General features: G+C 45.0%; 6 protein-coding genes and 2 pseudogenes across 6 annotated transcripts; 1 reads left to right on the top strand and 7 right to left on the bottom strand.

Annotated features, from left to right (window-relative positions):
- Positions 1–21,586: 21,586 nt before the first annotated feature.
- On the bottom strand, positions 21,587–22,222 carry LOC120021434 (claudin-4-like). Its single transcript, XM_038965201.1, has one exon. It carries the CDS (start codon positions 22,220–22,222, stop codon positions 21,587–21,589), a length of 636 nt encoding a protein of 211 aa, XP_038821129.1.
- A 7,076-nt stretch (positions 22,223–29,298) lies between these two features.
- On the bottom strand, positions 29,299–29,856 carry LOC120021717 (claudin-like protein ZF-A89). The gene has a single exon (XM_038965563.1). The coding sequence runs from the start codon at positions 29,854–29,856 to the stop codon at positions 29,299–29,301; it is 558 nt and encodes a 185-aa protein (XP_038821491.1).
- A 1,908-nt stretch (positions 29,857–31,764) lies between these two features.
- On the bottom strand, positions 31,765–32,397 carry LOC120021419 (claudin-like protein ZF-A89). The gene has a single exon (XM_038965181.1). It carries the CDS (start codon positions 32,395–32,397, stop codon positions 31,765–31,767), a length of 633 nt encoding a protein of 210 aa, XP_038821109.1.
- Positions 32,398–34,487: 2,090 nt separating this feature from the next.
- On the top strand, positions 34,488–35,077 carry LOC120021125 (annotated as a pseudogene).
- Positions 35,078–37,599: 2,522 nt separating this feature from the next.
- LOC120021432 (claudin-4-like) lies at positions 37,600–38,244 on the bottom strand. Its single transcript, XM_038965197.1, has one exon. It carries the CDS (start codon positions 38,242–38,244, stop codon positions 37,600–37,602), a length of 645 nt encoding a protein of 214 aa, XP_038821125.1.
- Positions 38,245–42,317: 4,073 nt separating this feature from the next.
- LOC120021483 (claudin-4-like) lies at positions 42,318–42,965 on the bottom strand. The gene has a single exon (XM_038965260.1). The coding sequence runs from the start codon at positions 42,963–42,965 to the stop codon at positions 42,318–42,320; it is 648 nt and encodes a 215-aa protein (XP_038821188.1).
- Positions 42,966–53,710: 10,745 nt separating this feature from the next.
- LOC120021124 lies at positions 53,711–54,075 on the bottom strand (annotated as a pseudogene).
- A 1,125-nt stretch (positions 54,076–55,200) lies between these two features.
- Positions 55,201–56,229, bottom strand: LOC120021123 (claudin-4-like). The gene has a single exon (XM_038964761.1). The coding sequence runs from the start codon at positions 56,227–56,229 to the stop codon at positions 55,201–55,203; it is 1,029 nt and encodes a 342-aa protein (XP_038820689.1).
- Between the last annotated feature and the right edge of the window lie 15,301 nt (positions 56,230–71,530).

Below are 71,530 nucleotides of genomic sequence, written 5' to 3'. Positions count from 1 at the left end.
TGCGTGCTCTTATCTGGTAAATCTATGTTGTTGACACTGAAAACAGTATCCTGCTTGTTGCCAGTGTAATGCAAGGGACAGATGGAAATGCAAGCTGTGTAGAGTGTCATGTAAGGGGGGAGGGGCTGGTCCAACTCAAGGTGTCATAATAAAAAATGCACCCCCCCCCAAAGTAAAACATTATCACATGACACTCCCTGTGTACTGTAAAATACATTGAACACAAAATAAAGTTAATGAGCACAAATAACAACTGTAGTGACCCTGTGTTTATAAATGTTGATATTGACTTTGCCACTAAAGCATGCTTTTCAAATCAAACCAAATGTTATTTGTCACATACATATGTTTAGTAGATGTTATTGCGGGTGTAGCGAAATGCTTGTAGGACAAAGTTGCTTAGGAGCAAGAAGCAGAGCTGCCCTATCTGTCGGCACCATCTTGACAGTTTCTTGCATGCTTTTGTGGCACAGTCGATGCCACGCAGGGCTACGGGCCAGAAGGTTGACGGTTCGTTGACCACCACAGACGAGCTCACTTTCCCTGCCTGTTTTCAGTTAGGGGGAAATCAGATTTTCAACATTTTGATGCCATATTTATAATTATATAAAATATATGAAACAGATTTTCCACCAACAGGTTTCTGTGCCAATACACCACACAACCAATAAACTAATTATACAGACTTTGAGCACTTCAATATCATGGTTCGACAAACAGAAAACACATCCCTCCCTTCTATAGGGATGCCCCCGACCCACCGCGTACCCCCGACGCCCGGTCCACCGCGTACCCCCGACGCCCGGTCCACCGCGTACCCCCGACGCCCGGTCCACCGCGTACCCCCGACGCACGGTCCACCGGTCCATCGCGTACCCCCGACGTCCGGTCCACCACGTCCCCCCGACGCCCAGTCCACCGCGTCCCCCCGACGCCTGGTCCACCGCGTGTTATCCAACTGTTATGTCGATATAGGACTCGTTTTACTGTGGGTGAAGATAATTTTGTACCTGTTTCCTCCAGCATCTTCACAAGGTCCTTTGCTGTTGTTCTTGGATTGATTTGCACTTTTCGCACCAAAGTACGTTCATCTTTAGGAGACAGAACGCGTCTCCTTCCTGAGTGGCATGACGGCTGTGTGCTCCCATGGTGTTTATACTTGCGTACTATTGTTTGTACAGATGAATGTTGTACCTTCCGGCGTTTGGAAATTGCTCCCAAGGATGAACCAGACTTGTGGAGGTCTTGGTTGATTTCTTTTGATTTTCCCATGATGTCAAGCAAAGAGGCACTGAGATTGAAGGTAGGCCTTGAAATACATCCACAAGTACACCTCTAATTGACTCAAATTATGTCAATTAGCCTATCAGAAGCTTCTAAAGCCATGACATCATTTTCTGGAATGTTCCAAGCTGTTTAAAGGCACAGTCAACCTTGTGTATGTAAACCACTGACCCACTGGAATTGTGATACAGTGAATTATGAGTGAAATAATCTGTCTGTAAACAATTGTTGGAAAAATGACTTGTGTCATGCACAAAGTAGATGTCCTAACCGACTTGCCGAAACTATAGTTTGTTAACAAGACATTTGTGGAGTGGTTGAAAAACGAGTTTTAATGACTCCACCCTAAGTGTATGTAAACTTCCGACTTCAACAGTTTTTTGTTTTTATAAACTTGCTAAAATGTCTAAAAACCTGTTTTTGCTTTGTCATCATGGGGTATTTTGTGTAGATTGCTGAGAAAAATAAATAATTTAATACATTTTAAATTAGGGTTGTAACCTAACAAAATGTGGAAAATGGAATGGGTCTGAATACATTTCGAATGTACTGTATCTCCTTTAATACAAGCAAACCGACAAAAATCATCAACATACTGAACCAAAATACTCCCTCCAGGAGTAACAAAAGAAGAGAAGAGAAAAGAAGAAAGCATTATCTAAATCAATTACTGAAAAACAACTACCTGGAGGCATCTGGGATAAAATGGTAACAGTGTTAGGCACCAGGGGTAATCTAGCATGTACAGCATCGTTTACTATTCTTAGGTCTTGCACAAAATGATCTTCACCAGATGGTTTTCTAACAGGTAAAATTGGTGTGTTATAGGGTGAATTCGGGCAGGGAACCAGTGCACTTCTTTTGCACTATGAATGGGAATGATACCCTTTTCAGCTTCTTTGACTAGAAGGTACTGAGCTTTGTAAAGTCTGTTGGTGCTTTTTGGAATAACCACAATTGGCGCCGCTCCTTTCATGCATACAATGTCAGTCTTTGATTTAGCCCACGGTTCTTCAGGTAGAGTACCATTCAAAAGTTTGGACACACCTACTCATTCCATGGTTTTTCTTTATTTTTGCTGTTTTCTACATTGTAGAATAATAGTGAAGACCTCCAAAATATGAAATAATAGAATAGAAAACTACAAAACCAAAATGAAAACTACTTCCTGAATGGATTTTTCTCAGGTTTTCGCCTGCCACATCAGTTCTGTTATACTCACAGACACTATTTTAAGAGTTTTGGAAACTTTAGAGTGTTTTCTATCCAAATCTTATATGCATATCATATCTTCTGGGCCCGAGTAGCAGGCAATTTAATTTGGGCATGCTATTCATCCAAAATTCTGAATGCTGCCCCCTACCCTAGTGAAGTTAAGCTTTATTTTGATGTATTACACTTATATTTTCGTGAATGTTGAATATTGATATTTCTGTAGTTTGAATTTGGCGCTCTGCAATTTCACCGGATGTTGGCAAATCTATCCCGTTAACGGGATTGGCGCGTTAAGAGATCACTATTAACCACAATGTATTTAAAAATGCATTGGTTTGTTATGAAAAAGAATGCTATTTAAAAAAAACAACATTTGTATTTAAAGTATAACTTTTTAATGTATTACAACAAAGTGCATATAAATGTAACAATTCAAAACGAATACAATCTGAACAGCATAATAGAATATTGCACCATATCAAAGAAAAATAAATAACAATGTGCAAACTGCAGCATCCCACTTAAAACATTAAACTGGTCTCTCTTTTCCCTCTCTTCTTTATTGCCATGTTATAACCAGCAGCACACAGCAATGCTGAGCATATTTTGCTTTTATGAGAGATTTGCATTCAGAAATGCAAGCTGCCTCACTTTCGAGGGGCTGATGCGGTTTCTTCTCTCAGTAATTATTTGTCCCGTTTTCGAGGAGACCCTCTCAGAGGGTAGGGATGTGGCCGCTATGCAGAGTCTCCCTGTCATGACTTTAGTAAGCCGTGGGTAGACAGAGGCCTTGTTCTTCCACCAGTTCAGAGGATCTGCAGCGGCTCCTCCAAATAGGATCGGACCTCCATTATGACATCTGCTGAGGGATTCCTTCGTGCTGCATCCCCAGTTGCTCTCTCGTCAAACAGCAACCAAACAGCAGACGTTTGTGGCACTACTGCTGGTGCTTCTGCTCCATCTGATCCCTCTTCTTCATGTTGCCCTGGTGCCTGAGCCAGCTGACTGCTGGGGCTGCCCCTCCTTGCTGCTGAGGTTATTCTTTGAAGAGCCTCATCAATCGCTCTGGCATCACTGAAGGCTAACTTCTTAAACCTGGGGTCAAGTATTCCACAGCTGCTTTCACTTTGTCCACAGTGGGCTTCATCACCTTCAGAGCATCTCTTACAATCAGGTTGATTGTGTGGGCAAGACGTGGATGATGGGTCCATTTTAACATTTTCATGGCTTTGGTTATGTTAGCTGCATTGTCGCTAACACAACAAACCACTTTTCCATCTACTTGCCATTCTCTGGCCACTCTCAACAGTTCCTCTGCTAAGTTCTCTGTGGTGTGTCTGTCGCTGAACTCAAAGCAGTCCAGAAGACAGCTAGACATCGACAAATCTTCAATGAAGTGACATGTAACCAACATGTAAGAAGTGGTTACCCTTGATATCCAGCAGTCAGTGGTAAGGCAAACTGCAGTAGCTTTTTGGACTCTTTCCCGCACTGAAGCCTGTGTGCTTTCGTACAGTTGTGGAATAAGTGATTTTGAAAGGGTTTTCCTGCTTGGAATTGTGTACATTGGATTTAGACTATTGCTATAATTTCTAAAATCTCTGTCCTCCACAATCAAAAATGGCTGGAAATCGGTGGCAATCGTTTTAGCCAATGCAATATCAATTTGGCCTTGTTTTGCTGCAGACATAGACTTTGGCATAAACTGGTCCATAGAAGACTGCGTTGCTGTGGGTCGCGGAGTTGGCCTACTTGACTGAGTGGATACATCTCCACGTGTGGAGGTGCTGGCTCCACCACTATCACTAGCAGGCCCGCTAGTTTCTCGAAGCTCCGCTACAGCTAGCTTCACAGTTGGGTGCACAGTTCCCATATGCTGGTGTAGGTTGTGGGTAGAACCGGCTTTAATATGAGATTTTGTTTTGGCAAATTCCACACTGTGCTCTAACATTGTCTACATTATTAAAATGCATCCAAATGCTTCTGTGCTTCCGACTCATTTCTCACTCATTTTCCAGCTGTTGTTTTCACAGCTGTCCTTCCCCTCTCTCCTCGGCTGCTAAGTGTGTGACTGTGAGTGAGTTGGCTCGGCCCTCTCTCGTGCATCTTTGGTTCATTGGTTGACACTGCGTGTCTGATTGACAGGAACAACAGGTGAGGCGAATGTGTGTGTACGAACGAATGAACGAATGTGTGTGCGCTTGAGCATTTATGCCTATATTATTTTATTTATTTTATCATTCTTTGAATTAGTTCATTCTATTCATTTAAATATTTTTATTATTCATATCTTAATGTTTTATATTTTTATAAATAGATTTGGTTCTTCTGATATGCAAGCCGGGCTCCCAACGTTCACCTACAAGAGCCGGCTCTTAGAGAGCCGACTCGTTCGCGAATGACCCATCACTAGCTGCCAGTTGTAAAGCTTTTGGAAAAAGTTCAAATAAGTGCAAGTGACAGATGGGAGAAATAATAATAAAAATATATATTTTGCAATCAAAATTGTCTTTTCAACTTTCATTCAGAACCTAAAATTAACCTAACTTCAACGTCTGAAAAATATGTACTTTCAATGTAATTTAGCTTACTGGGATTGCTCTCTGGGATGTGCATAACAGAATCTAAAGAGGAGGCTTTAATGTGTTTTTTCTCAGGGCTGCTAACACTGCTTGAAACCTCTTAACACGCACCTCTCTGTTTCTACATCTACTTAATCTCCCCCTCTCTGTTTCTACCTCTTCCTCATCTCCCCCTCTCTGTTTCTACCTCTTCTTCATCTCCCCCTCTCTGTTTATACCTCTTCCTCTTCTTCATCTCCCCCTCTCTGTTTCTACCTCTTCTTCTTCATCTCCCCCTCTCTGTTTCTAACTCTTCCTCTTCTTCATCTCCCCCTCTCTGTTTCTACCTCTTCCTCTTCTTCATCTCCCCCTCTCTGTTTCTACCTCTTCTTCATCTCCCCCTCTCTGTTTCTACCTCTTCTTCATCTCCCCCTCTCTGTTTATACCTCTTCCTCTTCTTCATCTCCCCCTCTCTGTTTATACCTCTTCTTCATCTCCCCCTCTCTGTTTCTACCTCTTCTTCTTCATCTCCCCCTCTCTGTTTATACCTCTTCCTCTTCTTCATCTCCCCCTCTCTGTTTCTACCTCTTCCTCTTCTTCATCTCACCCTCTCTGTTTATACCTCGTCTTCATCTCCCCCTCTCTGTTTATACCTCGTCTTCATCTCCCCCTCTCTGTTTATACCTCGTCTTCATCTCCCCCTCTCTGTTTATACCTCTTCTTCATCTCCCCCTCTCTGTTTATACCTCTTCTTCATCTCCCCCTCTCTGTTTATACCTCTTCTTCATCTCCCCCTCTCTGTTTCTACCTCTTCCTCTTCTTCATCTCCCCCTCTCTGTTTCTACCTCTTCCTCTTCTTCATCTCCCCCTCTCTGTTTCTACCTCTTCTTCATCTCCCCCTCTCTGTTTCTACCTCTTCTTCATCTCCCCCTCTCTGTTTCTACCTCTTCCTCTTCTTCATCTCCCCCTCTCTGTTTCTACCTCTTCCTCTTCTTCATCCCCACCTCTCTGTTTCTACCTCTTCTTCTTCATCTCCCCCTCTCTGTTTCTACCTCTTCTTCTTCATCTCCCCCTCTCTGTTTCTACCTCTTCTTCTTCATCTCCCCCTCTCTGTTTCTACCTCTTCCTCTTCTTCATCTCCCCCTCTCTGTTTCTACCTCTTCCTCTTCTTCATCTCCCCCTCTCTGTTTCTACCTCTTCCTCTTCTTCATCTCCCCCGCTCTGTTTCTACCTCTTCCTCTTCCTCATCTCCCCCTCTCTGTTTCTACCTCTTCCTCATCTCCCCCTCTCTGTTTCTACCTCTTCTTCATCTCCCCCTCTCTGTTTCTACCTCTTCCTCTTCTTCATCTCCCCCTCTCTGTTTCTACCTCTTCCTCTTCTTCATCTCCACCTCTCTGTTTCTACCTCTTCTTCTTCATCTCCCCCTCTCTGTTTCTACCTCTTCTTCTTCATCTCCCCCTCTCTGTTTCTACCTCTTCTTCTTCATCTCCCCCTCTCTGTTTCTACCTCTTCCTCTTCTTCATCTCCCCCTCTCTGTTTCTACCTCTTCCTCTTCTTCATCTCCCCCTCTCTGTTTCTACCTCTTCCTCTTCTTCATCTCCCCCGCTCTGTTTCTACCTCTTCCTCTTCCTCATCTCCCCCTCTCTGTTTCTACCTCTTCCTCATCTCCCCCTCTCTGTTTATACCTCTTCCCCATCTCCCCCTCTCTGTTTATACCTCTTCCTCTTCTTCATCTCCCCCTCTCTGTTTCTACCTCTTCTTCTTCTTCATCTCCCCCTCTCTGTTTATACCTCTTCCTCTTCTTCATCTCCCCCTCTCTGTTTATACCTCTTCCTCTTCTTCATCTCCCCCTCTCTGTTTATACCTCTTCTTCTTCTTCATCTCCCCCTCTCTGTTTATACCTCTTCCTCTTCCTCATCTCCCCCTCTCTGTTTATACCTCTTCCTCATCTCCCCCTCTCTGTTTATACCTCTTCCTCATCTCCCCCTCTCTGTTTATACCTCTTCCTCATCTCCCCCTCTCTGTTTATACCTCTTCCTCATCTCCCCCTCTCTGTTTATACCTCTTCTTCTTCATCTCCCCCTCTCTGTTTCTACCTCTTCTTCTTCATCTCCCCCTCTCTGTTTATACCTCTTCCTCTTCCTCATCTCCCCCTCTCTGTTTATACCTCTTCCTCATCTCCCCCTCTCTGTTTATACCTCTTCCTCTTCTTCATCTCCCCCTCTCTGTTTATACCTCTTCCTCATCTCCCCCTCTCTGTTTCTACCTCTTCCTCATCTCCCCCTCTCTGTTTCTACCTCTTCTTCTTCATCTCCCCCTCTCTGTTTATACCTCTTCTTCATCTCCCCCTCTCTGTTTCTACCTCTTCCTCTTCTTCATCTCCCCCTCTCTGTTTATACCTCTTCTTCATCTCCCCCTCTCTGTTTATACCTCTTCTTCATCTCCCCCTCTCTGTTTATACCTCTTCTTCATCTCCCCCTCTCTGTTTATACCTCTTCCTCATCTCCCCCTCTCTGTTTCTACCTCTTCTTCTTCTTCATCTCCCCCTCTCTGTTTCTACCTCTTCTTCTTCTTCATCTCCCCCTCTCTGTTTCTACCTCTTCCTCTTCTTCATCTCCCCCTCTCTGTTTATACCTCTTCCTCTTCTTCATCTCCACCTCTCTGTTTCTACCTCTTCCTCTTCTTCATCTCCCCCTCTCTGTTTCTACCTCTTCCTCTTCTTCATCTCCCCCTCTCTGTTTATACCTCTTCCTCATCTCCCCCTCTCTGTTTATACCTCTTCCTCTTCTTCATCTCCCCCTCTCTGTTTCTACCTCTTCCTCATCTCCCCCTCTCTGTTTATACCTCTTCCTCTTCTTCATCTCCCCCTCTCTGTTTCTACCTCTTCTTCTTCCTCATCTCCCCCTCTCTGTTTCTACCTCTTCTTCTTCTTCATCTCCCCCTCTCTGTTTCTACCTCTTCCTCTTCTTCATCTCCCCCTCTCTGTTTATACCTCTTCCTCTTCCTCATCTCCCCCTCTCTGTTTATACCTCTTCTTCTTCTTCTTCATCTCCCCTCTCTGTTTATACCTCTTCTTCATCTCCCCCTCTCTGTTTCTACCTCTTCTTCATCTCCCCCTCTCTGTTTCTACCTCTTCTTCATCTCCCCCTCTCTGTTTATACCTCTTCCTCATCTCCCCCTCTCTGTTTATACCTCTTCCTCTTCTTCATCTCCCCCTCTCTGTTTATACCTCTTCCTCATCTCCCCCTCTCTGTTTATACCTCTTCCTCATCTCCCCCTCTCTGTTTATACCTCTTCTTCTTCATCTCCCCCTCTCTGTTTCTACCTCTTCTTCTTCATCTCCCCCTCTCTGTTTATACCTCTTCCTCTTCCTCATCTCCCCCTCTCTGTTTATACCTCTTCCTCATCTCCCCCTCTCTGTTTATACCTCTTCCTCTTCTTCATCTCCCCCTCTCTGTTTCTACCTCTTCTTCTTCATCTCCCCCTCTCTGTTTCTAACTCTTCCTCTTCTTCATCTCCCCCTCTCTGTTTCTACCTCTTCCTCTTCTTCATCTCCCCCTCTCTGTTTCTACCTCTTCTTCATCTCCCCCTCTCTGTTTCTACCTCTTCTTCATCTCCCCCTCTCTGTTTATACCTCTTCCTCTTCTTCATCTCCCCCTCTCTGTTTATACCTCTTCTTCATCTCCCCCTCTCTGTTTCTACCTCTTCTTCTTCATCTCCCCCTCTCTGTTTATACCTCTTCCTCTTCTTCATCTCCCCCTCTCTGTTTCTACCTCTTCCTCTTCTTCATCTCACCCTCTCTGTTTATACCTCGTCTTCATCTCCCCCTCTCTGTTTATACCTCGTCTTCATCTCCCCCTCTCTGTTTATACCTCGTCTTCATCTCCCCCTCTCTGTTTATACCTCTTCTTCATCTCCCCCTCTCTGTTTATACCTCTTCTTCATCTCCCCCTCTCTGTTTATACCTCTTCTTCATCTCCCCCTCTCTGTTTCTACCTCTTCCTCTTCTTCATCTCCCCCTCTCTGTTTCTACCTCTTCCTCTTCTTCATCTCCCCCTCTCTGTTTCTACCTCTTCTTCATCTCCCCCTCTCTGTTTCTACCTCTTCTTCATCTCCCCCTCTCTGTTTCTACCTCTTCCTCTTCTTCATCTCCCCCTCTCTGTTTCTACCTCTTCCTCTTCTTCATCCCCACCTCTCTGTTTCTACCTCTTCTTCTTCATCTCCCCCTCTCTGTTTCTACCTCTTCTTCTTCATCTCCCCCTCTCTGTTTCTACCTCTTCTTCTTCATCTCCCCCTCTCTGTTTCTACCTCTTCCTCTTCTTCATCTCCCCCTCTCTGTTTCTACCTCTTCCTCTTCTTCATCTCCCCCTCTCTGTTTCTACCTCTTCCTCTTCTTCATCTCCCCCGCTCTGTTTCTACCTCTTCCTCTTCCTCATCTCCCCCTCTCTGTTTCTACCTCTTCCTCATCTCCCCCTCTCTGTTTCTACCTCTTCTTCATCTCCCCCTCTCTGTTTCTACCTCTTCTTCATCTCCCCCTCTCTGTTTCTACCTCTTCCTCTTCTTCATCTCCACCTCTCTGTTTCTACCTCTTCTTCTTCATCTCCCCCTCTCTGTTTCTACCTCTTCTTCTTCATCTCCCCCTCTCTGTTTCTACCTCTTCTTCTTCATCTCCCCCTCTCTGTTTCTACCTCTTCTTCTTCATCTCCCCCTCTCTGTTTCTACCTCTTCCTCTTCTTCATCTCCCCCTCTCTGTTTCTACCTCTTCCTCTTCTTCATCTCCCCCGCTCTGTTTCTACCTCTTCCTCTTCTTCATCTCCCCCGCTCTGTTTCTACCTCTTCCTCTTCCTCATCTCCCCCTCTCTGTTTCTACCTCTTCCTCATCTCCCCCTCTCTGTTTATACCTCTTCCCCATCTCCCCCTCTCTGTTTATACCTCTTCCTCTTCTTCATCTCCCCCTCTCTGTTTCTACCTCTTCTTCTTCTTCATCTCCCCCTCTCTGTTTATACCTCTTCCTCTTCTTCATCTCCCCCTCTCTGTTTATACCTCTTCCTCTTCTTCATCTCCCCCTCTCTGTTTATACCTCTTCTTCTTCTTCATCTCCCCCTCTCTGTTTATACCTCTTCCTCTTCCTCATCTCCCCCTCTCTGTTTATACCTCTTCCTCATCTCCCCCTCTCTGTTTATACCTCTTCCTCATCTCCCCCTCTCTGTTTATACCTCTTCCTCATCTCCCCCTCTCTGTTTATACCTCTTCCTCATCTCCCCCTCTCTGTTTATACCTCTTCTTCTTCATCTCCCCCTCTCTGTTTCTACCTCTTCTTCTTCATCTCCCCCTCTCTGTTTATACCTCTTCCTCTTCCTCATCTCCCCCTCTCTGTTTATACCTCTTCCTCATCTCCCCCTCTCTGTTTATACCTCTTCCTCTTCTTCATCTCCCCCTCTCTGTTTATACCTCTTCTTCTTCATCTCCCCCTCTCTGTTTATACCTCTTCTTCTTCATCTCCCCCTCTCTGTTTATACCTCTTCTTCATCTCCCCCTCTCTGTTTCTACCTCTTCTTCTTCATCTCCCCCTCTCTGTTTATACCTCTTCCTCTTCCTCATCTCCCCCTCTCTGTTTCTACCTCTTCCTCATCTCCCCCTCTCTGTTTCTACCTCTTCTTCTTCATCTCCCCCTCTCTGTTTATACCTCTTCCTCTTCTTCATCTCCCCCTCTCTGTTTCTACCTCTTCTTCTTCATCTCCCCCTCTCTGTTTATACCTCTTCTTCATCTCCCCCTCTCTGTTTATACCTCTTCTTCATCTCCCCCTCTCTGTTTATACCTCTTCTTCATCTCCCCCTCTCTGTTTATACCTCTTCCTCATCTCCCCCTCTCTGTTTCTACCTCTTCTTCTTCTTCATCTCCCCCTCTCTGTTTCTACCTCTTCTTCTTCTTCATCTCCCCCTCTCTGTTTCTACCTCTTCCTCTTCTTCATCTCCCCCTCTCTGTTTATACCTCTTCCTCTTCTTCATCTCCACCTCTCTGTTTCTACCTCTTCCTCTTCTTCATCTCCCCCTCTCTGTTTCTACCTCTTCCTCTTCTTCATCTCCCCCTCTCTGTTTATACCTCTTCCTCATCTCCCCCTCTCTGTTTATACCTCTTCCTCTTCTCCCCCTCTCTGTTTCTACCTCTTCCTCTTCTTCATCTCCCCCTCTCTGTTTATACCTCTTCTTCATCTCCCCCTCTCTGTTTATACCTCTTCTTCATCTCCCCCTCTCTGTTTATACCTCTTCTTCATCTCCCCCTCTCTGTTTATACCTCTTCCTCATCTCCCCCTCTCTGTTTCTACCTCTTCTTCTTCTTCATCTCCCCCTCTCTGTTTCTACCTCTTCTTCTTCTTCATCTCCCCCTCTCTGTTTCTACCTCTTCCTCTTCTTCATCTCCCCCTCTCTGTTTATACCTCTTCCTCTTCTTCATCTCCACCTCTCTGTTTCTACCTCTTCCTCTTCTTCATCTCCCCCTCTCTGTTTCTACCTCTTCCTCTTCTTCATCTCCCCCTCTCTGTTTATACCTCTTCCTCATCTCCCCCTCTCTGTTTATACCTCTTCCTCTTCTTCATCTCCCCCTCTCTGTTTCTACCTCTTCCTCATCTCCCCCTCTCTGTTTATACCTCTTCCTCTTCTTCATCTCCCCCTCTCTGTTTCTACCTCTTCTTCTTCCTCATCTCCCCCTCTCTGTTTCTACCTCTTCTTCTTCTTCATCTCCCCCTCTCTGTTTCTACCTCTTCCTCTTCTTCATCTCCCCCTCTCTGTTTATACCTCTTCCTCTTCCTCATCTCCCCCTCTCTGTTTATACCTCTTCTTCTTCTTCTTCATCTCCCCTCTCTGTTTATACCTCTTCTTCATCTCCCCCTCTCTGTTTCTACCTCTTCTTCATCTCCCCCTCTCTGTTTCTACCTCTTCTTCATCTCCCCCTCTCTGTTTCTACCTCTTCTTCTTCTTCATCTCCCCCTCTCTGTTTATACCTCTTCTTCTTCTTCATCTCCCCCTCTCTGTTTATACCTCTTCCTCTTCCTCATCTCCCCCTCTCTGTTTATACCTCTTCCTCATCTCCCCCTCTCTGTTTATACCTCTTCCTCATCTCCCCCTCTCTGTTTATACCTCTTCCTCTTCTTCATCTCCCCCTCTCTGTTTATACCTCTTCCTCATCTCCCCCTCTCTGTTTATACCTCTTCTTCTTCATCTCCCCCTCTCTGTTTCTACCTCTTCTTCTTCATCTCCCCCTCTCTGTTTATACCTCTTCCTCTTCCTCATCTCCCCCTCTCTGTTTATACCTCTTCCTCATCTCCCCCTCTCTGTTTATACCTCTTCCTCTTCTTCATCTCCCCCTCTCTGTTTATACCTCTTCCTCATCTCCCCCTCTCTGTTTATACCTCTTCCTCATCTCCCCCTCTCTGTTTCTACCTCTTCTTCTTCATCTCCCCCTCTCTGTTTATACCTCTTCTTCATCTCCCCCTCTCTGTTTCTACCTCTTCCTCTTCTTCATCTCCCCCTCTCTGTTTATACCTCTTCTTCATCTCCCCCTCTCTGTTTATACCTCTTCTTCATCTCCCCCTCTCTGTTTATACCTCTTCTTCATCTCCCCCTCTCTGTTTATACCTCTTCCTCATCTCCCCCTCTCTGTTTCTACCTCTTCTTCTTCTTCATCTCCCCCTCTCTGTTTATACCTCTTCTTCTTCTTCATCTCCCCCTCTCTGTTTCTACCTCTTCCTCTTCTTCATCTCCCCCTCTCTGTTTATACCTCTTCCTCTTCTTCATCTCCACCTCTCTGTTTCTACCTCTTCCTCTTCTTCATCTCCCCCTCTCTGTTTCTACCTCTTCCTCTTCTTCATCTCCCCCTCTCTGTTTATACCTCTTCCTCATCTCCCCCTCTCTGTTTATACCTCTTCCTCATCTCCCCCTCTCTGTTTCTACCTCTTCCTCATCTCCCCCTCTCTGTTTATACCTCTTCCTCTTCTTCATCTCCCCCTCTCTGTTTCTACCTCTTCTTCTTCCTCATCTCCCCCTCTCTGTTTCTACCTCTTCTTCTTCTTCATCTCCCCCTCTCTGTTTCTACCTCTTCCTCTTCTTCATCTCCCCCTCTCTGTTTATACCTCTTCCTCTTCTTCATCTCCACCTCTCTGTTTCTACCTCTTCCTCTTCTTCATCTCCCCCTCTCTGTTTCTACCTCTTCCTCTTCTTCATCTCCCCCTCTCTGTTTATACCTCTTCCTCATCTCCCCCTCTCTGTTTATACCTCTTCCTCTTCTTCATCTCCCCCTCTCTGTTTCTACCTCTTCCTCATCTCCCCCTCTCTGTTTATACCTCTTCCTCTTCTTCATCTCCCCCTCTCTGTTTCTACCTCTTCTTCTTCCTCATCTCCCCCTCTCTGTTTCTACCTCTTCTTCTTCTTCATCTCCCCCTCTCTGTTTCTACCTCTTCCTCTTCTTCATCTCCCCCTCTCTGTTTATACCTCTTCCTCTTCCTCATCTCCCCCTCTCTGTTTATACCTCTTCTTCTTCTTCTTCATCTCCCCTCTCTGTTTATACCTCTTCTTCATCTCCCCCTCTCTGTTTCTACCTCTTCTTCATCTCCCCCTCTCTGTTTCTACCTCTTCTTCATCTCCCCCTCTCTGTTTCTACCTCTTCTTCTTCTTCATCTCCCCCTCTCTGTTTATACCTCTTCTTCTTCTTCATCTCCCCCTCTCTGTTTATACCTCTTCCTCTTCCTCATCTCCCCCTCTCTGTTTATACCTCTTCCTCATCTCCCCCTCTCTGTTTATACCTCTTCCTCATCTCCCCCTCTCTGTTTATACCTCTTCCTCTTCTTCATCTCCCCCTCTCTGTTTATACCTCTTCCTCATCTCCCCCTCTCTGTTTATACCTCTTCTTCTTCATCTCCCCCTCTCTGTTTCTACCTCTTCTTCTTCATCTCCCCCTCTCTGTTTATACCTCTTCCTCTTCCTCATCTCCCCCTCTCTGTTTATACCTCTTCCTCATCTCCCCCTCTCTGTTTATACCTCTTCCTCTTCTTCATCTCCCCCTCTCTGTTTATACCTCTTCCTCATCTCCCCCTCTCTGTTTATACCTCTTCCTCATCTCCCCCTCTCTGTTTCTACCTCTTCTTCTTCATCTCCCCCTCTCTGTTTATACCTCTTCTTCATCTCCCCCTCTCTGTTTCTACCTCTTCCTCTTCTTCATCTCCCCCTCTCTGTTTATACCTCTTCTTCATCTCCCCCTCTCTGTTTATACCTCTTCTTCATCTCCCCCTCTCTGTTTATACCTCTTCTTCATCTCCCCCTCTCTGTTTATACCTCTTCCTCATCTCCCCCTCTCTGTTTCTACCTCTTCTTCTTCTTCATCTCCCCCTCTCTGTTTATACCTCTTCTTCTTCTTCATCTCCCCCTCTCTGTTTCTACCTCTTCCTCTTCTTCATCTCCCCCTCTCTGTTTATACCTCTTCCTCTTCTTCATCTCCACCTCTCTGTTTCTACCTCTTCCTCTTCTTCATCTCCCCCTCTCTGTTTCTACCTCTTCCTCTTCTTCATCTCCCCCTCTCTGTTTATACCTCTTCCTCATCTCCCCCTCTCTGTTTATACCTCTTCCTCATCTCCCCCTCTCTGTTTCTACCTCTTCCTCATCTCCCCCTCTCTGTTTATACCTCTTCCTCTTCTTCATCTCCCCCTCTCTGTTTCTACCTCTTCTTCTTCCTCATCTCCCCCTCTCTGTTTCTACCTCTTCTTCTTCTTCTTCATCTCCCCCTCTCTGTTTCTACCTCTTCCTCTTCTTCATCTCCCCCTCTCTGTTTATACCTCTTCCTCTTTCTCATCTCCCCCTCTCTGTTTATACCTCTTCTTCTTCTTCTTCATCTCCCCCTCTCTGTTTATACCTCTTCTTCATCTCCCCCTCTCTGTTTATACCTCTTCCTCATCTCCCCCTCTCTGTTTATACCTCTTCTTCTTCATCTCCCCCTCTCTGTTTCTACCTCTTCTTCTTCATCTCCCCCTCTCTGTTTATACCTCTTCCTCTTCCTCATCTCCCCCTCTCTGTTTATACCTCTTCCTCATCTCCCCCTCTCTGTTTATACCTCTTCCTCTTCTTCATCTCCCCCTCTCTGTTTATACCTCTTCCTCATCTCCCCCTCTCTGTTTATACCTCTTCCTCATCTCCCCCTCTCTGTTTCTACCTCTTCTTCTTCATCTCCCCCTCTCTGTTTATACCTCTTCTTCATCTCCCCCTCTCTGTTTCTACCTCTTCCTCTTCTTCATCTCCCCCTCTCTGTTTATACCTCTTCTTCATCTCCCCCTCTCTGTTTATACCTCTTCTTCATCTCCCCCTCTCTGTTTATACCTCTTCTTCATCTCCCCCTCTCTGTTTATACCTCTTCCTCATCTCCCCCTCTCTGTTTCTACCTCTTCTTCTTCTTCATCTCCCCCTCTCTGTTTATACCTCTTCTTCTTCTTCATCTCCCCCTCTCTGTTTCTACCTCTTCCTCTTCTTCATCTCCCCCTCTCTGTTTATACCTCTTCCTCTTCTTCATCTCCACCTCTCTGTTTCTACCTCTTCCTCTTCTTCATCTCCCCCTCTCTGTTTCTACCTCTTCCTCTTCTTCATCTCCCCCTCTCTGTTTATACCTCTTCCTCATCTCCCCCTCTCTGTTTATACCTCTTCCTCATCTCCCCCTCTCTGTTTCTACCTCTTCCTCATCTCCCCCTCTCTGTTTATACCTCTTCCTCTTCTTCATCTCCCCCTCTCTGTTTCTACCTCTTCTTCTTCCTCATCTCCCCCTCTCTGTTTCTACCTCTTCTTCTTCTTCTTCATCTCCCCCTCTCTGTTTCTACCTCTTCCTCTTCTTCATCTCCCCCTCTCTGTTTATACCTCTTCCTCTTTCTCATCTCCCCCTCTCTGTTTATACCTCTTCTTCTTCTTCTTCATCTCCCCCTCTCTGTTTATACCTCTTCTTCATCTCCCCCTCTCTGTTTCTACCTCTTCTTCATCTCTCCCTCTCTGTTTCTACCTCTTCCTCTTCTTCATCTCCCCCTCTCTGTTTCTACCTCTTCCTCTTCCTCATCTCCCCCTCTCTGTTTATACCTCTTCTTCATCTCCCCCTCTCTGTTTATACCTCTTCTTCATCTCCCCCTCTCTGTTTCTACCTCTTCTTCATCTCCCCCTCTCTGTTTCTACCTCTTCCTCTTCTTCATCTCCCCCTCTCTGTTTATACCTCTTCCTCTTCTTCATCTCCCCCTCTCTGTTTCTACCTCTTCCTCATCTCCCCCTCTCTGTTTATACCTCTTCCTCTTTTTCATCTCCCCCTCTCTGTTTATACCTCTTCCTCTTTTTCATCTCCCCCTCTCTGTTTCTACCTCTTCTTCTTCATCTCCCCCTCTCTGTTTCTACCTCTTCTTCTTCATCTCCCCCTCTCTGTTTCTACCTCTTCTTCTTCATCTCCCCCTCTCTGTTTCTACCTCTTCTTCTTCATCTCCCCCTCTCTGTTTCTACCTCTTCTTCATCTCCCCCTCTCTGTTCTTACCTCTTCTTCATCTCCCCCTCTCTGTTTATACCTCTTCTTCATCTCCCCCTCTCTGTTTCTACCTCTTCTTCTTCTTCATCTCCCCCTCTCTGTTTCTACCTCTTCTTCTTCTTCATCTCCCCCTCTCTGTTTATACCTCTTCCTCTTCTTCATCTCCCCCTCTCTGTTTATACCTCTTCCTCTTCTTCATCTCCCCCTCTGTTTATACCTCTTCTTCTTCTTCATCTCCCCCTCTCTGTTTATACCTCTTCCTCATCTCCCCCTCTCTGTTTATACCTCTTCATCTCCCCCTCTCTGTTTATACCTCTTCCTCTTCTTCATCTCCCCCTCTCTGTTTATACCTCTTCCTCATCTCCTCCTCTCTGTTTATACCTCTTCTTCTTAATCTCCCCCTCTCTGTTTCTACCCCTTCTTCTTCATCTCCCCCTCTCTGTTTATACCTCTTCTTCATCTCCCCCTCTCTGTTTCTACCTCTTCCTCTTCTTCATCTCCCCCTCTCTGTTTATACCTCTTCTTCATCTCCCCCTCTCTGTTTATACCTCTTCTTCATCTCCCCCTCTCTGTTTCTTCCTCATCTCCCCCTCTCTGTTTATACCTCTTCCTCTTCTTCATCTCCCCCTCTCTGTTTATACCTCTTCCTCATCTCCCCCTCTCTGTTTATACCTCTTCCTCATCTCCCCGTCTCTGTTTCTACCTCTTCTTCTTCATCTCCCCCTCTCTGTTTATACCTCTTCTTCATCTCCCCCTCTCTGTTTCTACCTCTTCCTCTTCTTCATCTCCCCCTCTCTGTTTATACCTCTTCCTCTTCTTCATCTCCCCCTCTCTGTTTATACCTCTTCCTCTTCTTCATCTCCCCCTCTCTGTTTCTACCTCTTCCTCATCTCCCCCTCTCTGTTTCTACCTCTTCCTCTTCTTCATCTCCCCCTCTCTGTTTATACCTCTTCCTCATCTCCCCCTCTCTGTTTATACCTCTTCTTCATCTCCCCCTCTCTGTTTATACCTCTTCTTCATCTCCCCCTCTCTGTTTCTACCTCTTCTTCATCTCCCCCTCTCTGTTTCTACCTCTTCTTCTTCTTCATCTCCCCCTCTCTGTTTATACCTCTTCCTCTTCTTCATCTCCCCCTCTCTGTTTATACCTCTTCCTCTTCTTCATCTCCCCCTCTCTGTTTATACCTCTTCCTCTTCTTCATCTCCCCCTCTCTGTTTATACCTCTTCCTCATCTCCCCCTCTCTGTTTATACCTCTTCTTCTTCATCTCCCCCTCTCTGTTTCTACCCCTTCTTCTTCATCTCCCCCTCTCTGTTTATACCTCTTCCTCTTCTTCATCTCCCCCTCTCTATTTCTACCTCTTCCTCTTCTTCATCTCCCCCTCTCTGTTTCTTCCTCATCTCCCCCTCTCTGTTTATACCTCTTCCTCTTCTTCATCTCCCCCTCTCTGTTTCTACCTCTTCCTCATCTCCCCCTCTCTGTTTATACCTCTTCCTCTTCTTCATCTCCCCCTCTCTGTTTATACCTCTTCTTCATCTCCCCCTCTCTGTTTATACCTCTTCTTCATCTCCCCCTCTCTGTTTCTACCTCTTCTTCATCTCCCCCTCTGTTTCTACCTCTTCTTCATCTCCCCCTCTCTGTTTCTACCTCTTCCTCTTCTTCTTCTCCCCCTCTCTGTTTATACCTCTTCCTCTTCTTCATCTCCCCCTCTCTGTTTCTACCTCTTCCTCATCTCCCCCTCTCTGTTTCTACCTCTTCCTCTTCTTCATCTCCCCCTCTCTGTTTATACCTCTTCCTCATCTCCCCCTCTCTGTTTATACCTCTTCCTCTTCTTCATCTCCCCCTCTCTGTTTATACCTCTTCCTCATCTCCCCCTCTCTGTTTATACCTCTTCTTCATCTCCCCCTCTCTGTTTATACCTCTTCTTCATCTCCCCCTCTCTGTTTCTACCTCTTCTTCATCTCCCCCTCTCTGTTTCTACCTCTTCTTCTTCTTCATCTCCCCCTCTCTGTTTATACCTCTTCCTCTTCTTCATCTCCCCCTCTCTGTTTATACCTCTTCCTCTTCTTCATCTCCCCCTCTCTGTTTATACCTCTTCTTCTTCTTCATCTCCCCCTCTCTGTTTATACCTCTTCCTCATCTCCCCCTCTCTGTTTATACCTCTTCCTCATCTCCCCCTCTCTGTTTATACCTCTTCCTCTTCTTCATCTCCCCCTCTCTGTTTATACCTCTTCCTCATCTCCCGCTCTCTGTTTATACCTCTTCCTCATCTCCCCCTCTCTGTTTATACCTCTTCTTCTTCATCTCCCCCTCTCTGTTTCTACCTCTTCTTCTTCATCTCCCCCTCTCTGTTTCTACCTCTTCTTCTTCATCTCCCCCTCTCTGTTTCTACCTCTTCTTCTTCATCTCCCCCTCTCTGTTTATACCTCTTCTTCATCTCCCCCTCTCTGTTTCTACCTCTTCCTCTTCTTCATCTCCCCCTCTCTGTTTATACCTCTTCTTCATCTCCCCCTCTCTGTTTATACCTCTTCTTCATCTCCCCCTCTCTGTTTATACCTCTTCTTCATCTCCCCCTCTCTGTTTATACCTCTTCTTCATCTCCCCCTCTCTGTTTATACCTCTTCTTCATCTCCCCCTCTCTGTTTATACCTCTTCTTCTTCTCCCCCTCTCTGTTTCTACCTCTTCTTCTTCTTCTTCATCTCCCCCTCTCTGTTTATACCTCTTCTTCTTCTCCCCCTCTCTGTTTCTACCTCTTCCTCTTCTTCATCTCCCCCTCTCTGTTTCTACCTCTTCCTCTTCTTCATCTCCCCCTCTCTGTTTATACCTCTTCCTCATCTCCCCCTCTCTGTTTCTACCTCTTCCTCTTCTTCATCTCCCCCTCTCTGTTTATACCTCTTCCTCATCTCCCCCTCTCTGTTTATATCTCTTCCTCTTCTTCATCTCCCCCTCTCTGTTTCTACCTCTTCCTCATCTCCCCCTCTCTGTTTATACCTCTTCCTCTTCTTCATCTCCCCCTCTCTGTTTCTACCTCTTCTTCTTCCTCATCTCCCCCTCTCTGTTTCTACCTCTTCTTCTTCCTCATCTCCCCCTCTCTGTTTCTACCTCTTCTTCTTCTTCATCTCCCCCTCTCTGTTTCTACCTCTTCCTCTTCTTCATCTCCCCCTCTCTGTTTATACCTCTTCCTCTTCCTCATCTCCCCCTCTCTGTTTATACCTCTTCCTCATCTCCCCCTCTCTGTTTATACCTCTTCTTCTTCTTCTTCATCTCCCCCTCTCTGTTTATACCTCTTCTTCATCTCCCCCTCTCTGTTTCTACCTCTTCTTCATCTCTCCCTCTCTGTTTCTACCTCTTCCTCTTCTTCATCTCCCCCTCTCTGTTTCTACCTCTTCTTCATCTCCCCCTCTCTGTTTCTACCTCTTCCTCTTCTTCATCTCCCCCTCTCTGTTTATACCTCTTCCTCTTTTTCATCTCCCCCTCTCTGTTTCTACCTCTTCTTCTTCATCTCCCCCTCTCTGTTTCTACCTCTTCTTCTTCATCTCCCCCTCTCTGTTTCTACCTCTTCTTCTTCATCTCCCCCTCTCTGTTTCTACCTCTTCTTCTTCATCTCCCCCTCTCTGTTTCTACCTCTTCTTCTTCATCTCCCCCTCTCTGTTTCTACCTCTTCTTCTTCATCTCCCCCTCTCTGTTTATACCTCTTCTTCATCTCCCCCTCTCTGTTTATACCTCTTCTTCATCTCCCCCTCTCTGTTTCTACCGCTTCTTCATCTCTCCCTCTCTGTTTCTACCTCTTCCTCTTCTTCATCTCCCCCTCTCTGTTTATACCTCTTCCTCATCTCCCCCTCTCTGTTTATACCTCTTCTTCTTCTTCTTCATCTCCCCCTCTCTGTTTATACCTCTTCTTCTTCTCCCCCTCTCTGTTTCTACCTCTTCCTCTTCTTCATCTCCCCCTCTCTGTTTCTACCTCTTCCTCTTCTTCATCTCCCCCTCTCTGTTTCTACCTCTTTTCCCTCTCTCTGTGTGTTGATTTGTAGCATTCCCTCTGAAGTAGGCCACATTGTCACATCTCTTAGTAACATACCTGTTTGCACAGATTCCTTCATGCACAAATATTTGAGTGCAGCACTGCCCAACAAGTTGTTTTGGGTGCGTCACAGTACACATACTTTTGGTGACACACATACATACACATTGTGCTCTTCCCCACAGGAAAACAAACAGTCATTATGAGTTCAAGTTTCAAAAAGGATCCAACAATAATAGTCTGACTTTGAAATATAATTGTTTATTAAAACATTTACTTGGAATAATAGAATACTTAATATATCGGTTTTAAATATGTCTTAGGATGTGGATAATATAGAATAATATTAATAATAATATATGGTAGTCCTGAGTGATTAAAAACAAAACAAATCCATGTGACAGTCGGAAGGCGACATACAAAAACAGAAAACAATATTAATCAAACAGTTAAATCCAACCTTCCCTAATTCATGAACGTGCCAGTTGTTTATCAACGAACATTCTAGAAAGAGTCCAAAAACATGCTTTCAAATTAATAATAACAGTGTGTTCAAAAGTGAGTGGAATTCTGTTTTTACGATGTTTGATTGTAGACTTGAGGCCATAGAAAAGGATTCCTCTACATTTGACTAAATGGGTTGCACAGTAACTGACATCACATTTTACACTAACTAAAAAAGTACATACTTTAGCCAACACACTGTCAACCCACTCATACATTGACGCTTATATTTATAGTCGAACATGACAGTAAAAGCAAAAAACTCCATCAGCAAATTCACACAAGAGAGAAACTTCATTACTGCAAAGAATGTGGCAAAAGCATCAGTAAAAACATTAAAACAGCTCAGTGAACAACCTGGAGAGTCCCATGTTCAACACCACCACCTCCCAGTCCTCTCACCCAGGCAGGCTATCCATCCCCTCATCCCTTGGTGCTGGTCTGTGGTGGTCTGTGGTGTGTCTAACCCTCTAGACGTAGGCCCTGCTGCTGCCAGCCACGGAACTAGCAGCCTTGGAGTACTTGACATTGTGGTTCTCATCCTTGGGGGGACAGGAGCAGCAGAGGAGCGCCCCGCCCAGGATCATCAGCCCTGCGGAGCCCCAGCCAATGTAGAGTGAGGCTCCCAGCTCCCTTCTCTGGGCCTCGACCAAAAGGGGGTTGTAGAAGTCTCGGATGATGGTGTTGGCCGACCAGCAGACAGGGACCAGAACCATAAGGGCAGCAATGAGGAAGACGACTCCGCTAGCGATGGCTACCTTGGCCTTGGAACTCTCGTTATCCACGAAGTTGGTGCACTTCCCGCCGGCGATGCCCAGCAGGATGGCGAACAGGCCGGCAATTATGGCGATTATGATCAGAGCCCTGGCGGCCTGCAGGTCCTGGGGCAAGGCCAGGAGGGAGTCGTAGACCTTACACTGCATCTGTCCCGTGCTCTGGGTCACACAGTTCATCCATAACCCTTCCCAGATGACCTGAGCGGTGACGATGTTGGCTCCGATGAAAGCTGTCACCTTCCACATGGGCAGAGCACAGATGATGATGCTTCCCAGCCAGCCGATGATCGCCAGGGCTGTGCCCAGCATCTGTAGCCCAGCCGACACCATCCTGATGGAGCCCTGGTAGAATGGATGGATAGAGTTGATGGAGGGAGGGAGAGAGAGAGACAGGAGAGTATAGTCTGAACAGCGTAGATGTTGACAATGAAGAACTCACCTACTCTACATCTCTGACTTATAGAGTTTACCATGAAAAAGTGACGGAATAGGGAGGAGTTTTTTCATCTTTCTTTCTTTCTTTCTTTCTTTCTTTCTTTCTTTCTTTCTTTCTTTCTTTCTTTCTTTCTTTCTTTCTTTCTTTCTTTCTTTCTTTCTTTCTTTCTTTCTTTCTTTCTTTCTTTCTTTCTCTCTCTCTTTCTTTCTCTCTCTCTCTCTCTCTCAGCTACCAAGTGAAACTGGTTTCCTAAGGTATGTCACCTGACCCGAAACTCTCCTATTGTTTATACATCTATTTCTGTCCCAATCCCTGACCCCCGAAACTTCATGTTTGAAAATAAAACAATTCCTGACTTTTGTATTTAACACAATTATTTCAATAGAACATATTGAGTTGTTTTACATTGAAAGACACTGATCTAATTAGTAGTTTTGTTTATTTTGAAGCATCTTCCATCAAAAGAATGCAGTCACACCTTGTGATATCACTACCGAAACACACGGGCACACTCAGACACTCGTCTGAGTGTGCCAGCGCACAGAATAACTGATGAATTTACGAACGCTCAACACCTGTTGAATATGGCCGGTTCCAGTAAATGTTGGCAAAAAGCATCATTAAATTGTTGCCAGCAGCAGTTACAGTCACCAACGTTCTGGATAACATAAACACAGCCTAACCAGCTCTGGATAACATGAACACAGCCTAACCAGCTCTGGATAACATGAACACAGCCTAACCAGCTCTGGATAACATGAACACAGCCTAACCAGCTCTGGATAACATGAACACAGCCTAACCAGCTCTGGATAACATGAACACAGCCTAACCAGCTCTGGATAACATAAAAACAGCCTAACCAGCTCTGGATAACATGAACACAGCCTAACCAGCTCTGGATAACATAAAAACAGCCTAACCAGCTCTGGATAACATGAACACAGCCTAACCAGCTCTGGATAACATGAACACAGCCTAACCAGCTCTGGATAACATGAACACAGCCTAACCAGCTCTGGATAACATGAACACAGCCTAACCAGCTCTGGATAACATGAACATAGCCTAACCAGCTCTGGATAACATGAACACAGCCTAACCAGCTCTGGATAACATAAACACAGCCTAACCAGCTCTGGATAACATGAACACAGCCTAACCAGCTCTGGATAACATAAACACAGCCTAACCAGCTCTGGATAACATAAAAACAGCCTAACCAGCTCTGGATAACATGAACACAGCCTAACCAGCTCTGGATAACATAAACACAGCCTAACCAGCTCTGGATAACATGAAAACAGCCTAACCAGCTCTGGGTAACATGAACACAGCCTAACCAGCTCTGGATAACATGAACACAGCCTAACCAGCTCTGGATAACATGAACACAGCCTAACCAGCTCTGGATAACATAAAAACAGCCTAACCAGCTCTGGATAACATGAAAACAGCCTAACCAGCTCTGCTAGGGTGAGTAAAATGGTCAGAGTGATGTGTTCTCTCATTTGTGTCTGGAAGTAGCTAGCAAGCTAGCCAATGTTAGCAAGCCAGTTAGCTTGGGTGCTTGACTGGCGCTGTGAGGCCAGAACGCTCGGATCAACCCTACTCCTCAGCCAGACCGTTCAGTGTGCCCTCTGTCCGTTCCTAGGAGCGCTCAATCTGACAACGCTCTGAATTTACAAATGCCCCGAGGGCAATCTGAGCATACTCTGGCGCTCCAGATTGAATTTGCACACCAACACATTAAAAAACAGTAGAATGAATGTGCCTTAAGCCACACCCCTACACATATCACCAGGTGATGAGATTATATTGTGAATTTTTCAGTACATATGTGGCAATTATTTATTTCAGAAGGAGTCAGCAAAACTAGTTATGTGCTTTGGGTCATTTGACACCATTAGACATGCACGGCTGGTTATTCCTGTAACTGTTATGGCCAACTATGTACTGTTGCTTTGGTTACACCTCTTGGGTCTTTTCCAGAACAGGGGTGTCCCTTTCAGAGGAGTTAGCAGGATGACATGTATGTTTTTTTTGTAGAGTGCCAAGGTCTATAAAATTAAAGAGGAAGTTGGTAAATCTTCATGTATTTCTAAGAAGTGTCACTACCGTACAGCTAATATATCAAGAAATATGTTAAGTGGGGTTTGGGGACTAAAATGTATGTTTGCTGGAATGTACATCTGTCCAAAAGAAAGCTAGCCTGCCATATGTTAGCTATGGGTTTCTTTACAGACCAAAATAAGTAAAAATTGTCCAAACCGAAACGGTAACAACCACAACAATTGACACCATAGAGATTCAGTGCCCTCCGTAATTATTGTGACAGTGAAGCATTTTTTATTCTTTTGGCCAAAAGTATTGGAACAAATTCACTTACAGTATATGTGTATTAAAGTAGTAAAAAGTTGAGTATTTGGTCCCATATTCATAGGACGCAATGACTACATCAAGCTTGTGGCATTGCATGCTAGGAATATGGGACCAAATACAAAACTTTTGTGCTGTAATTTTTAAACGGTTCCCCCGATATGGATGGCAATACCCTCAAATTAAATCTGATAGTCTGCACTTTAACCTCATAGTCATTGTATCAAGTGATGCAGTACAAAGCAACCAAAAAATGTGTCACTGTCCCAATACTTTTGTAGCTCACTCTACTGTACGTCTACAAATCAAATCAAATTGTATTGGTCACATACATGTGATTAGCAGATATTACTGCGGGTGTAGCGAAATGCTTGTGCTTCTAGCTCCGACAGTACAGTAATAACTAACTAGTAATATCTAACAATTAAACAACATATACCCAATACACACAAATCTAAGTAGGAATGAATTAAGACTATATACATATGGACAAGCAATGTCAGAGTGGAACGGACTAAGGTACAGTAGAATAGTATAGAAAACAGTATATACATATGAGATGAGTAATGCCAGATATGTAAACATTATTAAAGTGACTAGTGTTCCTTTCCTTAAAGTGGCCAGTGATTTCTAGTCTATGCCTATAGGCAGCAGCCTCTAATGTGCTAGTGATGGCTGTTTAACAGTCTGATGGCCTTGAGATAGATGTTTTTCAGTCTCTCGGTCCAAGCTTTGATGCACCTGTACTGACCTTGCCTTCTGGATGATAACGGGGTGAGCAGGCAGTGGCTCGGGTGGTTGATGTCCTTGATGATCTTTTTGGCCTTCCTGTGACATCGGGTGCTGTACTTGACATACTGTATGTTGGAAGATATGTATGCTGAAAGTTTGGGAAAAATAGGATACAAATTATAATTTTTTTCCAAACCTCAATTTGCACAGCTTCTGTAGAATTGTATACTGTGTGTACAAAACACTAAGAACACCTTCCTACTATTGGGTTGAACCAAGGTTAAAAATTATTCTTTAACCAGTCTCCTCCCATTCATCTACAAAAGGGATCATCAACTATATTCTGATTTATTTTGTTGAGCGGATGGTCGGAGGGCCGGAACATAATTAATCATAATCATTTGTAGACTCCAAATTGACCTCCAGAAGCCCAAACATATATAAGGTATGACAAAAACATAATAATTTCAAACCTTGCTTACATTTGTATACAATCACGTGTCTCTCTATTATGCATGGGAATACCTGGAATCAGATTTATTCAGTAAAAATCAATTGGAGCTGATTTCCTGGTGTCTTTTGTCTTTTATGTCCAACAATGGAAAGAATATACACATACAGTGTGTGTGTGTGTGTGTGTGTGTGTGTGTGTGTGTGTGTGTGTGTGTGTGTGTGTGTGTATATTTCTGAGCAAATGTTTTACTATATATATATATATATATATATATATATATATATATATATATATATAATATAGTGGTTTTAACTTTTTATATATATATATTGTGGGGTCAATTAAAACCACCCATGGGCCGCCAGTTGGGGAACCCTGGACTAAGATTTAAGTGGATTTAAGTGACATCAATAAGGGATCATAGCTTTCACCTGGATTCACTGGTCAGTCTGTCATGGAAAGAGCAGGTGTTCTTAATGTACATATGAACATGCATACAGAATATTTTCCATATTTTGTCGTATTACAAAGTGAGATAATTGTCATTTTTGGTCAATGATCTACACAAAGTGCTCTCATGTCAACGTGGTAGAAAAATTACAACATTTATAACAAATTAATAACAAATAAAACACTTCATATATCTTGATTAGATAAGTATTGACCCCCCCTGAGGCAATACAACTTAGAAACCGCTTTGGCAGCGATTCCAGCTGTGAGATTTTTTGGGGGTGAGTCTATAAGATCTTTGCACACCTGAATTGTACAATATTTGCCCATTTTTATTATTTTTTTAATTCTTCAAGCGCTGTCAAGTTGGTTGTTGATCATTGCCATTGCCAAGTCTTGCCATAGATGTTCAAGCCAATTAAAGTCAAAACTGTAACTAGGCCACTCAGAAACATTCAATGTCATCTTGGTAAGCAACTCTAGTGTAGATTTTTTGTGTCAGTGTCCGTCTTCGCGAGGCATTGAAAAACCTCCCTGGTCTTTGTGGTTGAATCCATGCTTGACATTCAATACTCCAAAGTGGGTCGCGGACCTGCTAATGGTGGGTCGCGACGTCTCAGTGTAAATGTAGAATTATTTCATTAATTACTAGAATTGATTTGGCCAAGTGCAACTGCGGTCTCTGTTCAGGGTGCTCTCTGCTTAGCAGCGGTCTCTGTTCAGGGTGCTCTCTGCTTAGCAGCGGTCTCTGTTCAGTTTGGCAGCTGTGCGAGAGGGAGATGCCTGTGTACTTTGTGGTTAACCGCATCTTTTTTTATGCAGTTTTCTTGAAGATCACTCTGACACACGCTGCAGCGCTGTCGTTCAGCAGCAGATGATGCGCTGTGAGCCACTGACTTGTCATTCCCACTCGCCATCACTCACCGCTGTCATCAAATGGACTCATGCTAGCAACAAGTTCTGACTGAGCTCTATTGTCATGAAACGCAAATACACCGATCAGTTTCTCTCTCTTTCATACTAACTTTGAGAAATAACGAGGTGCGCTCACAATGTGTTTTGCGCGGGGAAGTGCTAGGTAATGATTCAATCAAAATGAACAAATGAATATAACGACACGTCCTGACCAAACATCTACAGCATAACGGTAACCCAGGGAGTTCTTTCAGAACAGGGCAGAATGCTTCAGTGCTTCCGGAAACAGTGGAAAAGTAGGTCAGCTAGCAAGGCATTGTTGTCATTTTATAACAGGTGATGGTAAGCAGAAATAAGGGAGGACTATCTCTCGTAGTATATGTGAGTTTCTCTTTCAAACAATCCCCTGGCCTTCTACACAGCTAATAGCTAACGTTAGCCAAAGTAAGCTAGCTAGCTTCTGTCATCAAGGCAACAGGTGGCTACTTTGAAGAATCTCAAATATTAAATATATTTTATTTGTTTGACACTTTTTTGGTTACTACATGATTCCATATGTGTTATTTAGTAGTTATGTCTTCACTAGTATTCTACAATGTAAAAATAAAGAAAAACCCTTGAATGAGTAGGTGTGTCCAAACTTGACTGGTACTGTATAATTATGACATTGAATGTCAACACTGCCCTTAATTTATATAAATATCATAATATTTACGCAAAATAAATAAAATAAAAATTGTACCTTCTTAAATGTGTCATTTTGTGTGTCTACACTTCATACAATCAGACAAATGCTCAGTTATGTAGGAAAGCAGTTTATTGATAATGTTGTTCATCACGACTCATCATTACAATCATTATTAATTTCCTTAACATAATCTATATCAGATTTAGGTTTTGATCAAAGACAAAGTGCATTTTATTACTTCTGTTCTAACCTGACCTAGTCTGTTCTAACCTGAGTCTGATCTAGTCTGATATAACCTGATTCTGATGTAACCTGACCTAGTCTGATCTAACCTGACCTAGTCTGATCTAACCTGAGTCTGACCTAGTCTGATCTAACCTGACCTAGTCTGATCTAACCTGAGTCTGACCTAGTCTGATCTAACCTGATTCTGATGTAAACAGACCTAGTCTGATCTAACCTGAGTCTTATCTAACATGAGTCTGACCTAGTCTGATCTAACCTGACCTATTCTGATCTAACCTAACCTGAGTCTGATCTAACCTGAGTCTGATCTAACCTGACCTAGTCTGAGATCCGTCACATATACTGTACAGTCAGAAACTGTATCTCAGGGGTACCGTCTCACTTTACCCAGCATGTTTTTGCAGGGGTTCAGTCATGTAGCAGTGTATCTATCTGTGTACTCTATGTTTAAAACTCTCTGATTAGGCTGGCGAATAAAGAGCTGTCCAGCAGATACCAGTCTCTCATTGCTTGACTTTTTTATTTATTTATTTTTTACAATCAATTAAGAAACATGTTAAAACATCACTCAGAACTACTCCTCTATCTGTCCTCCACAAACAGCCATGATGGAACACTCTGCCTCTCTGATGCTGCAAACCCCTGTCTGGGGTGATGGAGGAGGCTGCATCCAAAATGGAATCCTATTTCCTATATAGTGCGCTACTTTTGACCAGGGCCCATAGGGCTCAGTTCAAAAGTAGTGCACTATATTGGGTATAGGGTGCCATTTGGGATGCAATCACTGCATCTGTCCTGTGAATTTCACCATACAGTCACTACACAGTTAATCTACAGGCCTCACCTAATACATCTCCACACAAGAAAATCATCTAGGTGGGAGCAATGTGGACTAAATCATTTAGGGGAGTGAGGAGAGAATGAGGAGAGAATGTGTTATCCTCTCTCTTCCTCAAACATACAATGCTTAAAGCCCTCTCTCTCCTCCCTTCCTCCCTTTATCCATTCCTCCCCTCATCCATCCAGGACAAGGCCAGCATTTGATATCCTATCTTCTCTCTTTTGGCATCCATAACTAATGTCCTCCTCTCCTCTCCTCCCCCTCCTCAGCACCTGTACGTGCTGCAGAGCATCCCCCCTCCGATCATGAGCAGAGCTCCAGACACCCACCCCACGTAGATGGACGCCCCCAGTTCCCCTCTCCTCTCCTGGGTGGCCAGAGGGTTGTAGAAGCCCTGGATGATGGTGTGAGCGGACCAGCTGACAGGGATAACACACAACACCCCCGCTGCCATGAACACCGTGCCTGCCGCAATGCCAACCTTCGACTTGGCCAGCCAGTCGTCATGGAGGAAGTTGGTGCAGCGTGCCCCAACTACAGTCAGCCCGATGGCGAGTACACTGACCCCAATGGAGACGCAGATGAGAGCCCTGGAAGCCTGCAGGTTCTGGGGTAAGGCCAGGAGGGAGTCGTAGGCTTTACACTGCATGTGGCCCGTGCTCTGGATCACACAGTTCATCCATAACCCTTCCCAGAACACCTGGGCAGTGACAATGTTGGCTCCGACAAAGGCTGTTACCTTCCACATGGGCAGGGCACAGATCACGATGGTCCCCATGAACCCGATGAAGGCCAGGACAAAGGCAAGGATCTGTCGGCTCATTGTTCCTCCCCGGAATAGTCGAAAGTGTCCAATAGGGGGTTCTGGAAGTATTCTAATGGTTACGTTGTCATTAGCTTGTTGGATCTGATGTGGGGTTGACTTCGCATAGTTTGTATTTCCTACACTACAAAATGAGACTGGTCTTGGAAAAAGGCCTGATAGTTCAGATGCGGACAAGTCAAATTCTCCACTCTATCTATAAAAGTCCATGAATCTAAACGTTGCAGCTAATCCAAGGCAGCTGTGAGAGCAGAGCAGACCATTGTATCCCCTTTGTCCTCTTTGAAACTAACAAAGATTACAAGTCCACAAGTTGCATCTAAGCCAAGGCAGCCGTGAGAGGGTAGCTGTGTTTGTCGAATGAGAGCATATTTCCTTGTGTCAGTAACACAGGAGGTATTGTGAAAGGAAATAGAACAGGGAGGGGATTGAGCTAGTTTGTGGCTCAGGTTACCCGCTTGTCCTGATTCCCCAGTATGGGAATGTGTGAGGGTGGACAGTGGTTACCATGGAAATACACTGAACAAAAATATTAATGTAACATGTAAAGTGTTGGTCCCATGTTTCATGAGGTGAAATAAAAGATCCCAGAAATGTTCCATATGCACAAAAAGCTTATTTCTCTAAAATGTTGTGTAGAAATTAGTTTAAATCCCTGTTAGTGAGCCTTTCAACTTTGCCAAGATAATCCATCCACCTGACACATCAAGGATCTGATTAAACAGTATTACACAGGTGCACCTTGTGCTTGAGACAATAAAAGGCCACTCAGTACATCCAGCTGGCCTCGCAACTGCAGACCACATATGGCGGTGTAGGTAAGCAGTTTGCTGATGTCAACTAGAACAGAGTGCCCCATGGTGGTGGGGTTATGGTATGGGCAGGTATAAGCTAGGGACAACGAACACAATTTAATTTTGATGGCAATTTGAATGCAGAGATATGACGGGATCCTGAGGCCCACTGTCGTGCCATTCATCTGCCGCCATCACCTCATGTTTCAGCATAATGCACTACCCCATGTCGCAAGGACCTTTTCATAACTCCTGGAAGCTGAAAATGTCCCAATTCTTCCATACTCACACGTCACCCATTGAATATGTTTGGGATGCTCTTAATCGACGTGTACAGACAGCGGTCCAGTACTCTGCAACTTCACACCGCCTTTTCAACTTTATGCAAAGGACATGCCACGAGACAAATGGTCACACCAGATACTGGGTTTCTGATCCACGCCACTACCTTTAAAAGGCATGTGACCAGATGCATATCAGTATTCCCAGTTGTGAAATCCATAGACTAGGGCCCAAGTCATTGTTCCAATTGACTTCTTTCCTCATGGATTGTAACTCAGTAAGATGTCTATTTTGTTGTGTTCTAGCCTATTGAAGTTATATTCTTCCATTAACAATTTTCAGCTGTTGGTTCTGTGTACACAGCAAATAACTCCCCATAGAGAACGCTATGGGTTTACCTACTTAAATATTTATGCTTCAGGGGAATATGAAGGGGTGCTTAGAGAGTCCTGCTCACTATATGTACAAGTAGGACTTGGAATTGAAGAAAAAGCCATTAAAGGCAACCCTGGAGCAATTATGGTTAATTGCCTTGCTCACGGGCAGATTAGTGTAGTCTAGCCCAATATTGGAACTGACCTTCAAGAGATCGTGAAGACAGTTTTAAACCCCATAGCCTTCTTGAACCAAAATATGAATTCAACGAGAGAATAAAGTACAATCATTTATTAAATCAATAAATCGTTAAAACATGTCATGGGGGGAAAAAATCTAATCCCCACTCGAATTTCTATGGTGCACTGCAGTTTAGCCAAAAGATTCACATTCATGCATAATTTCTACTACATCAATAGTCTCCATTTAAAACAGGTCAACTTCAGGGTTCATCTTGTCAGACGTAGGCCGCTCCACTGGCGGCAGAGCGCGGGGCGGAATATTTGGCAGAGTACCCACCCTCCTTGCGCTTTGGGCACTGGCAGCAGAGAAGTGCGCCGCCGATGAGCATCAGGCCAGCAGAGCCCCATCCGATGAACAGCGACGCGCCCAGCTCTCTCCTCTGCGCGTCAATGAGAAGCGGGTTGTAGAAGTCCCTGATGACGGTGTTGGCAGACCAAGACACGGGGATCAGGCAGAGGATGCCGGCGACCTGGAAGAACACGCCGGATGCGATGGCCACCTTGGACTTGGCAGCCTCGTCGTCGATGCAGTTTGTGCACTTCCCCCCAGCCACGGAGAGCAGGATGCCGAACACGGCCACGAGGATGGAGATGACGACCAGAGCCCTGGCGGCCTGGAGGTCCTGAGGTAAGGCCAGCATGGAGTCGTAGACCTTACACTGCATCTGGCCCGTGCTCTGGATCACACAACTCATCCACAGGCCCTCCCAGGAGACCTGCGCGGTTACGATGTTATTGCCGATGAAAGCAGTCACCTTCCACATGGGGAGCGCGCAGATTATGATGTCACCGATCCAACCGATGATAGCCAGGGAAATGCCCAGAATCTGTAGACCGGCGGAGGCCATTGCGTTCTATCTACTCAAACTCGTAAAAAGGGCAGGACTAGTGTTTGGCAGTGGGAATGCTAGCTATTTTGGTTAGGATACAGACTCCAACCTTTATACCCACCTACCAGGGTATGGTTACTAATTGGGACGATTGAAAGCACCTGTTTGTTGGCCGATACACACCCACCGAACTAATAAGCGTGCCCAAACTACCCATATGTTATGCTGCGTTCACACGCTAGTCGGCCTAGGAAACTCAGAAATGTCCGAAATGGTTGTAGTTATACGCGTGCCGCGTTCAACCAGTTAGCACACGTGTCAAACTCATTCCACGGATGGCCGAGTGTCTGCGGGTTTTCCCTTCACCCTTGCACTTGATTGACGAGTTAAGGTAACTAATTAGTAAGTAACTCCCCTCACCTGGTTGTCTAGGTCTTAATTGAAAGTTAAAAAACAAAAACCTGCAGACACTCGGCCCTCTGTGGAATGAGTTGGCACCCCTGAGCAAGTCAGAAATGTCCGAGTTTCCTAGTTCCGACTAGCACGTGAATGAGCCATCGTTCCCATTTCCGCCACCATGTGCTGAACATAGACTACGCAATTTACTGTCATTGATACCAGCTGTCAGTCTATTAGTCCCAGTCCGTTCATGTGCAGCATGTTAACTATACGCAGTTGTATCCACTGATCTCCAAATAACCCGAATGGCTAAGCTTTCTGTGCGTAAAACCTGTGCGTCAGTTTGGAGAGTATTGAAGGTTCGCCACGCATGGGCTGTTGGATTCTTATGGATGCTCATGAATGAGCTGTTGGTTTCTGTGATAAATTATAATTTTAACATCCAACAACGAAAATCAAATTCCCACGTGGGCTATTGCCGCGTTCAAGTGATACTCGAACTAGTAAACTAAATTGTCCCACTTGCTTACTTGGTTGTAGTCCCGAGTTTCCTAGTTCCGACTAGTATTTGAACGCAGCAAAAGTCCCTGATATAACACTTCTCCTTCACACGGCCATTCTTTCTTTCATTCCTTCCCTACTTTCTTCATTTTCTATATAACGCGACTGGAGAAAAGCTTTTCAAAAGTAAAATATAAGCTTACAAAGCAATGCTTTTCTAGATCTCAAATGAAATGTGAGCAGCCTATTTAACTTTTTTGAGATCTTGGTTGTTTCCTATTTTGTGTTTTTATTTAGTTTACTTCACATTTAATTGGGAAGGTCTATTTTATTCGATAACAACAGCATGCTTTACTGTACCCTGATAAAGGCCTTTGCTGAGTTTCGACCATCTGGTCTAGCTACAAAGTTAGTGTCCATCGCAGTGCATGGTAGTAAAAAAACATAATTTGTGATAACAGTGTCTTAATTATTTAATGTAAAAAAAATCACGTTCGTGGTTTTGGATGTAAAAAATATATAATTTGTGCAATAGTGCAAATATAAAATAAATCTTGTAACAGCTTATTATTTTAGTTAAATTGTGTAATTCTTCTTTACTCACTCCCCTGCTCGCTGAATAATTTAAAAAAGGCTCAGATAGTGGCCGGTTAATTAAGCAGCCATAGATGCCACCCAGTCTGTGTATTGGCCTGTAAGCAGCCACGAAAACCCTATCTTATGTTTCACACACACCTCTCCACCTGTGGCATTGGGTAGGACAGCCAATGCAAAACTGGAGAGACCAAAACCCGCGCAAATAAACTTTTGCACAAGAATCGTTGCGACAAGTTTATTTCATAATTGAGTAGCCTACTTTTGCAGATTGGAGCTGTCTATTTTTCAGCTGTGAAATTATAAGAATTTAAATGTGGTGCATATCTCTTGGCAACGGCCCAAGACACATTCCTATGTAGGGTATTTTTCCAGGATTTTGTACACAGCTGGGCACATTGAGGGGCTTCCTGTGTGGGAAGAACATTCCTGAACTCCAGGACAACGTGATAGATGTGTGGATCTCTTAGTAACGGAGCCAAAGCCCACCCGAGGATGGAGGGGGCTCGGTTGGCTCTCTATATAACCTTATTCTGCTTTAGGGGTCACACACTCGGTGTGCTTTTTGGAGGAGAAGAGGGAGATCCATATAGGAGTAGCAGTAGCTGGCAACGATGGTATCTTTGGGGTTGCAGATTCTGGGCGTCGGGCTGGCGGTGCTGGGCTGGGTGGGGAACAGCATCTGCATCCTCCCCATGTGGAAAGTCTCGGCCTTCATCGGAAACAACATTGTGGTGGCGCAGACCATCTGGGAGGCTCTGTGGATGACGTGCGTGGTGCAGAGCATAGGCCATATGCAGTGTAAGGTCAACGACTCACCCCTCTCCTTGCCTCCGGACCTCCAAGCCGCCCGGGCCATGGTAGTCATCGCCGTCCTCTTGGCCCTGTTCGTGCTCCTACTCTCGGTTGTCAGGGGGAAATGCACCACCTGCGTCGGGGACCAGTCGGCCAAGGCCCGGGTGGCCATCACTGCCGGGGTGTTCTTCCTTGTGGCTGGGGCGCTGGGGCGCTCAACAACTCCCTGGTACCCGACTCACAGAGGAGAGAGCTGGGCGCGTCCCTGTACGTCGCCTGGGGCGCGTCAGGACCGCTCCTGATTGGGGGCGCGCTCCTTTGCTGTCAGTGCCGGTCGAGGGGAGATCTCTATAATGGAGCGAAGTACATCGCGCCCAAGTCCTCTGCGTCGGGGATAGAATGTTTATGAGTTTGTAAATACATTTTTAAAAAGTATATATATATGGAAAGGGTGTTTAGATTTTTTCGTTTTGCTAATTGTTTGTGTTACTAATTTCTTTGACTACTCTTTTTTGGAACGTTCGTTTCAAAATAGATGTGTGCTTTAGCCCAGAAGTTCCCAAACTGTGGGTGAAAGTCGTACTAGTAGAATGCACAAGGTGCAATTTCGAAATCAGTTCCTCCTCATGTTAGTCATTTCATACCTTCGAGCAGGGCTCTCCAACCCTGTTCCTGGAGAATTACCCTTCTGTAGATTTTCCCTCCAACCCCAGTTGTAACTAACCTGATTCAGCTTTTCAACCAGCAAACTATTAGAATCAGGTGCGCTAGATGGAGGATGGATTGAAAACCTACAGGACGGTAGCTCTCCAGGGTTGGACAGCCCTGCCTTTAGTTATTTATAGCTTTTCAGAAATGTCCAGATCAACTAGATCATCTCAGCGAACATTTTTAATTTCGCTGTTTTAAGCCCACAGATATTGTTGTAATTTTATTGTCACTCAAATATCACATGAATAAACATTAGACATGGCAAAATATATATTAGCTTTAAAATGGCAACATTTTCTTTGCACCCTATGAAAAAATGTGTAGAACTGCAGGAAATAAGCTTTAAACCTGCAAAATTATATCCACCAACAAGAGGGGTGTGAACAGTTTGTGTCATGAACTGTGCTTGTGCCCATAGAAATAGACGTGGCGAGCGCGCAGGGGGCGTGGATGTTCCCCAATGCTGGAAGGGGGGACTGAGTGAAAAAGTTTAGGAACCTCTGCCTATGTATTGTTATAGCCTATAGCCTAGTTTACTTTATAGCCTATATTTAGCCTTTTGTTTAGCTTGCGCGTTTAGAGTGGCTATCGATTACATCAGAAGAAGAATTGAATAATCATTTCATACTGTTTTGAATTTTGACTGAGTTTTGCTCGAACTGTAAACAGACAACATCGTGTTTTGGGGGGGATTTTCCCAGATTTCTATCCCTTTTGGGACATTAGCCTACTTTTCCGTAAAATCTGCAAGGACATTGCGAAACAGAAGCACTTCAGAAAACTAAAGGCACTTACTATTTGCTCTTAGAGTGTTGTTATTTAATATATATTTTTCTCAACGAATTTTGAAAACTGAATAATTAGTGATGCTCAGCATATAAATTATGTTAATATTCCTTTTCAGAAACCCGTCTTGAGGAAAACTGGGCGGGGGAATATTTATATATATTTTTGGACATTTATTTTCACCTGAAAAGGAACTGGTAGATGTGCGGTCTGTAGCCTACTGTATGTGAAAAGAGGCGCGCTCTCTGTAGCCATTAAACAGACATGGCTAGAAAGGATCCATCTTTTTTCAAATTAATGTCAAAAGTGGATTTTTTTGTGTGCATTTTAGCTAACCCTAACCCTTTCCCTAACAACCTAATTTTCCTAACCTTCTAGAACCTTCTTCAGGTTCTCCTAACCTGCTGCGTAAGTTCTCCTAACCTGCTGCGAATATTCAAATCAGACGTCAATTTGACAAAAAGCTGGATGCCTCTTCAATGTGTTTCCAGGCGCGCTCAAACGGATTGTCTCGAGGTGTCGCCGAAATCTGTTGTATTCAGGGGTTTTTCTGTAAAATACTGTCACCCCACGAGGACAGTCAATTTAACCATGTCAAACAGCCTAACGGCGAAAAATGCACTTGCCAATAGAAATTCCTCGTAATCAATCAATCTAGGTCTATGCGCCTACTTTGCGCAACTCGAATGAACAGAGAACAACAACGTAACTTAAACCATGATGCTAAATATTTATATTCAAACAGAACATTTATTTTCGTTTTAAAATCTACTTTTATTTCAAATGTGAATATTTGTGAAATGAAGGGGGAAAAATGCACATACTGAAAAGCATACAGAAGAGAGTACTCTGATACTAGGATACAGACAGAATGTAACATTCAATTTGAGCAGAAAACATAAATAAGTCGTCACAGGAGAACATCAATGTAAAAACATTACAACTCCAAAGTCACCTAGCAACATTCAGAATATAGAAATATATCAAGCGGAGCAGACCCAACATCATATCATGTCATAAGATATAATATATATTTAGAACATAGAGCTGGCAATATGTAGAGTAGACAAAACTTAGTGTCGTCTGCAAAAGAGTATCGGACAACTCAATAAGAGCATCAACATTTCATCTGTAACACTGAACACCCCATCCTGCTCCTATATCCCCAGTCCCGTCTTCCAAAAGCACCTGAACCCCTCCCCCTCCTACCCCCCTCCCCTTACTAGCTCTGACTCTGTTGATAGCTACTTTATTGAGGAAAAGTATACATACTGTGACTGTGATATGTGGTTGTCTCACCTAGCTATCTTAAGATGAATGGATTAACTGGAAGTCACTCTGGATAAGAGCGTCTGCTAAATGACTAAAATGTAAAAATGTCAAATGTAAAAAATGTCAAATGTCCCCATATCCACCCGAGACTCTACTCCTCACTCATACATAGTTCATGGATGGAGATGTGGTCCGGACGGGGGCGAACTTAGCCGCCACATATGGCCTGCCCATGTTGCCCTCCTTGGGGGGGCAGTTGCAGCAGAGCAGACCACCTCCCAACAGCAGCAGCCCTGCGGAGCCCCAGCCGATGTACAGAGCCGCCCCCAGCTCCCTCCTCTGGGCCTCTATCACCAAGGGGTTATAGAAGTCTCTGATCAGGGTATTGGCCGACCATGACACAGGGATGAAGATGAGGAGGCCACAGATGATGAAGACGATCCCGGCGATGATGCAGGCTTTGGCTTTGGCAGCCTCGTCCTCCATGCAGTTGGTGCACTTCCCCCCGACGATGGCCATCATGACGCCGCAGACGCCCACAATCACTGCCACGATGACCATAGCTCTGGCGGCTTGGAGGTCCTGAGGTAAGGCAAGCATGGAGTCATAGACCTTACACTGCATCTGTCCCGTGCTCTGGACCACGCAGTTCATCCATAACCCTTCCCAGATGACCTGAGCGGTAACGATGTTGGCTCCGACAAAGGCAGTGACCCTCCACATGGGCATGGCACAAGTGAGGATGGTCCCCAGCCAGCCAATCATGGCCAGCATTACTCCCATAATCTGGAGGCCCTGGGAAGCCATGGCTGAAGTATACAAAGTTCGAAGTTCAAGGTATACTAGTGCCGCTGGTTACTACGGCTGGTACGCTGAATCTACTGCTGCTGTTGTAGAGATGATCGACTTACACCCCTGCACACATTTTGCCTCTACACGGTTATTTGTCAATGATTCGATCAAGTCAAACTGCTTCTGTCTAGACAATGCTGCACAGTCTCGAACACGGAAAGGTTGCAATGGAGGCTCTCCTCTCCTTCTTCTTCGTCTGCCTCTTATTCCTTCAGACTGACCAGTGGTGGTTTTCTTCCTTCTCTCTGAGAGCCTGAGTTCTGGGATGACGACGAGTAAACAGGATCTTATTATATAGATCACACATTGGAGGGAGGTGGGGAGGGTGGGGTTTGGGTTTGGGTTTCTATGCTCCCAAACAATAGAGGAAAGCCGACACTGGATATCCCTGGGCCTTGTTTCCTGCTCTTTGTGTGTTTTGTTCTGGTGATATGAGCTTTACTGAAGGATCTCAAGCAATGCTCCCAAACACAGGACAATGTCTCTCTCTCCAACCCCCACCTGAACACACACACACACAGTATTAACTTCAGTATGTTATTTCCAAGACTATCTTTACAGTGAGTGACATCCAACTGTGGGATCCTGCTAAAAGACTGAAATTCAGTGGTGTAAAGTACTTAAGTAAAAGTACTACTTAAGTAGTTTTTTGGTGTATCTGTACTTTACTATTTATATATTTTTTAACAACTTTTACTTTTACTTCACTACATTCCTAAAGAAAATATGTAAATTTTACACCCATACATTTCCCCTGACACCAAAAAGTACTTGTTATATTTCGAATGCTCAGGCAGGACGGAATTATGGTCCAATTCACACACCTATCAATAATACCGCATCACCCCTACTGCCTCTGATCTGGCGGACTCACTAAACACAAATACATCTGGCGGACTCACTAAACACAAATACATCTGGCGGACTCACTAAACACAAATACATCTGGCGTACTCACTAAACACAAATACTGCAATTGTAAATAGTGTCCCTGGCTGTCCGTAAAAATAAAATAAACAAATAATAATAATAATCGTCAGTAAATAATAATAACAATTGTGCAGTCTTGTCTTCTTAAGATAAGGAATTTGATGTATAGCATTTACTTTTACTTAAATATGACAATTGAATACTTTATCCACCACTCTACGTACCACCGATACTTTTAGACTTTTACCCAAGTTGTATTTTACTGGGTAACTTTTGCTTTTACTTGAGTCATTTTCTATTAAGGTATCTTTACTTTTACTCCACTGCTGAAATGTAAATGTATTGAGTACCTCACGAGACCAGAATGTTATCCCTCCTCAGTGCAGTAGGAGGCAATGAATACATGCATTTGAGTAGCTTTACAATTCCACCTGAAAATGATATTTTGGTATTTGTTTCAATAGTCCATTGTTGACGTAGTCCCAAAATGTTTTGCTTGTCAGCACTCAAGTTTTCAAGTTATATAACTTTCAAAATAGGATTTCTTTATTTTGAAAGTTACATATCTTGCCGGTGCGCAGGGCATCTGAATTGGCTGCATCTACCACCAACAGCCCGAGACTAATATAAAAAAATAAAAAATAGGTACACAAGGCTTTATCCTTGGGTTTTTTACAGAAATGTTTGGCGATTGACAAGTCGATCGTGATCGACCGGTTGGTGACCACTGCACTAGAATATATGGAGAGACCGTTCAGAAAATTAGAGATCAATGAAAGAAAGCTATGCAAATACACATCTCATTTTCAGCACCAATTGGTAGATTTAAAAATACTCTGATCTTGTATATTATTTAGGGTTAGGAAAGTAATTTTGAATTATAATTTTAAAAAATGGGTTTGTAGAGCTTTTATGTACAACATATATTGATGGATCAACAATACAGTGGTTTGAAGAGGAGGAAGGGAAGCGCTACTAAGGTACACAATAGTACATTTTGGTAGATAGAAGGTGCTCTTTGGTAAAAGGGGTAAATTGGTCATCAAAAAGAAAGGAGGACCAAGGAACTCTTCATATAATTCATTAAAATGCCTTTATTAGTATGGCAAACTATGCCAAACTATGCCATACTAATAAAAGCATTTTAATTAATTATATGAAGAGTGCCTTGGTCCTCCTTTCTTTTTGAATACAGTGGTTTGATTCATCCTGGAAGTTGCCAAAATCAATTGTTCAAGCCATGAAATATTGGAAGGTGAGAAAAGAGTAGAATAGGGGTTAAACACTAGTCCTATTAATCTATCCTAATAATCTTCACTAATCATGTGATGAAAACGGTCCAGTGGTCTTAAACGGTGGGCCAGGCTCCAGGTTTAAAACAGCTAAGTATGGGTTCCATAATGATTAAAAAAGGCTGCATGTCCCAAATTATTGCACAACTTGTAATACGTTAGCCTAATATGATCCACTATTGCTAGCGATCCCGAGGAACAACCAGAAGAACGAGACAGAGCAAAGAAAGGTAAACTAATGATGTAATGGAGTGATACAAAATGTAAGGAAACTAACACTAAAGTGACCATTATAAATGTAAGGAAACTAACACTAAAGTGAGTTAACAATGTAAGGAAACTAACACTAAAGTGAGTTAACAATGTTAGGAAACTAATAGTTAAGTGGCAGTTATAAATGACTGTGGGTGTAATGGCAGGTAGCCTCATGGTTAGAGCATTGGGCCAGTAACCGAAAGGTTGCTAGATCAAATCCCTGAGCTGACAAGGTAAAAATCTGTCATTCTACCCATGAACAAGACAGTTAACCCACTGTTCCTAGGCTGTCATTGTAAATAAGAATTTGTTCTTAACTGACTTGCCTAGTTAAATAAAATAAAAAACTGATGTTGGCTACCAATATATATTTTTAAATACAGTGAAAAGTCAGGGCATATAAATAATTAAAACAGTCTAGAAATCATAAACCAACTCGGTAGGTTTGGCGCTGTACTGTTTTCAGGTACAGGTTAGTAGTGGTAATTGAGGTAATATGTACATGTAAAACAATTGTGACTATGCATAGATAATTATCAGCGAGGAGCAGCAGGGGCAATGCAAACAGTCTGGGTGGTCATTTGATTAGCTGTTCAGCAGTCTTATGGCTTGGGGTAGAAGCTGTTAAGTAGCCTTTTGGACCTAGACTTGGCACTCCGGTACCGCTTGCTGTGCGGTAGCAGAGAGAACAGTCTGACTAGGGTAGGAATTCCCCCCTTAGATAGTACAACGGCAGGGAAAAATACCTGAGAAATATTTTGTTTTATGGACACAGTTTAATATTTACTTGCTATTTAGTTGAATGAAAGTTATTGCAGTTATTGCATCTGATAGAAATAAAGCGCTGACAGACTTCTCATCTTGAATATGGTGTTGATGAAATGCCATCAAAACATAAAGTCAAATACATAGGGAAAATATTTATTTACAGTTTCAGAACTATCTACTGTAACTCATACACTTTAAGAAAAGCTACACAGGACAATATTAACAATCACACACACACACACACACACACACACACACACACACACACACACACACACACACACACACACACACACACACACACACACACACACACACACACACACACACACACACACACACAGCCAAACCTGCACAGGACAATGTTGCAGACTGCATGGGGTTGTTTTTAAGGAATTCAGTTCCTTCTCCGGGTCTAAGTCGAAAATATACAGGTTAGGACAATATTTATGCAAAGACTTATGGGATAGAATCCTCTTGTTCTAAAGTATATTTTATACCTAGCTTCAGCTGTGGTTCACTTTCAACTGTAACTTACTTCCATGGACTCTTTAGTCACTGTGGTCCTCCTCTTTGCTCATCACCTTCAAATATCCTCATTATCAAACCTTCCTAATAGAGCAGCACCATAGTGACCATAGTGCCAGAATAGAGTCCATATATACACAGCTGGATCTTAGCTACAGACAGACAGTCTCTCATGGCAGACAGACCTCGCTCTCTTCTCTTCCATTCTTGCTCTTCCATTCTTCTCTCTCTCCCTCTCTTCCCTCTCTTCCTTTCTCAGACGTAGTCTTTTCCAGAGGCTGGTCCCAAGGTCTCGGAGCGAGGGGACTTGTTGTACCTGGCGGTGTAGGATCCCTCGTCCTTCTCGGGGCAGTTGAAGCAGAGCAGGCCTCCTCCAATCAGCAGCAGGGCAGCTGCCCCCCAGCCCACGTAGAGCGCGCCCCCCAGCTCCCTCTTCTTAGCGTTTACCAGGTGCGGGTTGTAGAAGTCCTGGATGATGCTGTGGGCCATCCAGCAGACAGGGATCAGACACAGAACCCCGGCAATGATGAACACCACCCCAGACGTCACGCCCATTTTAGCCTTGGACGCCTCGTCCTCTACGCAGTTGGTGCACTTTCCCCCGGCTACAGCCAATAGGATGGCGATGATGCCGGAGAGGATGGCGATGACGGTCATGGCTCTGGCAGCCTGAAGGTCCTGGGGCAGGGCCAACATGGAGTCATAGATTTTACACTGCATCTGTCCCGTGCTCTGGAACACGCAGCTCATCCAGATACCCTCCCAGGTGACGTGAGAGGTGATGATGTTGCTGTCAATGAAGGCGGAGACCTTCCACATGGGCATGGCGCATACGATGATAGTCCCGATCCAGCCAATGACCCCCAGGGCCGTGCCCAGCATCTGTAACCCAGCTGACACCATATTGGATCCGGTTGGCGTTGGTTTCTCTGTTTGTCTGCGTGTCTGAGTGAAACTGGATGGCCTTTTGTCTTCGTCTGTGTCTCCTCTCTCTCTATGTGAGAGGTTCTTTGTCTTCTCTCTGTGTAATCTGAATACAGTGGGTGGTCGTCTCCATGTGCTGCTCTAGGTCTGAATCCGAGTGGGGGAGGACTACCAAGAGTACAGGTACTTATAACCTCCACCTCAGGGTGGAGGGAGGGAGGGAGGGAGGGGCCATACTTGAAATCACCTAACAACCAACCTGCTCTATTGTCTCACTCTCTCTCTCTCTAACTTCCCCTCTTTCCCTCTCCTAGTTCACTCTCTTTCCTCCTCTCTCTCTGACAACAATAGTATGTACAATTTAATCTATAATTCAATTCCTAGAGCATCATAAGACAATATAGTCAACAGTATCCCTTAACAAAAAAAACATGTCAAATTTGCAGTTTCACATGTGAAATATCTGTTTTCACATGTGAAATATCTGTTTTCACATGTTGAGCTTAAATTTCACACGTGAAACCATATTTTCACATCTATTAAATTTAGAGTTCACATGTTAACATCACATTTTCACATGTGAGGAGAATATCATGTTTTCACCTCACGTGAAAATCTCACTTTCACATGTGGAATTGCAAGTTCACGTAAAAAAATAATTTACATGTGAAAATCAATCACATGTGAAAATCAAATTTGCAGGTTCACATGTAAGAAAACCCATGATTGTTTTTCACATGTGAATTTGCAATTCCAAATGTGAAAGTGAGTTTTTCAAATGTGACAGTTTTTCAAAATATGAAACTGCAAATTTCATTATTTAATGTGATTGTTTTTCACATGTGAACTTGTAATTCCACGCCACTCCCACTTTAGCCAAGGATGCCTCGTTTAAACACCTCGTCTAAATCTGATTTACAGTTTCACTTTCAAGAAAACTCCACATGGGGTTGAAATAATGTTATTCTCCTCACACGTGAAAAGAGGGTGGTAACATGTTGCAGTAGAAATGTTTCCACCAGTGGAATTAGGTTGACCACATCTAAAAAGCCCAAATGCAGGACAAGGGACCGCTTTTGCGGGACATTCGTGGAACACAGTGGACAGAAAACATTTTGGGGGGCAGGTTAGTGATCACGTTGAAATGGTGAAATAGTTCTAATGTATGAAGGTCACTGCCTGTTAAGGGGCAGTCCTTGATACTATGTACCCATTGATTTTTTTAAGAACTTAAGGTCAAATGTGTCATGACCTTAGTTCAACCGTTGTCAGAACTCAAAACATAAGATTGCTTTACGCCAATGTTTCTAGGGCCGCCAGAGAACGTGTGGTGAGACCGCATTTGCCTCAGTCATTTTCAACCCACTTTCAAAGCAGCAGCACCGACCAGGACAGTTACTTCTCAGAGCATTTTTGCGTTCCAGTTCAACATTTACCTGCTCGCAGTCTACCATTGAAATCCATTGAAGAATACACACAGAAAAGTTGCGCTATTTGTATTTGAGCAATATGATTTGTCGTTCATTCAAGCTCCCCTATGTTCCCGCGAGACACAACTTCTCGAGCACACGAGCAGAAGTTGATAGCTATGTGTGTGTGTATCACTGTAAATGTAACAGCTTTGAAATTGTATTAAGAATGCTGTACTGCAGGAAATCAGTAGGAATGAGGATTCTTTGACAAATTAAAAGTTTGCTCACACAACAGTAAATCAGTGACTGTTAGAGAGAGAGGGGGGGGGTTCTTCCTAGATAGTGGAGGGCTTTAGCTTCTTCGGGATCAGTGTCCCTTCCACCGGATGGTTGAGCTAACGTAGGCTAATGTAAATAGCATGAGGTTGTAAGTAACAAGAAAATTTCCCAGGACATAGACATATTTGATATTGGCAGAAAGCTTAAATTTTTGTTAATCTAACTGCACTGTCCAATTTACAGTGGCTATTACAGTGAAATAATACCATGCTATTGTTTGAGGAGAGTGCACAATTTTGAACAAGAAAAGTAATTAATAAACAAATTAGGCACATTTGAGCAGTCTTGATACAAAATTTTGAACAGAAATGAAATGGTTCATTGGATCAGTCTAACACGTTGCACATACACTGATGCCATCTAGTGGCCAAAATCTAAATTGCACCTGGGCTGGAATAATACATTGTGGCCTTTCTCTTGCATTTCAAAGATGATAGTACAAAAAAAATCCATAAACTTCCAAGTGTTTCTTTTCAAATGGTGCCAAGAATATGCATATCCTTTCATTAGGGCCTGAGCTACAGGCAGTTAGATTTGGGTATGTTCATTTTAGGTGAAAATTGAGAGAGAGAGAGAGAGAGAGAGAGATTAGTATAACCTTCCAAATAAAGGACTGCCTTTCTCTGCCTCTCTGTCTCTACACACACAGCAGGTCAGTAGAAATAGAACAGTTGTTTACTCTCTATGGGGAGGTCTGTAAAGGGCAGATCAACACACAGAGAGTCAGTGTAGCGCCAAATACATTTCCTTAAACACCATGGATCCTGCTGAGGAATATGAGACACCAACACCATGGAACCTGCTGAGGATCATGAGACACCAACACCATGGATCCTGCTGAGGAATATGAGACTCAACACAATGGATCCTGCTGAGGAATATGAGACCCAACACCATGGATCCTGCTGAGGATAATGAGACACCAACACCATGGATCCTGCTGAGGAATATGAGACACCAACACCATGGATCCTGCTGAGGAATATGAGACACCAACACCATGGATCCTGCTGAGGAATATGAGACACCAACACCATGGAACCTGCTGAGGAATATGAGACACCAACACCATGGAACCTGCTGAGGAATATGAGACACCAACACCATGGATCCTGCTGAGGAATATGAGACTCAACACCATGGATCCTGCTGAGGAATATGAGACACCAACACCATGGATCCTGCTGAGGAATATGAGACACCAACACCATGGATCCTGCTGAGGAATATGAGACACCAACCCCATGGATCCTGCTGAGGAATATGAGACACCAACACCATGGATCCTGCTGAGGAATATGAGACCCAACACCATGGAACCTGCTGAGGAATATGAGACACCAACACCATGGATCCTGCTGAGGAATATGAGACCCAACACCATGGATCCTGCTGAGGAATATGAGACCCAACACCATGGAACCTGCTGAGGAATATGAGACCCAACACCATGGATCCTGCTGAGGAATATGAGACTCAACACCATGGATCCTGCTGAGGATAATGAGACACCAACACCATGGATCCTGCTGAGGATAATGAGACACCAACACCATGGATCCTGCTGAGGATAATGAGACACCAACACCATGGATCCTGCTGAGGATAATGAGACACCAACACCATGGATCCTGCTGAGGATAATGAGACACCAACACCATGGATCCTGCTGAGGATAATGAGACCCAACACCATGGATCCTGCTGAGGATAATGAGACCCAACACCATGGATCCTGCTGAGGATAATGAGACACCAACACCATGGATCCTGCTGAGGATAATGAGACACCAACACCATGGATCCTGCTGAGGATAATGAGACACCAACACCATGGATCCTGCTGAGGAATATGAGACTCAACACCATGGATCCTGCTGAGGATAATGAGACACCAACACCATGGATCCCGCTGAGGATAATGAGACACCAACACCATGGATCCTGCTGAGGATAATGAGACACCAACACCATGGATCCTGCTGAGGATAATGAGACACCAACACCATGGATCCTGCTGAGGAATATGAGACTCAACACCATGGATCCTGCTGAGGATAATGAGACACCAACACCATGGATCCTGCTGAGGATAATGAGACACCAACACCATGGATCCTGCTGAGGAATATGAGACTCCAACACCATGGATCCTGCTGAGGATCATGAGACACCAACACCATGGATCCTGCTGAGGAATATGAGACTCAACACCATGGATCCTGCTGAGGAATATGAGACCCAACACCATGGATCCTGCTGAGGATAATGAGACACCAACACCATGGATCCTGCTGAGGATAATGAGACACCAACACCATGGATCCTGCTGAGGATAATGAGACACCAACACCATGGATCCTGCTGAGGATAATGAGACACCAACACCATGGATCCTGCTGAGGAATATGAGACACCAACACCATGGAACCTGCTGAGGATCATGAGACACCAACACCATGGAACCTGCTGAGGATCATGAGACACCAACACCATGGAACCTGCTGAGGAATATGAGACACCAACACCATGGATCCTGCTGAGGAATATGAGACACCAACACCATGGATCCTGCTGAGGAATATGAGACTCAACACCATGGATCCTGCTTAGGATCATGAGACCCAACACCATGGATCCTGCTGAGGAATATGAGACCCAACACCATGGATCCTGCTGAGGATCATGAGACACCAACACCATGGATCCTGCTGAGGAATATGAGACTCAACACCATGGATCCTGCTGAGGATCATGAGACACCAACACCATGGATCCTGCTGAGGAATATGAGACACCAACACCATGGATCCTGCTGAGGAATATGAGACCCAACACCATGGATCCTGCTGAGGAATATGAGACCCAACACCATGGATCCTGCTTAGGATCATGAGACCCAACACCATGGATCCTGCTGAGGAATATGAGACACCAACACCATGGATCCTGCTGAGGAATATGAGACCCAACACCATGGATCCTGCTTAGGATCATGAGACCCAACACCATGGATCCTACTGAGGAATATGAGACCCAACACCATGGATCCTACTGAGGAATATGAGACCCAACACCATGGATCCTACTGAGGAATATGAGACCCAACACCATGGATCCTGCTGAGGAATATGAGACCCAACACCATGGATCCTGCTTAGGATCATGAGACCCAACACCATGGATCCTGCTGAGGAATATGAGACTCAACACCATGGATCCTGCTGAGGATCATGAGACACCAACACCATGGATCCTACTGAGGAATATGAGACCCAACACCATGGATCCTGCTGAGGAATATGAGACCCAACACCATGGATCCTGCTTAGGATCATGAGACCCAACACCATGGATCCTGCTGAGGAATATGAGACCCAACACCATGGATCCTGCTGAGGAATATGAGACCCAACACCATGGATCCTGCTGAGGAATATGAGACACCAACACCATGGATCCTGCTGAGGAATATGAGACTCAACACCATGGATCCTGCTGAGGAATATGAGACCCAACACCATGGATCCTGCTGAGGAATATGAGACTCAACACCATGGATCCTGCTGAGGATCATGAGACACCAACACTAACTACACTGAACAAAAATATAAACGCAACCATTTTCTATGTTTCTCTTTTGCCAAGACAATCCCAAAAACCTGACAGGTGTGCCATATCAAGGAGATAATTAAACAGCATGATCATTACACAGGTGCACCTTGTGCTGGGGACAATAAAAGGCCACTCTAAGATGTGCAATTTTGTCACACAATAACACAGATGTCTCAAGTTGTGAAGGCGCGTGCAATTGGAATGCTAACGGCAGGAACGTCGACCAGAGCTATTTACAGAGAATTTAATGTAAATTTCTCTACAATAATTCTCCTCCAACTTCGTTGTAGAGAATTTGGTAGTACGTCCAACCGGCCTCACAACCGCAGACCACGTGTAACCCCGCCAGACCAGGACCTCCACATCTTCACCTGCGGGATCATCAGAGGGGGGAGGGCAAGGGTGCTGAGGAGTATTTACAGTGGGGCAAAAAAGTGTTTAGTCAGCCACCAATTGTGCAAGTTCTCCCACTTAAAAAGATGAGAGAGGCCTGTAATTTTCATCATAGGTACACTTCAACTATGACAGACAAAATGAGGAAAAAAATTCCAGAAAATCACATTGTAGGATTTTTAATGAATTTATTTGCAAATTATGGTGGAAAATAAGTATTTGGTCAATAACAAAAGTTTATCTCAATACTTTGTTATATACCCTTTGTTGGTAATGACAGAGGTCAAACGTTTTCTGTAAGTCTTCACAAGGTTTTCACACACTGTTGCTGGTATTTTGGCCCATTCCTCCATGCAGATCTCCTCTAGAGCAGTGATGTTTTGGGGCTGTTGCTGGGCAACACGGACTTTCAACTCCCTCCAAAGATTTTCTATGGGGTTGAGATCTGGAGACTGGCTAGGCCACTCCAGGACCTTGAAATGCTTCTTACGAAGCCACTCCTTCGTTGCCCGGGCGGTGTGTTTGGGATCATTGTCATGCTGAAAGACCCAGCCACGTTTCATCTTCAATGCCCTTGCTGATGGAAGGAGGTTTTCACTCAAAATCTCACGATACATGGCCCCATTCATTCTTTCCTTTACACGGATCAGTCGTCCTGGTCCCTTTGCAGACAAACAGCCCCAAAGCATGATGTTTCCACCCCCATGCTTCACAGTAGGTATGGTGTTCTTTGAATGCAACTCAGCATTCTTTGTCCTCCAAACACGACGAGTTGAGTTTTTACCAAAAAGTTCTATTTTGGTTTCATCTGACCATATGACATTCTCCCAATCTTCTTCTGGATCATCCAAATGCTCTCTAGCAAACTTCAGACGGGCCTGGACATGTACTGGCTTAAGCAGGGGGACACGTCTGGCACTGCAGGATTTGAGTCCCTGGCGGCGTAGTGTGTTACTGATGGTAGGCTTTGTTACTTTGGTCCCAGCTCTCTGCAGGTCATTCACTAGGTCCCCCCGTGTGGTTCTGGGATTTTTGCTCACCGTTCTTGTGATCATTTTGACCCCACGGGGTGAGATCTTGCGTGGAGCCCCAGATCTAGGGAGATTATCAGTGGTCTTGTATGTCTTCCATTTCCTAATAATTGCTCCCACAGTTGATTTCTTCAAACCAAACTGCTTACCTATTGCAGATTCAGTCTTCCCAGCCTGGTGCAGGTCTACAATTTTGTTTCTGGTGTCCTTTGACAGCTCTTTGGTCTTGGCCATAGTGGAGTTTGGAGTGTGACTGTTTGAGGTTGTGGACAGGTGTCTTTTATACTGATAACAAGTTCAAACAGGTGCCATTAATACAGGTAACGAGTGGAGGACAGAGGAGCCTCTTAAAGAAGAAGTTACAGGTCTGTGAGAGCCAGAAATCTTGCTTGTTAGTAGGTGACCAAATACTTATTTTCCACCATAATTTGCAAATAAATTCATTAAAAATCCTACAATGTGATTTTCTGGATTTTTTTTCTCATTTTGTCTGTCATAGTTGAAGTCATATGATGAAAATTACAGGCCTCTCTCATCTTTTTAAGTGGGAGAACTTGCACAATTGGTGGCTGACTAAATACTTTTTTGCCCCACTGTATGTCTGTAATAAAGCACTTTTTGGGGAAAAACTCATTCTGATTGGCTGGGCCTGGCTATGCCCTCCCAGGCCCCCCCTTGGCTGTGTCCCTGCCCAGTCATGTGAAATCCATAGATTAGGACTTGGCTGATAAATTGGCTGATATCCTTATATGAACTGTAACTCTGCAAGATATTTGAAATTGTCGCATGTTGCGTTTATATTTTTGTTCAATATATTTCATAAGATCCCTGGGTGACCCTACTGTAAAAAAGGTGCTTTAGAAATATACAACACCGTATGTCGTTCGTCCCTGACTATGTCATTTCTACTGAAATTGGCTTTACGAACAAAACCAGAACAAAACTATGTCCTTGTAATTCCTCACTACTCACTAGACACAGACACTAACGAGGAACTAGGTAGAAATGGGGAGCCTGAGGAGATCAACCCAACGTCAGAATTACCATCAAATATGAGGAAGAGGTCATAGTTATGTCTGCAAATGTGACCAAATGTGGAAAAAACAGTTAGGTTTAAATCTAAATCAGTTGGTATCAACAGATAGACATATTTATTTTGCCCTTTTACAGGAAACCATATTTATAAGTGAATGAAGCAGAAGTGAAGTTGACATTATATGGTAAATAATTCAGGCTGGTGTCTGCATTCGATAAGAGATGTAAGGTGTAAACTAGGCCTAGGGTTGGCAGGACAGACACGAAGAGGAAGTGAAGGGTATGAAAACAAGAAGTAACTGGCATGCAGCTGTCCAGGGGCCCTTACCGACTGATTCTGACTGTCCAGGGGCCCTTACCGACTGATTCTGACTGTCAAGCGGCCCTTACCGACTGATTCTGACTGTCCAGGGGCCCTTACCGACTGATTCTGACTGTCCAGGGGCCCTTACCGACTGATTCTGACTGTCCAGGGGCCCTTACCGACTGATTCTGACTGTCCAGGGGCCCTTACCGACTGATTCTGACTGTTGTTTTTACCCAAATGTGTTGGCCAAATCTTTATAGGGTGTTAACATTTCATAATTTCCTGAAGAAAAAATATTTAAACATAAAAGAAATATGTATTTTAATTGTGTGATGTTAATAATAATTATAGCAGTTCATTTACAGGTGAATGTCAGTTTTGGGGATAGGGATTCCCCTCGAAGACATTTTGAAATGGACTCCCCAATCGCTAAATCCACCCCAGCGTACATGGGCGATGATAGAATCTAACATTTGACCCACTACCATCTGGTTATCAACTCAGACAACCTACGTACTACTTACACCATGATAAGACCTTGGCCCTGTCCAGAAACAACCCCGGATTAGGAAGAAGAACGAGGTTCACCAAATGAAGTTAGGAGACAGCACAAGAGTTGCAATTTAATAAGAGTAGCATTTTATTGTAAATAATAATGGAAAAGCAGTTTACCTATAAAAACATCCCACTTCAACCCCAGCCCTTAGAAAACATGCTTACATCTCTTTCTCAAGTGTGAGTCTATGCTGTGCATCACTGAGTCAACACGTGGCAATATTTTTTTGGGTGGACATTTTTAGTAAGTCTTACTGATTCAAAGAACAACATCAGTCCCTGAAAGCGCCAGAGTGGATGTAGGCTTTTATTCCAGCCAGGCAGTAACACACCTGATTCAACTGATTTCTAAGTGTAGCCATTATCAATCATCATATTGCTTACGACTCTACTGTATGTATTGCTTACAGTGGTAGAATGGCTAAGATAAATTCAGGTTATGTAAGACATGACTTAGGGAATCAGAGTCAGTTATCAACTCAGTGGGTTTTTTCATGAAGCAGCAGCAGCAGCAGAGTATAGTTCCTCCTATCAGAAGCAGTGAAGCGGCCCACCTATTCAATTCAGCTGAGAACGTAAGGTTATTACTCCGCAGGAAGTTCTCAGGGTCCGAGTTTGGTGTCAAGTCAAGGACAACCAAGAAGATCAAGATCAGGTGGATGAGACCAGCCAGGATGAAGAATATTCCGCCAAAGATAATCACTTCAGTTATAGACGTATTCATATTCCTCTGGGTACAGTTGGTGCACTTTGTTCCTGAGATGGAGAATATCATCCCTAGCAACCCTATAATAATGGAGAAGTAGGTGATGAGCTGACTCAGAATGACCTCTCTGTACTGTGGAAAGTCCATCACTCCCGATGTAAGCAAAGCACAGGGCACTATGGAGACAATCCATCCTATGACTCCCAAAGTGATGCCCATGATCTCCATGCCCTTCGACATGCTGGCTCCCTGCGAGCATCTCTCTCTACTACACCTGCACTTCCTGGAAGAACGAGGATGTGACTCAACAAAGAGAATCCAGAACAGTGGAGATGTTAGACTTCCAGAGAAGATCCTGGATTCTACAGGCCTACAGCTTCAGTCTTTGCAGGTGAAGTTCTAGAACAGCAGCTTGTTCAACATTATTTTCTCACAGACGTTTATTGCAGAGTTCTTCTGTGAGTCTAGAGAGGCCGGCCAATCAGAAGCCCTCTAAGGGGTGCTTGACATAATCTGCTGCCATGGAACAAAACCTGTACAGATGTGGTGAAGTCTGTGGTTGTTCGTTTCTAGAGGACTTTCTGTGGTTGTGAGTTTCTAGTCAAGCCTGTTTCTACCCCAGCTGTTTTGTTGTTGCCCTGGCAGAACTATGCAATATGGCAATATTGCACAAGATCCCCTGAAGTTTTGGGAAGACTATGAAGTTTAATTCAATTCTGTGCATTTATATTGAAAAACACTGGTCTATGGTAACACCATATCATATAAGATACTAGTGATGGAATTTAAGGGAGTTGTTAAGTTGGGAATGTCTCTCTTAAAGTAGTAGGAGCAGCTGCGTCAGACTATGGTCCCACCACAATATGACATAAACTCCTCTATGACCTTTTGCAGACAGCGCTGTTTGCGGGAGGTTGATTGAGTCGTCGTTGAGTCTGGCTGGTTCCTCTTGAAGATGCAGCAGCAGAGTTTGGTCCCTCCTATCAGGGGCATGGAGGCAGGCCACCTATTGAATTCAGCCAAGTAACCCAAAACACCAAAATGATCCAGCAGGTATGGGATATTCTGAATCATGTAATGGTCAACCAAGAAGAGTGTGGTGAGCTGGAGGATACCAGCCAGGATAAAGAATGTTCCACTGATAAACTTGACTTTGACCCGGGTCCTGTTACTCTTGATGCAGATAAAAACTTGGCCCCAAAGATGGACCCCATCTCTCCTAGAGTACCCAGAGTACCCAGGAGATGGAAGTGATCGTCTTCAGAGCCCATTTGACCCAACTGGAGGGTCCATAAGAAACTACTATACAGACAACACAGGGCACTAGGGAGACTATCCATCCAAAGGCTCCCAAAAACATGACTCAATCTCACTAGGTGGGCAGGAGCTGCACAGTATGACCACCATAACCAGGAGCAGGGCCGCTGCCTCCCAGCAGATGTAGAGCGACTCCCCCAAATGGTGCTGGCCGTCCAGGAGACAGCAACGAGCACCAGGATTACAGCCAGGATGAAGATCATTCTGGAGATGATCATTACTTTGGCCTTGGACTTTTTGTTATTGATGTAGTTGGTGCACTTGGCCCTGACTATGGAGACTCCCAGAACCTAGAAGATGATGGCGATGATGGTCATGGCTCGGTCGGCCTGCAGGTTCTGAAGTAAGGCCAGCATGGAGTTGTAGACCTTGCACTGCATCAGGTCTCAGGTCAGGTCCCAGGTTACATGAGAGATGATAATGTTGTAAGGTCTACTACACCTGTTGTATTCGGCACATGTGACAAATTAAATTTTTATTGATTTGAAGCTAGCCAGTCTGCACACTGGCTCAATTCAATTCCATCACTAGTATCTTATATGATCTTATGTTAACACAGCCCAGTGTTTCTCAATATAAATGCACAGAACTGAATTAAGCTTCATAGTCTTCAAAAGGTTTCAGGGGATCTTGTGCAATATTGTATATAACTATATAACTTCTGCAAAGGAAACAACTTATTCGTTCAGATGTGGGGCGGTATGTGGTTGACACACACTTAACGGAGATACTAGTGACATTCAGTTAGATTGAAACTACATGCTGAAAAACTCTTGAGTGTGAAATAAATAATTTTAAGGTACGATCCATGGACAGAAATTAACTATACAATAGACTAAATAGACTAATGATAACAGTTTCATAAACATAGTTGAAATAATTAGACACTATGATATATGTTTCAGTCAGAAGATCCCAGTCACTGACTGTAGGCTTGTGGTTAACGTGGTGAACATAAACAGGAAATGCACAGCAGCAACCAGGAAACACTTTGCATCCAGATACGTTTTTTATTTGAACATCTTTAACAGGATTAAACAATCAACCTCTGATTCAATTCCTTCTCTATTTAAATTCATCCCATTTTAAAGAAACATAAAGAGAAGTATCAATACTGGTATAGAACATCAGAGAGGAAACAGTCAGAATATGTCCCTTCATTGCAGAGTCTCATCAGTACCTTCTCCTCCCAGTCCAAAATAACTGAATATTTGAACACAATATGTCATAATCTCCCCTTTGACGTGTTAAAGACAAGGTGGAACAATAACTATCTTGCTTTCACACATATCTGGTCCTTTCCGACTGTTAAAAATTGAACAGAAAGGATAGAGGCCATTTTATCATAGAATTACATATAGAATCACAATTCTATTCTCTCCATTGCTTTCAATTAAAGAAAGTACAGTTTCTCTGTTAAAGCAGTAGCAGCAGCAGCTGCACCAGACTATGATCCCAACACAATATGACATAAACTCCTCTATGACCTGTTGAAGACAGAGCTGTTAGCGGGAGGTTGATGTAGTTGTCGTTGAGTCTGGCTGGTTCCTCTTGAAGATGCAGCAGCAGAGTATGGTCCCTCCTATCAGGAGCATGGAGGTGGACCACCTACAGACTTCAGCTAAAATAACCAGGGCATGTTGGGTAAACAGGATGCGTGGGTAAAGCTGCAGGTGGACATCCGTTCTTAAGTAATGGTCAACCAAAAACACAGTGGTGAACTGCAGGATACCAGCCAGGATGAAGAATATTCCAACGGTAAACCTGGCCTTGATCCTGATCCTTTTACTCTTGATGCAGTTACAGCACCTGGTCCCAAAGATGGACCCCATCACTCCTAGAGCTCCCAGGATGGTGGAGATGGAGGTTGTCATCAGAACCTTCCACATGCCCCCATAGTGGGGCTCAGGAGGATAACTGAATGGGAGCAATATAGAGAGAGCACAGGGCGCTAGGGAGACTATCCATCCGAAGATTCCCATCATCCATCCAAACACTCCCACAGTGATGCACAGTGTGACCCCTCCAATCAGGAGCAGGGAGGCCGCCACCCAGCCGATGTACAGCGAGGCCCCCAGCTCAGGCTTTCCTTCGAACCACATGCCGAAGATGATGAATATTGCTACCCAGGAAACAGTGATGATGATGAGAAATCCAGCCAGGATGAAAAGTATTCCAGCGATAATGATCAACTTGGCCTGAGATGTTTTGTCTTTGATGCAGTTGGTGCTCTTGGCTCCGACCATGGAGACTGTGACCCCCAGAACAACCAGGATGATGGCAGTGAGGATCATGGCTCTGGCAGGCTGCAGATCATATTCCCAATACCACATGGAGTTGTACACCTCACACTGTGTCTTTCCCGTGCCTTGGGTAACACAGCTCATCCACAGGCCGTACAAGACCACCTCTGTGGTGGCAACGTTATCTGCTATAATGGTTGTCACTATCCAGGTGGGGAGAGTACAGACCACGATGGTAAGTATTAATCCTATGACTCCCAGGGCGATGCCCACGACCTCCACCATTTTCATGATATCCATGCCCATCAAAATGCTGTCTCCCTGACTACGTCTCGCTCAGCAGATTTGTTCACTCTGAAGCTCGTTGCTGAGATCTTATGTAAGATTTGGGAGCTGATCCATTCAGACGACCTCTATAACTGCTCAATGCTGTGATGTCACTTAAATATGTTGTTATGGAAACAGAAATCCTATTAATACAGATGTGGGGCAGGATGTGGTTTCGACCCAAATGTGTTAAAAACTCTACTCAGTTCAAACTCATAAAACAACATTGTGTAACAAAATGGAATGTTGAGATGCAACCTACAATAAACCAATAATGATCAATTAGGGATAATTATAAAATAAAAACTATCCAGAAATGTTGTAGGGAAGTGATGAAAATTTTAAATTCAAATTTTGAGTTGGGCTAAAGACGTAGTAAAACCTGTTTTAGTCTTCCCTCAACCCAATCCTAACCTTAACCATTAGTGTGGAAAATGCTAAACTGACTCATGATCAGCACTCAAGACGTGCTCCTCCAAGCTATTCAGTCCTCCTGTAATGCCATATCTACGGCAGATGTTTTTGAGAATGTGTCTCGCACATAGGCAACTATACAGCTGACAGGAGTCTAGTATTTTGTATAGAAGTGTAAATGTTATGTGTTAAGACATAAAGGCCCATGTGAGCACCAGTACCATGGAACAAGTGATGGCATTTATTATATCTTGCTTCTGACCCCGTCCTATTGAGAAATATTATTTTGGTTTTAAAAATCAGATTGCTTATTTTTCATTTCATTTGATTAAACACCAAGGATAGCAACACCTCCCCTCATTGAAAGCTTTTTTTGTCCTGCCCAATGCAGTCTCTAAAATGTACCATTGTGTTTTATTTGTTAAAACAGAGCCCTCGGGTATGTAAAGCCCTTTGAGGTGAAGAGAAGTGCTTTACAAATGCAAATGTTTGTCTTGTGGTTTAGCAAAAATTATGATTAAAATCTCCTGCAAAGACAGATGAACAGAGAGCAGACAGGAGAGTAACAGACAGGGGTAGTAACAGACAGGGGATTAACAGACAGGGGAGTAACAGACAGTGGAGTAACAGACAGTGGAGTAACAGACAGAGGAGTAACAGACAGAGGAGTAACAGACGGGAGTAACAGACAGAGGAGTTGCAGAAAAGGGAGTAAAAGACAGGGGAGTAACAGACAGTGGAGTAACAGACAGTGGAGTAACAGACAGTGGAGTAACAGACAGAGGAGTAACAGACAGGGGAGTAACAGACAGAGGAGTTGCAGAAAAGGGAGTAAAAGACAGGGGAGTAACAGACAGGGGAGTAACAGACAGGGGAGTTACAGACAGGGGTAGTAACAGACAGGGGAGTTACAGACAGGGGAGTTACAGACAGGGGTAGTAACAGACAGGGGAGTTACAGACAGGGGAGTAACAGACAGGGGAGTAACAGACAGGGGAGTAACAGACAGTGGAGTAACAGACAGTGGAGTAACAGACAGGGGTAGTAACAGACAGGGGAGTTGCAGACAGGGGAGTTGCAGACAGAGGAGTTGCAGACAGGGGAGTAACAGACAGGGGTAGTAACATACAGAGGAGTTGCAGAAAAGGGAGTAAAAGACAGGGGAGTAACAGACAGGGGAGTAACAGACAGAGGAGTTGCAGACAGGGGAGTTGCAGACAGGAGAGTAACAGACAGGGGAGTAACAGACAGGGGAGTAACAGACAGAGGAGTAACAGACAGGGGAGTAACAGACAGAGGAGTAACAGACAGGGGAGTTGCAGACAGAGGAGTTGCAGACAGGGGAGTAACAGACAGGGGAGTAACAGACAGGGGAGTAACAGACAGGGGAGTAACAGACATGGGAGTAACAGACAGGGGAGTAACAGACAGGGGAGTAACAGACAGGACAGTAACAGACAGGGGAGTAACAGACGGGAGTAACAGACAGGGGAGTTGCAGAAAAGGGAGTAAAAGACAGGGGAGTAACAGACAGTGGAGTAACAGACAGTGGAGTAAACAGACAGTGGAGTAACAGACAGAGGAGTAACAGACAGGGGAGTAACAGACAGAGGAGTTGCAGAAAAGGGAGTAAAAGACAGGGGAGTAACAGACAGGAGAGTAACAGACAAGGGAGTAACAGACAGGGGAGTAACAGACAGGGGAGTAACAGACAGGGGAGTTACAGACAGGGGTAGTAACAGACAGGGGAGTTACAGACAGGGGAGTAACAGACAGGGGAGTAACAGACAGGGGAGTAACAGACAGTGGAGTAACAGACAGTGGAGTAACAGACAGGGGTAGTAACAGACAGGGGAGTTGCAGACAGGGGAGTTGCAGACAGGGGAGTAACAGACAGGGGAGTAACAGACAGGGGTAGTAACAGACAGAGGAGTTGCAGAAAAGGGAGTAAAAGACAGGGGAGTAACAGACAGGGGAGTAACAGACAGAGGAGTTGCAGACAGGGGAGTTGCAGACAGGAGAGTAACAGACAGGGGAGTAACAGACAGGGGTAGTAACAGACAGAGGAGTTGCAGAAAAGGGAGTAACAGACAGGGGAGTAACAGACAGGGGAGTAACAGACAGGGGAGTAACAGACAGGGGAGTTGCAGACAGGGGAGTAACAGACAGGGGAGTAACATTTAAGTCATTTAGCAGACGCTCTTATCCAGAGCGACTTACAAATTGGTGCATTCACCTTATGATATCAGTAACAGACAGGGGTAGTAGACAGAGGAGTTGCAGAAAAGGGAGTAAAAGACAGGGGAGTAACAGACAGGGGAGTAACAGACAGGGGAGTAACAGACAGGGGAGTTACAGACAGGGGAGTAACAGACAGGGGAGTTACAGACAGGGGAGTAACAGACAGGGGAGTTACAGACAGGGGAGTAACAGACAGGGGAGTAACAGACAGGGGAGTTACAGACAGGGGAGTTACAGACAGGGGAGTAACAGACAGAGGAGTAACAGACAGGGGAGTAACAGACAGGGGAGTAACAGACAGGGGAGTAACAGACAGGGGAGTAACAGACAGGGGAGTTACAGATAGGGGAGTAACAGACAGGGGAGTAACAGACAGGGGAGTAACAGACAGGGGAGTAACAGACAGGGGAGTTACAGACAGGGGAGTAACAGATAGGGGAGAAACAGACAGGGGAGTAACAGACAGGGGAGTTGCAGACAGGGGAGTCACAGACAGGGGAGTAACAGACAGGGGAGTTACAGACAGGGGAGTAACAGACAGGGGAGTAACAGACAGAGGAGTAACAGACAGGGGAGTAACAGACAGGGGAGTAACAGACAGAGGAGTAACAGACAGGGGAGTAACAGACAGAGGAGTAACAGACAGGGGAGTTGCAGACAGAGGAGTTGCAGACAGGGGAGTAACAGACAGGGGAGTAACAGACAGGGGAGTAACAGACATGGGAGTAACAGACAGGGGAGTAACAGACAGGGGAGTAACAGACAGGGGAGTAACAGACAGGACAGTAACAGACAGGGGAGTAACAGACGGGAGTAACAGACAGGGGAGTTGCAGAAAAGGGAGTAAAAGACAGGGGAGTAACAGACAGTGGAGTAACAGACAGTGGAGTAAACAGACAGTGGAGTAACAGACAGAGGAGTAACAGACAGGGGAGTAACAGACAGAGGAGTTGCAGAAAAGGGAGTAAAAGACAGGGGAGTAACAGACAGGAGAGTAACAGACAGGGGAGTAACAGACAGGGGAGTAACAGACAGGGGAGTTACAGACAGGGGTAGTAACAGACAGGGGAGTTACAGACAGGGGAGTAACAGACAGGGGAGTAACAGACAGGGGAGTAACAGACAGTGGAGTAACAGACAGTGGAGTAACAGACAGGGGTAGTAACAGACAGGGGAGTTGCAGATAGGGGAGTTGCAGACAGGGGAGTAACAGACAGGGGAGTAACAGACAGGGGAGTAACAGACAGAGGAGTTGCAGACAGGGGAGTTGCAGACAGGAGAGTAACAGACAGGGGAGTAACAGACAGGGGTAGTAACAGACAGAGGAGTTGCAGAAAAGGGTGTAAAAGACAGGGGAGTAACAGACAGGGGAGTAACAGACAGGGGAGTAACAGACAGGGGAGTTGCAGACAGGGGAGTAACAGACAGGGGAGTAACATCTAAGTCATTTAGCAGACGCTCTTATCCAGAGCGACTTACAAATTGGTGCATTCACCTTATGATATCAGTAACAGACAGGGGTAGTAGACAGAGGAGTTGCAGAAAAGGGAGTAAAAGACAGGGGAGTAACAGACAGGGGAGTAACAGACAGGGGAGTAACAGACAGGGGAGTTACAGACAGGGGAGTAACAGACAGGGGAGTTACAGACAGGGGAGTTACAGACAGGGGAGTAACAGACAGAGGAGTAACATACAGGGGAGTAACAGACAGGGGAGTAACAGACAGGGGAGTAACAGACAGGGGAGTTACAGATAGTGGAGTAACAGACAGGGGAGTAACAGACAGGGGAGTAACAGACAGGGGAGTAACAGACAGGGGAGTTACAGACAGGGGAGTAACAGACAGGGGAGTAACAGACAGGGGAGTAACAGACAGGGGAGTAGCAGACAGGGGAGTTGCAGACAGGGGAGTAACAGACAGGGGAGTAACAGACAGGGGAGTAACAGACAGAGGAGTAACAGACAGGGGAGTAACAGACAGGGGAGTAACAGACAGAGGAGTAACAGACAGGGGAGTAACAGACAGAGGAGTAACAGACAGGGGAGTTGCAGACAGAGGAGTTGCAGACAGGGGAGTAACAGACAGGGGAGTAACAGACAGGGGAGTAACAGACAGGGGAGTAACAGACAGGGGAGTAACAGACAGGACAGTAACAGACAGGGGAGTAACAGACAGGGGAGTTAGGGTTTGCTTCAAAGCCTGGCAGGCCAGGACTCTAGACACCTGTCTGGTGCACGAAACCCCTGCAGGAGTTGGTTTAGAGATATTAGTTCAGAGAGAGGGAGTGAGAGAATGGGAGGAAGAGAGAGAGAGCGAGATGTGTGTATGTATTTGTGTGTGTAGAGGGGATTGGAGTTGGATAAACGTAGATAAACTATGCATCTCAGATCTACATGAGGTGTCTAGATTGAGATAGATGGATAACCTCACCTCCATTCTGCCATGTTGCTTTCACCCATCTATTCCTATCAGATCTGTGAACAGGAGGTAACTTAAGCTGAAGGGGAGGTCCTATTTTCCCAGCCTTGATCTTATTCAAAGAACTCACTGCCAAGCATCAACCAATCGGGTGTCTGTATTTTTTCAAGCCAACCACCATAAACCAATAAACCAATCAGTTGTCATGTTGTTTTTTCCTTATAAAGGCAGAATTACAGCAGGACCCTATTGGCTGTCTTAAAAATCACAAGGGGGAATTTGACACTTTGAGAGTATTAATGAAATACAATCTATTAATTGAAGAAAAGACAGAAACTGTACCTCAGATCCACTGTGTAGACCACACACATGTCCAGCCTGTTGTAATGCCAGGTATGGATGACTGGGCCTCATAGTAGGTATCAGGCAGAACATGTCCAGTCTGTTATAATAACAGGTATGGAAGACTGGGCCTCATAGTAGATATCAGGGAGAACGTGTCCAGTCTGTTATAATACCAGGTATGGAAGACTGGGCCTCATAGTAGATATCAGGGAGAACGTGTCCAGTCTGTTATAATACCAGGTATGGAAGACTGGGCCTCATAGTAGATATCAGGGAGAACATGTCCAGTCTGTTATAATACCAGGTATGGAAGACTGGGCCTCATAGTAGATATCAGGGAGAACATGTCCAGTCTGTTATAATACCAGGTATGGAAGACTGGGCCTCATAGTAGATATCAGGGAGAACATGTCCAGTCTGTTATAATACCAGATATGGAAGACTGGGCCTCATAGTAGATATCAGGGAGAACAGGGAGAAAGGGGGAGAAAGGAAAGAGTACATGTGGTAAAGAAAGAAGAGATGAAATAAGAATATAGAGAACGAGGGAGAGGTAGAGAGAGAGACAAATAATTAAGAGAGGGAAGGTAGTGAGCTCATGGGCTTCTGAGTTCTCCTGCAAAAATATATAATTAGAGTTGGAAAAATGTAGATCAACTTAATTTTTTTTAGCAAGGACTTATACCGGATATTAACTTCAACATTAAAACCTTCAATCCAAATCAAAATTCCATACCTAAAACCTTATACATATACATATATACATATAAGATGAGTAATGTAGGGTATGTAAACACGTTCCTGACCTTATTTCCTTTGTTTAGTCTTTGTTTAGTTGGTCAGGACGTGAGCTGGGTGGGTGTAGTCTATGTTATGTGTTTCTATGTTTAGGTTGTCAATTGGCCTGATATGGTTCTCAATCAGAGGCAGGTGTTTTACGTTGTCTCTGATTGGGAACCATATTAAGGTAGCCTGTTTTCACTGTTTGTTTGTGGTTGATTGTTCCTGTTCGTGCGTTCATGTGTTTTATGTTCTCTAGTTCAGGACTGTAGCTTCGTCGGTTTTCGTCTGTTTATTGTTGTTTGTTCGTATTGAAAAAGTGTTCCAATAAATATGGAAACGTACCACGCTGCGCTTTGGTCCTCCTCTCTTTCCACCGACGAGAGTCGTTACAGAATCACCCACCAAACTCGAACCAAGCAGCGTGGTAACGGACAGCGGCAGCAGCAGCAGCAGCGATGTCAGGAATGGACATGGGAAGACGAGTTGGACGGTAAAGGACCCTGGGCAGAGCCAGGGGAATATCGCCGCCCCAAAGCTGAGCTGGAGGCAGCGAAAGCAGAGATGCGGCGTTTTGAGGAGCTAGCTAGGCAGCGTGAGCAGGATCTGGGTTATACTACTTGGGAGGAAATAGACAGGTGGTCGGTCGACCCAGGGAGAGTGCCGGAGCCCGCTTGGGATTCTATGGAGCAATGTGAGGAGGGATACCGGCAAATGGAGGCAGCACGGCAACGCAGTAGGAAGCCCGAGAGACAGCCCAAAACATTTCTTGGGGGGGGGGGCTAAAGGGGAGTGTGGCGAAGTCAGGTAGGAGACCTGCGCCAACTTCCCGGGCTTACCGTGGAGAGCGAGAGTACGGGCAGACACCGTGTTATGCGGAAGAGCGCATGGTGTCTCCTGTACGTGTGCATAGCCCGGTGCGGTACATCCCAGCTCCACGTATCGGCCGGGCTAGGTTGGGCATTGAGCCAGGTGCCATGAAGCCGGCTCAACGCATCTGGTCTCCAGTGCGTCTCCTCGGGCCGGTGTACATGGCACCAGCCTTACGCATGGTGTCCCCGGTTCGCCAGCACAACCCAGTGCGGGTTATTCCACCTCCCCGCACTGGCCGGGCTACGGGGAGCATTCAACCAGGTAACGTTGGGCAGGCTCGGTGCTCAAGAGCTCCAGTACGCCTTCACGGTCCGGTATATCCGGTGCCACCTCCTCGCCCCAGCCCAGTTCCACCAGTGCCAATACCACGCACCAGGCTTCCTGTGCGTCTCCAGAGTCCAGTACGCCCTGTTCCTCCTCCCCGCACTCGCCCAGTGGTGTGTGTTCCCAGTCCGGTACCACCAGTTCCGGCACCACGCACCAGGCCTACTGTGCGTCTCCAGAGCCCTGTGCGCACTGTTCCTTCTCCCCGCACTCGCCCTGAGGTGCGTGCCCTCAGCCTGGTACCACCAGTGCCGGCACCACGCACCAGGCTTATAGTGCACCTCGAGAGTCCAGTGTGCCCTGTTCCTGCTCCCTGCACTAGCCTTGAGGTGCGTGTCCTTAGCCCGGTACCACCAGTTCCGGCACCACGCACCAGGCCTACTGTGCGCCTCAGCAGGCCAGAGTCTGCCGTCTGCCCAGCGCCGCCTGCACTGCCCGTCTGCCCAGCACCGTCTGAGCTGTCCGTCTGCCCAGCGCCGCCTGCGCCGTCCGTCTGCCCAGCGCCGTCTGAGCCACCCGTCTGTCCTGAGCCGTCAGAGCCGCCCGTCTGTCCTGAGCCGTCAGAGCCGCCCGTCTGTCCTGAGCCGTCAGAGCCGCCCGCCAGTCAGGAGCCGCCAGAGCCGCCCGCCAGTCAGGAGCCGCCAGAGCCGCTCGCCAGTCAGGAGCCGCCAGAGCCGCCCGCCAGTCAGGAGCCGCCCGCCAGTCAGGAGCCGCCAGAGCCGCCCATCAGCCAGGACCGGCCAGAGTCGTCAGTCAGCCAGGATCGGCCAGAGTCGTCAGTCAGCCAGGATCGGCCAGAGTCGTCAGCCAGCCAGGACCGGCCAGAGTCGTCAGTCAGCCAGGACCTGCCAGAGTCGCCAGCCAGTTATGAGCTACCCCTCAGTAATGAGCTACCCCTCAGTCATGAGCTACCCTTCAGCCATGAGCTACCCCTCAGTCATGAGCTGCCCTTAAATCATGAGCTACCCCTCAGTCATGAGCTACCCCTCAGTCATGAGCTACCCCTCAGTCATGAGCTGCCCTTCAATCATGAGCTACCCCTCAGTCATGAGCTGCCCTTCAATCATGAGCTACCCCTTAGTCATGAGCTACCCCTCAGTCATGAGCCACTCCTCAGTCATGAGCTGCCATTCAGTCCGGAGCTGTCATTCAGTCCGGAGCTGCCCCTCAGTCCGGAGCTGCCCCTCAGTCCGGAGCTGCCCCTCAGTCCGGAGCTGCCCCTCAGTCCGGAGCTGCCCCTCAGTCCAGTGCTGCCCCTCTGTCCAGAGGCGCCCATCAGTACAGTGGGGTTATTTTGGAGGGTCGCCATTCCGTGGAGGCCACGGAAGCGGGGATTAACTATGGTGGGGTGGGGGCCACGTCCAGCACCAGAGCCGCCACCGTGGACAGATGCCCACCCAGACCCTCCCCTATAGGTTCAGGTTTTGCGGTCGGAGTCCGCACCTTGGGGGGGGGTACTGTCACGTTCCTGACCTTATTTCCTTTGTTTAGTCTTTGTTTAGTTGGTCAGGACGTGAGCTGGGTGGGTGTAGTCTATGTTATGTGTTTCTATGTTTAGGTTGTCAATTGGCCTGATATGGTTCTCAATCAGAGGCAGGTGTTTTACGTTGTCTCTGATTGGGAACCATATTAAGGTAGCCTGTTTTCACTGTTTGTTTGTGGGTGATTGTTCCTGTTCGTGCGTTCATGTGTTTTATGTTCTCTAGTTCAGGACTGTAGCTTCGTCGGTTTTCGTCTGTTTATTGTTTTTTGTTCATATTGAAAAAGTGTTCCAATAAATATGGAAACGTACCACGCTGCGCTTTGGTCCTCCTCTCCTTCCACCGACGAGAGTCATTACACAAGGACTATCAAGAAAAAACTTCTAACAAACAAAACTTGCAGAAGAAACACAGCGGAAACCTGGAAATACCATCCAAATCAAATCAAATTTATTTGTCACATTCACATGGTTAGCAGATGTTAATGCGAGTGTAGCGAAATGCTTGTGCTTCTAGTTCCGACAATGCAGTAATAACCAACAAGTAATCTAACCTAACAATTCCACAACTACTACCTTATGATGTACAAAGGGCTATATAAAATAAACTTGAAACTTGATTTATACACACAAGTGTAAAGGGATAAAGAATATGTACATAAAGATATATGAATGAGTGATGGTACAGAACGGCATAGGCAAGATGCAGTAGATGGTATAGAGTACAGTATATACATATACATATGAGATGAGTAATGTAGGGTATATAAACATAAAGTGGCATAGTTTAAAGTGACTAGTGATACATGTATTACATAAAGATGGCAAGATGCAGTAGATGATATAGTGTACAGTATATACATATACATATGAGATGAGTAATGTAGGGTATGTAAACACGTTCCTGACCTTATTTCCTTTGTTTAGTCTTTGTTTAGTTGGTCAGGACGTGAGCTGGGTGGGTGTAGTCTATGTTATGTGTTTCTATGTTTAGGTTGTCAATTGGCCTGATATGGTTCTCAATCAGAGGCAGGTGTTTTACGTTGTCTCTGATTGGGAACCATATTAAGGTATCCTGTTTTCACTGTTTGTTTGTGGGTGATTGTTCCTGTTCGTGCGTTCATGTGTTTTATGTTCTCTAGTTCAGGACTGTAGCTTCGTCGGTTTTCGTCTGTTTATTGTTTTTTGTTCATATTGAAAAAGTGTTCCAATAAATATGGAAACGTACCACGCTGCGCTTTGGTCCTCCTCTCCTTCCACCGACGAGAGTCATTACACAAGGACTATCAAGAAAAAACTTCTAACAAACAAAACTTGCAGAAGAAACACAGCGGAAACCTGGAAATACCATCCAAATCAAATCAAATTTATTTGTCACATTCACATGGTTAGCAGATGTTAATGCGAGTGTAGCGAAATGCTTGTGCTTCTAGTTCCGACAATGCAGTAATAACCAACAAGTAATCTAACCTAACAATTCCACAACTACTACCTTATGATGTACGAAGGGCTATATAAAATAAACTTGAAACTTGATTTATACACACAAGTGTAAAGGGATAAAGAATATGTACATAAAGATATATGAATGAGTGATGGTACAGAACGGCATAGGCAAGATGCAGTAGATGGTATAGAGTACAGTATATACATATACATATGAGATGAGTAATGTAGGGTATATAAACATAAAGTGGCATAGTTTAAAGTGACTAGTGATACATGTATTACATAAAGATGGCAAGATGCAGTAGATGATATAGTGTACAGTATATACATATACATATGAGATGAGTAATGTAGGGTATGTAAACATTATATTATTATTATATCCAACACAAAACTGAGTGAGTAATATTCAGTCTGAAGCTACATCTGAAGCCAAAAAGTGAAAGACAATAATCTCTAGTTAATTTTGTTATATAAAGCTAAGTAAATAAGGCTACTAAGCTACCAAGCTGCTAGGACAGAACAGACCTGGCTACAACTTCAAATAGCACTGAAGTGTGAAGTGAGAGGTATGAAATCTCTTGAGCCCAACAATGTCAGGAGAATTTTACAGCCCCCCCACCCAAATGCAGAGGCCTTTGAAGCCCTCACAGCTTATCCATGTGCAGATGTCATCCCAGTACAGTACCCGTTGGATATTAAAAATAACACTGCAGGGAATAAGTACAAACAAAGCTCCTCAAGGACAATCCAGAGACACTATTTGCTGACTGCTGCAAAGAGGGGAACGTAATTTGTATTTTCCACACAGACCACCCACTGGAATGGCACAGTGCTATAAGAGCACACTACCCCTATGTCAAGATAGAGGGTATTGGCCCAGGGTGGAAACTCAGAATACAAGACGTTGATCAAAGAGCAGGAAAAGCTCTGTCTCTGTGACGACTCCCCCATCCTGGGTGGGTCTGATCACACAGACGAGGATAGTGACCCTGCAGATGAGGATAGTCACCCCCCCCCCCAGCACTGAACACACCCAGGTCCCACAACTGCACTGCTCCTCAATCATTAGGAGGGATACATTCACAGAGCTGGAGAGAGACATGGTGGAGCTCAGAGAGCTAGTCCACAAAATCCAGACAGAACAAACCCACAAAACAGACCAGCACAACAACACACCTCCAACAAGACCCGGAGGGCAGAAGGTGGAGATGGACGGCTGTCTGAGAGAGCTGGCTGCTCTACGGACTGAGGTGAGAGAACTTATGGAGGCACTGAAGGAGGAGGTGAGAAAGCTGAGGTGTGACAGAGAGCAGAACAACCCACCTTAGACCCGGACCACAACCTCAACACCACGATGGGACAGACAGCACAGGACCCACCAACCCAACAGACCCCACCGCCTCCTAACAGCCCCCTGTCAGCTCCCCCAATAGCTCTCCTGACAACCCCCACACACCCACAGAGGACAAACAAAAGCCAGAGATTGTGCTCCTCATTGACTCAAATGGCAAATACATTCAAGAGAATAAACTTTTTACAAAACACAAAGTGGCTAAACTATGGTGCCCAAACACCAGGCATACTCTGGAGCTGTTGTTAGAGGACAAACACTAGGCATGCCCTGGAGCTGTTGTCAGAGGACAAACACTGGGCATGTCCTGGAGCTGTTGTCAAAGGACAAACACTAGGCATGTCCTGAAGCTGTTGTCAGAGGACAAACACTAGGCATGTCCTGGAGCTGTTGTCAGAGGACAAACACTAGGCATGCCCTGGAGCTGTTGTCAGAGGACAAACACTAGGCATGTCCTGGAGCTGTTGTCAGAGGACAAACACTAGGCATGTCCTGGAGCTGTTGTCAGAGGACAAACACTAGGCATGTCCTGGAGCTGTTGTCAGAGGACAAACACTAGGCATGTCCTGGAGCTGTTGTCAGAGGAGAAACACTAGGCATGTCCTGGAGCTGTTGTCAGAGGACAAACACTAGGCTGTTCTCTCACCTAGAGCTGTTGTCAGATGACAAACACTAGGCATGCCCTGGAGTTGTTGTCAGAGGACAAACACTAGGCATGCCCTGGAGCTGTTGTCAGAGGACCGACTACATACTAATTCACACTGTCACAAATGACCTGAGGGCCCAGCAGGAAAGGGAGGCCACAGCACTTAAGGGTATGATTGAAAAAGCTTCTTCCACTTTCCCCAATGCACAAGTGGTTATCTCCACCCTGCTACCACAAGAATACGTTCACCCTGCCACCATACAGCGGGTGAATGCACGCATTTCGCAAGACTGTTCCTCAAAACATAATGTCTACCTGGCCGACCGCTCCAACAGCCTTTACGACCAGGTCCACCTCTACAAGGCAGGAATCACAACTTTTACAAGGACCCTAAAGGACGTCACCCTCAACCGTAACCCCAGCACCTCACAAAGGAGCAACAGAGCAACGGATGCCCCGCCCAGACTAGCAAGACACCCTCTCAGACCTGCAAGACCCCCTCCCGAAGGACCTGCAACGAGAGAACTCACGCCAAGAGGACCTACACCAAGACCACAGCATTACCAGCCACACTCCAACCAGCTAAGACCACCCCAAGCAAACCCTGGCCTCACCCTATATAGGCCCCCCATATCAGACCTATGCCCCTTCTGCCCACTCCATAACCCCTGCCTCGGCGGCAAGGACCTCAACATGACAGCAGGACATATGCTCAGGCCGTGAACAAAGCAACAGGCCCAACCCCCACTATTACACCCGCCCAAAGCCCATCCTGCGATCTAAGAGGTCTGTATCAGATGCTCAACATGTTCTGCTCACACCTACTGTGATGGTCCGGGACTAAACCACACAAAAACAACACTAGACACTATGGAACACAAAGCTTTTACTATCTCATCCTTGAATATACAAGGTCTGTGGTCATCTGCCTTTGGCCTAATGGTACCAGGAACCCAGACCTCATCAAATAAATTGGAAATACAGACAAAAATGGTCATCCTACAAGAAACATGGTACAAAGGAGACAGACCCACTGGTTGCCCTCTAGGTTGCAGAGAGCTGGTAGTCCCATCCACCTAAATACCATGCGCGAAACAGGGAAGAGAGTCAGGGGGTAAGCTAATTTGGTATAGAGTAGACCTAACCCACTCTATTAAAATTTGTCAATACAGGAACTATTAAAGACTACCAGAGCCCACTGGATTCTCCAATTACACTGAATTAACTACAGGACAAAATACAAACCCTCCATCCCAAAAAGGCCTGTGGTGTTGATGGTATCCTAAATGAAAGGATAAAATATACAGACCACATATTCTAATTGGCTATACTTAAACTCATTCACATCATCCTTAGCTCTGGCATCTCCCCAATATTTGTAACCAAGGACTGATCACCCCAATCCACAAAAGTGGAGACAAATTTGACCCCAATAAGTATGCAGGATACGAGTCAACGGCAACCTTGGGAACATCCTCTACGTCATCTTTAATGGGGTGGCAGGTAGCCTAGTGGTTAGAGCGGTGGGCGAATCAATCCCTGCGCTGACAAAGTAAAAAAAAATGTTGTTCTTCCCCTGAACAAGGCAATTAACCCCTGGTAGGCTGTCATTGTAAATAAGAATTTGTTCTTAAAACCTCTTGCGAATATAGGGGGTGCTGTTTCGCATTAGCATAATTTGCACTACAGATTAAACGGCTTCCTACTCAATTCTTGCTCGTACAATATGCATATTATTATTATTGGATAGAAAACACTCTCTAGTTTCTATAGCCGTTGGAATTTTGTCTCTGAGTGAAACAGAACTCAATCTACAGCACTTTTCATGATAGGGAGTCAGATTTCAAACATTTTGGCCACTGATCTGGAGTCAGTTTAAAGGTCCGTGTAAATGCTATGGAGAAACAGACACTTCTTACGTCTACCCCTGGATGTCAGTGCGTGATGACGCTTTGAATGGAGTCGATTGCGCAATCAGGGGCTGTATAAAAGGCCAAAGACCGGAAGTAGCTTCCCTTTGCTGCCTGCGCCTTGCGCGCGAAGGACATCGGACTCGCCTTCTTCCAAGTTTTAGTTTAGCCAGTAATATTTCTCCGGTCATGTTTTTACTCGTTAGAGGTGTTAAAAACATCATAAGGTAGTTAATTTAAACCGTTTTATAGCAATTTATATCCGTTTAGTGCGATTTTGAGGCATTTATTTCTGAGACACTTTGAACCGCTGGGGACGTTTCCAGTTCATGCCGAACGTTAGTGGGCATTTCCACATGGCAAGAGGACAGCTTTCGACCAAAAGACGATTAGACCCAAGAAAGGATTCTTTGCCCAAGATTCTGATGGAAGAACAGCTCACAGTAAGAACAATTTATGATGATAAATCGTGTTTCTGTCGAAAAATGTTAACCGCTTATGGCGCCATTTTGTTTTGTATAGCTTCGCTTGGCGCAACCTGTATTGAAAAGTAAGGATAATTTAAAAAATGTAAATCAGCGATTGCATTAAGAACTAATTTGTCTTTCGATTCCTGTCAACCCTGTATTTTTTAGTCAAGTATATGATTAGCTTTCAATTAAACTAGATCACTCTGAAAGATGACGTCAGACATTTTGAGGCTTGATTTGCTACTATTTTCATTGTATAACCACGGTTTTTTATGGCTAAATATGCACATTTTCGAACAAACAATATATGTATGTTGTAATATGATGTTACAGGAGTGTCATCGGAAGAATTCTGAGAAGGTTAGTGAAAAAATTAATATATTTTGGCGATGATTACGTTATCGCTCTCTTTGGCTTGAATTCATGCTGGGGTAACGTTTGCATATGTGGTATGCTAATATAACGATTTATTGTGTTTTCGCCGTAAAACACTTAGAAAATCTGAAATGTTGTCTGAATTCACAAGATCTGTGTCTTTCCATTGCTATGTGCTGTGTATT

This window comes from Salvelinus namaycush, chromosome 26 (assembly GCF_016432855.1).
Source record: "Salvelinus namaycush isolate Seneca chromosome 26, SaNama_1.0, whole genome shotgun sequence".
In the NCBI taxonomy this organism is placed as follows: domain Eukaryota; kingdom Metazoa; phylum Chordata; class Actinopteri; order Salmoniformes; family Salmonidae; genus Salvelinus; species Salvelinus namaycush.
The sequence above is the reverse complement of the archived record's forward strand: the minus strand, read 5'-3'. Positions and strand labels throughout refer to the sequence as shown.

What these genes read in the sequence shown, in the direction of transcription:
- LOC120021483 (XM_038965260.1), bottom strand. Translation starts at nt 42,965, where the DNA reads ATGGTGTCAGCTGGGTTACAGATGCTGGGCACGGCCCTGGGGGTCATT.
- LOC120021123 (XM_038964761.1), bottom strand. Translation starts at nt 56,229, where the DNA reads ATGAAAATGGTGGAGGTCGTGGGCATCGCCCTGGGAGTCATAGGATTA.
- LOC120021419 (XM_038965181.1), bottom strand. Translation starts at nt 32,397, where the DNA reads ATGGCCTCCGCCGGTCTACAGATTCTGGGCATTTCCCTGGCTATCATC.
- LOC120021432 (XM_038965197.1), bottom strand. Translation starts at nt 38,244, where the DNA reads ATGGCTTCCCAGGGCCTCCAGATTATGGGAGTAATGCTGGCCATGATT.
- LOC120021717 (XM_038965563.1), bottom strand. Translation starts at nt 29,856, where the DNA reads ATGAGCCGACAGATCCTTGCCTTTGTCCTGGCCTTCATCGGGTTCATG.
- LOC120021434 (XM_038965201.1), bottom strand. Translation starts at nt 22,222, where the DNA reads ATGGTGTCGGCTGGGCTACAGATGCTGGGCACAGCCCTGGCGATCATC.